Source organism: Elaeis guineensis, chromosome 12 (genome assembly GCF_000442705.2).
Source record: "Elaeis guineensis isolate ETL-2024a chromosome 12, EG11, whole genome shotgun sequence".
Taxonomy (NCBI): domain Eukaryota; kingdom Viridiplantae; phylum Streptophyta; class Magnoliopsida; order Arecales; family Arecaceae; genus Elaeis; species Elaeis guineensis.
Window position 1 is genome coordinate 14,935,435 of NC_026004.2, and position 71,864 is coordinate 15,007,298.

Consider the following 71,864-nt stretch of genomic DNA (forward strand, 5'->3'; position numbering starts at 1 on the left):
GGCAGAACTGAAAGCCTTGAATGCATGGATTGAATGCTCAAAAAATTTAATGGAATACCTCTGTGTTTGCCTCTGTTGTAAAAATTTTTGTAAAATCTACCACGATCCCTTTGTTGGTACGACAAACTGCAACTAGCTAAGGACCCAATGTGTTGTAGGACTCCATCTAATCTCCAAACAGCTCGCCCATAATAAGTTGTTTAGTTATTCATATCTTCCTGTAAGATGTCTCATACTATCATATATCAAATACATAAATCTGATAGGTTGATATAGATATGGATATCTCTGTCCTAACTGATCTTCTAATGATATCTGCAATCATGCATATATCAAGCTGTGAATGATCTTACATCACATTTGTATTCAAACATGTGTGTGGCCCTTTATATATCGTAATCTCCCATTACTGTATTTTGGTCCGAAAGAATGTACGGAGATGCCAACTGCAAGTATCAGACTGTTTACATGTGACGCTTCATTTAACTCTATCTAACTTGATGACTTTGAAAGGATGATGGGTGTGAATGACATACTGTTTCACGGTGCATTGGATCTGTTCTTTCGATCTAAATATCATTCTTTTTCTTAACTCTTCATTTCTACCAAAAAATGAATGTTATGGCAATGCTTCATAGGATGCAGCCTCATCATCATCGGATGTATCAACTGGCCCAAATTCAGGAACAAGAGGCACCTCATGTGGTGGGATATCCTTTTTTGCACTGAACTCCCTACTATCACTGCCATCAGACTCCGCATCATCATCCTTATCTTCGCCATCAGTAGGATTAAGATCATAACTAACAGTGGCTTCATTTTTGAATAAAATTGTATCGGTCGTTGTGATACCCAATCCTCCAATCTGGGCATGGCATGCATGTAGTTGATTAAGTGATACAGAGTCGTTAGCTTCATTCTTCACATACTCCATGGTAGCTACCACATAACTAGAATCGGCCTTCGTATCATCAAATACGGCATTACTTTACTGTTGATATATAGCCTCTTCGCCAACCATGCACTGATGACTATCAGTTATGGATATAGCTGGTCTATCAATCGTACATATAGGGGTGCCTCATACTTATACCTAGTTTTATCGATCATTGGAGATGCATTAAGTAGAGATCCCTCCATGCCTGATTGTGCAAGTGGAGCATATACAGACTGAGACATACTTACATGCTGTTCATCACTACCTGAAATTTCTACCGCTGCTGGCTCGATAAAAATTTCAACTGTCAGAAACATCCCTTGTGATGGGATGCCCAAGATGGTATACATTGTCTGATCATCTTAAATAGGTACAGTCAAATATTGTCCTATCATATGAATTGAAAATCTATACATTAAGAAAACTCTACATTGATTGGAATCTCATCTAGTGATAGCATAGCAGACGTGCAAAAGTTCTTGATATATTGCATTATAGTCTATCATGGCCATTCGGATCTTTCTACCATCATAATATGCACCGTTAGCATCATGACTGATCCTTTCATTCCAATAGAAGATAACAATGATAAGTCTTAGATTTATTTTTCAAAAATTATTGTGAAAACTAACTGTATAAATATACAAATTGTAAGGCCCATTTTTAAAAATGAATCTCTAAGTTTGAAATGCATCTGCCATGCATTTCAAACTTAAGGCCCTAAGTTTGATAGGTAGATCTTCAGCAATGAAGGGATCCAACCCATCTTACTATAAGGAAGGTCCTAAGATTGAAATGCAGATAGTGGATCCAACCCAAAAACTATAGAGCAAGTCCTAATACTAAGCTTTCAAAACCTCAAAAAACTACACCAAGTGGAACCTCATAAACCCCTCCAATCTCCCTCAAGTGCTCTCTTTCCACACATATCTACCATAAAAAGAAGAAATAGCAAGAATAGCAAGCAAAAAAAAAATAAAATAAATGCCTTACCTCCTAATACTCCACTGTAGATGATCAGAGATGGAGAGCGGACTGTCCGCACGCATGAGAGGGAAAGGGAGAGGGGGAGAGATAGAGAGAGGTTGCCCGCACGCACGATAAGGAGAGGGGGGAGAGAGAGAGAAGGAGAGGAAGAATTGTTGCTCAACCGCACGCACGAGAGGGAAAGGGAAAGCTGACCTGCTCAACCTCACATGCAAGAGAGAGAGAGGGAGAGGTAGAGAGGGAGAGGGAGAGCCGGTCGTCTGTGAGGGACGCATGAAAGGGAGAGGGATGCACGAGACAGAGAGGGAGACGAGCGTGCATGAGAGGGAGAGGGAGAGGGAGAGAGGTCTCGGGTTTTGGGGGGTTTGAACTCTGAGGAAATCACCTTATGATTGGGCGACTGCGAACAGGAGGAAAAATGAGAGAGAGATCTCATGTAGGGGGGTCTCAGATTTTGAAATATTTATGATTCTAATGAAATCGCCCTATGATAGGGCAACTCATATAGTCGCCCTATGGTAGGGCGACTTATAGAGTCGTCTTATGATCGGACGATCCATAGAGTCATCTTAACATAAGGTGACTTTGTTGTCCAGCGTATCCACCCAATCTGACGTTGGATGTGCTGAGTCAGCACAGAAAGTCATCTTATATATGATAGGATGACTTTTCTTGGGGCAGTACTTTTGTAAATACTTTGAAAACAGCATTATTTTGATAAAATATTTTAAAAATAATATTATTTAAGAAAAATATTTAAAAAAAAGATATGGTCTTATATCTATTAAGGATATAATAGATATAAGACCAAACATACCTATTAAGGATATAATAGATATAATAGGATATCTATTAAGGATATGCTCAACCAAACATAAGTTACTCTGTAATAAGTTATTTTTTCATGATCAACCAAAAACATACCAAAATTTTATTATCAGAAAATAACTTCCTAGAAAGTTGCTTCCTGGGAAGTTACTTTCTGAAAAGAAATTTTTTTTCCGTGAATCAAACAAGTCCAAGAGCACATATTTCAGACGTGAGTTTTGATAGAGTAAATTAATCCGATAGCTGGTATGGCATTTGATCGAGCACGAGATAGAAGGGTAACCAATATTGGTTCATGGCAGGTTGGGGAGGATCAGTACGGGCTACAGGCAGAATAAAAGCCAGGGTTTGGACATGGTGGATAGGGCATTGGATTTGTTTTGGGGGATATGAATCAAATATCAATATATTTATATTTATATTTATATTTATATTTATGTTGATTGATAAATATGAATATGGATATAAATATTAATTAAATATAAAAAATTATATTCATATTTATTTTAAATGAATATGGACATAAATCAAATATTAAAAATATAGATATAAATATGAATATAAATCGAATAATTAAATTTTATGACCATAAAATCTAAGAGATTACTAAGTGGATATTAAATAAAATTAATAGCATGTTAATATGATTATATTTTTTTCTTAAAATATCTTATATGATATATAAAATTAAATAAGATTACAAATAGAATCAGACATTTAGATAACGATTGGATAGTTATCTATCCAGATCCATATCTATGTTTCTTTTGACATGTATAAATATGAATATGGATTTTAGTAGGATGTATAATTTTCTATCTATATTTGGATAGATTTGAATATGAAAATAAATTTGAATTAATATCATCTTATCTACTTCCACCTCTAAAATCCCAACATTTTTTTTGGTAAACTCAAATTCATACATTTTACAAAACCCCAACAGCAAGGAACAACATCAGAATTTTGGCAATTGGGTAGATTGGCTGTCTTTGACGAATGTAGTGCTCAAACCATCATATTGTAACAAATTCAATTCAACTATGATAACATTACTTGATGGTGCTGAAAGTGATTAATGTACTCAACTTTCTTAATTTATCTGAGCTTTTAATCTATTTACTTGATTTAATCCATTATAGATTATAAGCTATCTATTTAGAGTTTGTTTGGATGAATAGACCCAAAATTCCATAAGAATCATAAGTTTGGATCTTTACAACCACCTAAATACAACTGGATTAGGCATGTCTTTATAAATACCTAAAAAACCATTATGGTGGACCAATCCGAATCCTAGCAAGAAAAAATTATCTTTGGGACTGAAATGATTTTCTGGATATGCATAGAGACATATTGGGATAGGCCTCATTTAGATGATTGTAATGGTCTGAACCTATAGTTTCTACAGGATTTTAGGTCCAATCATCCAAATAGACTCCTAAAATTTAGATAAATGGGTTGAAAATCCCATTGAATTGATGGATTAGGCTAATAAACTTTATTTCAGAGGATCACTTTTCTACGAGAGTTGGGCCAGCCCACTTCATAATTAATCCTAAAGAGTTATAGATATAGGCCAAACCCGATCCAGAAGTCTATTATTTAATTGATTTTATTTATTTAATATATAAATTTAATAAAATTTTTAATATATTTATTAAAATAATTTTTATTAAAATAATTAAATTTAAATTTAAATTTAAATTTTTAATTTAAAATAATTTATATTTAAATAAATAAATTTTTTATTTATTTATATTTGATCTGAACCAACCCAACCTAACGATCTAACCCGGTAGCCAACCGAGTGCAGAGTGAGAAAACCGAAAAGACCTCTACGGCGACCACCAAACCAGACCAAAAGCAGCATCGCAGCAGGGAACCACAAGATCAGTTACAACGGCATCCGCTTTCATAGTCCTAAGCACCAAACACCGTGGTCGCCGCCCCACCCACGCCGCTTTCTGCTGGCCCCACTACAAAAAAAAAACCGGAAAAAATGTACGGCCACGCTTCCGCGTCGTTCCGGACCGCTCCCTAAACCGTCGCCACCTCTTCTCCCGGCGCAAACGCGGGCGCCGACCGAGTCAAAGTTCATTACCAACGAAAATTTCGGCTCGCAACGCTGGTACCGGACTCCATCTTTTAAACTTTTCATTCGCTGAGGACCCCGTCTATCCAATTATCCTACGCCACATAGGATGATACAACGTTGGAACGTTGGTTGGGACTCATAGAATCATCGTGACCGCACTCACACCCGAGTCACGTACGGATGTCATTAGCGTAAGGACCAAAACAGCAAATAGCATATGTAACAAATTGTTTACTCATACGTAACCTCATATCGTTGGTCCCACTTAATTAAATGGACTCTGATTCGAAAAAGTTCAAGTTCGCTGTTGTATAAGAAGTAGCTGATACAGGTTGAGAAGCGACGTCACGTCGTGTAGGCAGCCATTTTCGTAAATATCTTATGAGCGGAGGGCTTTTTTGGGTACTAACGGCCAAACTAAGAACAATCAAGGGTTCTAATTGTGTCTTTCGCACAAAAGAACGATCGATCTTTTATCGCAACTTCAACCGTTGGATCGCGCTTTTGAGACCTTGCAACGTTTCCTGATCTGTGCCGCGGATGAAGGAAGAGGTCCATCGTGCTTTGAGGTTTGTAGAAACCGCGATCCAACGGTTGAGGTAGCGAAAGAAGATCAATCATTTTTTCGCACGAAAGATACGACCGAGTCCGATCAGGCACGGAGAAAGGAAGCCGTCCCGCCTTTCGAAAGAAACGCTCTTTTCTGTTTCGCGCCAGACATCAGAACGCGAGCATACCGTCCTTCTTCTTCGATCGAGATCTCTAAAACCCTACAATTTCTCTTCCGCGGGCTACAATTATATTTTCCAATCTCGAGATAACTAGAGATCCGGGGCACGGCGAGCCCCAGAACGATCTCGCCGGAGCTCCACACTCTTTTTCTCCAATGCCGGCGAAATCTGCACTCTAGAATCCCTCGATAGCTTCTCTTTCTTCTTCGCCTCCCAAGTGTCCTTTTTTTTTTTTTTACCTGTTTTCCAATCGATTCTGGCGTTCGGGGAGAGCTCTCTGTCCGGTAAGATTTTGGTCGGTCGGGAGGGATTCTAGGCGACCCAGGCGCTCTGGAATTTCTTTTCTCTGAAGATTACAGTTAATGTGGTAAGGATTTGTTGGTTTCATTGCGGTTGGCTTCGAGGCATCTCCAGCTCCACGAATGGGGGCGTCGAAGTGCACCGGCTGGCTGATCGTGCTCGTGGCCGTGGCTCTCGTGGTCACCGCGGCGGTGGTCGCCATTACGAAGAAGACCCAGCACCCCGAGGCGCTTCCCGTTCCCGGGCCGCCGGGGGCCATCAATCAGAAATATGCCGAAGCTCTCTCCGTAGCTCTGCAGTTCTTTCAAGTACAAAAATGTACCTTTCTTTCCGTCTCTGATCCTCTATATCAATTCTAAAATTTAATTCAAAATATCTTGTTTAATTCATTTGATGTGTTTTCTAAGCTGCGCCAGTGATTTCCGCTGGAAAAACTCTTTTTTTTTTTTTTTTTGCCCGTAGATTAAGGAATTGCTTTGGTGTTTGTGATTGTCTGCAGCGGGTAAGTTGGTTAACAACAAGATTCCTTGGAGAGGGGATTCAGGTTTAGATGATGGGAAAGAAGAGAAGGTGGACCTGTCAAAAGGGATGTATGATGCTGGCGATCATATGAAGTTCGGCTTCCCAATGGCTTTTACGGCGACGGTGTTGTCATGGTCGATTCTTGAGTATGGAGATCAAATGAAAGCAGCGAAGCAGTTGGATCCGGCTCTAGATGCTCTGAAGTGGATCACGGATTATTTGATAAATGCCCATCCTTCTGATGGTGTGCTTTATGTTCAGGTAAACTCGAATCTAAGTTCCCTGGCATATGCTGATTCATTGATGTTTGAGCTATAAATCTATATGGAACCACTGTTCTCATGCCGAAGGAAACCTAAAGTAGAAGCGTTATTATCTCTCAGTATATATTAGTTTGAACCCTGCCCTTCTTTAAGCTATATCTGTTATGGTTGAGTTTCAAGAGATGTTTTTGTTTAATAAACTTTTATGCCCACTGACCACATAGTGATACTTTAGCTCTAAGCAGGTAGGAAAGGACAATTCATATACTTTGTGCTACATTGATGGACTCTGTTATTCAGTTTGATAGTCGATCAGGGTTATATAGGTTGCTTGAGCACTTGTTCTAGTTATTTTGGGCTTTGTTCGAGATTGCTGTCGGCAGTAAAATTTTTGGAGTTTTTGAAAGTAGAACTTCTAAGAAGTAGAACGTTAGAAAGTAGAGTTTTTACAAAAAGCTATTTGTTGTTTGGTAACTACATTTATAAAGTGTTTTGAGATATTAACATACGTTTGGTAATTGAAATAAAAAAAATATTTTTGTTATGATAAAATGATAATAAAAAATATTACATAGTATTGTATAATGAAAAATAATATAATATAATATAATATATTACTATATATTTAAATAATATTATATAATATAATATTATTATCATATCATAATATTATTATAATTATAAATAATTTATAATGTAATATAATAATAGATTATTATAATATAATTATATTATATTATTATTAAAATATTATTATATTATATTATATTATTATGGTATAATAATATTATAATAGATTATATTATATGTCTATAACATAAATATTATTATATTTTTAAAATATTATTTTATTTTTAAAATATTATTTTATTATATAATATTATTATAACACAATATAATATAATAATATAATATATACTGTAATATAATATTGTTATAATTATGTTGTAATATAATGTAATATAATTATAATGGATTATAATCTAATCTAATAATAAATTATAATATAACAGATTATACTATATTATTATAATGTAATAATATTATATTATTAATAAATATTGTTATATCAAATTATATTTTAATACTATAATAATATTACAATACATTATGTTATATATTTATAATATATCATAATATTTATTTATTATTATATTATTTTATATTTATAGTATAATAATATAATATGATATAATAAGATATAATTATAAGATTTATTGATGGATATTTCAGTCATTGAAAAAAATTTATATAAATCAAAACAGCTTTTCAGCATTAGCCAGAAAGTATTTTTGGGGAAAGCTTCAAAATACAATTTTTTTCAAGTAGATTTTTTCAGTTTTCTAACAAAATCAAAATAGCTTTCCGATTTTTTACCAAACATCACTGTTCTGAAGGTCAGAAAGTACTTTTTGGCACTTAAAAAACTTAACCAAACAAGATCTTAGAATATCCTAGTAAATTTTATATTTTATTTTGTACATAGCCCAAAACTCGATGATACTTTGATCTTTCTTCCCCAAGACTACATAGATCAATTATGATTTGACTGTAATTAGACATGTCTTAAACTTTCAGCATTTCTTATAGTGCATAAATGGAGAACCAATAGAATTAGCCATATAACTAGGAATTTCCTTCTTAGTGACATCCTGACAAAGTTAGTCTTATAAAACCTTTTCTGTTAATGAAAATTTTAAACTCCCGCATTTTGTCTTATTGTTTTTCATATAATTACTGGAAAAGGGCTCTCAAAGTGCTCCTAAATTTTGTCACTCTTTCCTAGTAAAAAGTTTTTGGTAGCCTCTTTTTGTCTCTTGCATGTAATATTTATTAAGAAGCCATCTGAAACAAGTTATTCTTTTTGGTAGGTGGGTGATCCTGATTTAGATCACAAATGTTGGGACAGGCCCGAAGAAATGACCAAGAAAAGGCCTGTCACACAAATTAACAAAAAAACTCCAGGAACAGAGGTGGCTGCTGAGACAGCTGCTGCTATGGCTGCAGCTTCCATTGTGTTCAAAACCATCAATACCACCTATTCAGATTCGCTTCTTCAGCATGCCCAGCAGCTATTTACTTTTGCTGATACCTATAGAGGTTCTTACAGTGTCAGCATTCCCCATGTCCAGAAATTCTACAACTCTACAGGTTATCTGGATGAACTCTTGTGGGCAGCTAGTTGGCTTTATCATGCCACAGGAGATCAGATATACCTCAGTTATGTTACTGTTGAAAATGGAAATGCTTTTGCCAACTGGGGAAGACCAACATGGTTCAGCTGGGATGACAAACGTGCTGGAACACAGGTAAATATGTCTGTCGCCTCAAAGCACAGGGCCTGCCACAATACTTTCATATCTTTATGTAATTATGCAAAATTCATTAGCTTGTCCTCTCAGCTTTTTCCTTTTGTTGTGTCCATATTGGAGGGTTTAGATCTTCTTTGCAATGCTCATTACAGATGCAATTCATCTAATTATCTTTTTTTTTTTTTGAAAAAAAAATGGACAATGACACATCATTTTGTAGTTCTTGAATATGTTAGCTTCTAAACTCATATAGCATACTGGTGCAGCTTATGGAAATCTTGAAGACCATATGATTCTGATTTGATTGTTTATGTTCCATGAGTGGTTCATCCATGAAGATTTAACAATTCTGATATTTTCTAAATTTAATAGCACTCCTTATGCAGGTTCTGTTGTCTAGAGTACATTTTTTTGGCTCAAAAGATTCCTCAAATGCGGAGCAGAAGGGTCTCCAGATGTACAGGAAAACAGCTGAAGTTGTCATGTGTGGCCTTCTACCAGAGTCCCCTACAGCCACTAAAAGTAGAACAGATGGTATGTTTGAAGACTTCATTTTTGATGTAATTTCATGGACTAACATGGTCATTTATGTCATATCTGGTTTTTATCTTCTCTATGGAACTATTTTATATCAGCACATTGTACTTCGCTATCCTTATATTGACACCCTATTGGATCCAAGCCTGCTAAGATAATTTATATAGAGCTGAACTTTGTTACAATAACACACTACAGCTGTAAGATCCAAATATTTCATACAATTTTTTCTAACGGTTTGCTTTTTTTTTTTGTATTTCTAGGCATTTTCTCCCTAAATCCAGAAATTTGTATCAATTGAACTCTAAGCAAAAAAAATTCCTATTTTCTAAATCATCATATAGCTTTATTGTTTGAAATTGATGTTTTTAACATTGTTGTCTGAAACTTTTGTGCTATTCCATTTGCAACGCCAAATATATGTGCAATTCCTTTTTGCCCTTGCAACTTTGCAAGTGGAACAGTATGTCTTATCCATGTCTGTCGGGTAACTGTCATCATTTGAACAATATTTAGAGTACAAATAAGCCAACTGTCGTGTTTTATCCATTTGATGGCTCCAATCATTTGATGGGGCTTAACGTTTAACCTCTCTCTCTCTCTCTCTCTCTCTCTCTCTCTCTCTCTCTCTCTCATACATATATTCTTTATTGAACTATTTTTGTTCCCTGATGCATGATACCCTCTTCCGGGGCGCACCGCCAGAATAATTTCTAAAGTTTGTCTAGAAATCCATGTTTTTTCTCCATTTAACGTCTTGGATCATGTTCTACGGTTATATGCAGTAAAATCTTTACCAGTGAATCATGTAATTGAAAAGCAAACAGTGCAGTTTCTCCCGTAACGTATTTTTGCATCAGATGGTCTTGGATCATGTATCATACATCGTAAATAGAACACTAAAAACATCCATTTTGATGTCAGCAAGCACATGTGCTCACGTTTTGTTGATTTCTTTTGAATTTCAAAACTTCCACGTGCTCTCCGTGTGCGTGCGCCGTTTGGCCATTCCACGAGAGGAACGCGCACGATAATATTCCGTGTGGCCGTTTTGCGGTCATTTTGCGGACTCTCCAAATACGGGCGGCAGTTCCGCATGTCTATAAAAAGCACCTTCTATTTCTCAGTTTCAAGAACGAAAAAATACTGAGAGTCTTCTTATCTTTTTATCTTCAAAATTTTTTCCCATCTTAAAATTTTCTCTCTTCGTGTTCTTTTTCCTTCTCTCTCTTCGTATTTTTTTTTTCATTCACTCTATTGATTGGGCTGAAGATGAAGTTGATTGGCGTTCGTTCGAGATCGTACCACTGACAAACGTTGGAGTGCTTGACTTCCGGATTGTACCTTGGAGGAGGGTGTGCGGCTCAGATCTTCGCACGAGAAGGGGTCGAAATCTCCTTTAGGACAGTGGTTTATCCGCCTCCCTGGCTAAGTTCTATTTATTTATTTATTTATTTTCATCACATCATATTCAATCATATCATGCACATCACAGAAAAAAAAAAGTTTTCATTATATATATATATTGGTTGGTATCTAAATTATAAGTTTAAGTTTTTTTTTGTGAATCTATTTCACCATTTTTTTTCTTAAGCTTACTGTTCAATATATTTTTTTTAAAATATTATTTCATATATTTTTCAATAACAGTCTAAAGGAGATTTCGAAAAAGTATTTTTGTAGTGCATGTATATTTAATATAATTATTTGTATATATTTAGGACTTATATAGTACATACATATTTAATATAATTATTTGTACTTATGTTTCTTGCATATTTATATATTATTTTTAATTAACTAGTATTATTTTTTTATAGTTTTGTATTGTACAAATTAATTAAAGATCCTTCAAAATTTGTATTGCTGCATACTCAATCTTAATAGAACTTATTAAGTCCACTAGTTAAAAAGAAAGAAAGAAAAAAAAAAGGCTAACTAATAAATTTTCTTTAAATGCCAGTTTTTCTCTCTGAACTTTACTTGGACCAAATGGCTACTCTTAGAGATGAAACATTTAGTCTTAAACCCGACAAGTTTGATGGAACCAACTTTAAGAGGTGGCAAAGCCAAATGAAATTTTGGCTAATCACTTTGGAGCTCTGATCGATTATTGACCAATCCTCTGCTTCCTCTATTTCAACCTCTCCTGCTACCCCTGAAGAAGACTATCTTTGTATGGGTAGAATTCTAAGTGCCCTTAATGATTCACTCTATGATGTTTATTTATCTGCAAAGAGTGCAAAAAAATTATGGGATAATCTAGAGTCTGAATATGGCCTGGATGATGCTAGTGTTGAGCATTTCAACATCGCATCATTTCTTAGATATGGGATGGTAGATGATAAATCTATAAATGATCAACTCCATCAATTTCTAGAATATCTTAGGAAGCTTCAAACCAATGGTACCTCTTTTTCTGAAGAATTTAAGATCTCGAGCCTTCGATAAATTGCCTCCCTCTTGAGATGACTTTACTAAAAGTCAGCTCCATAAGCAAGGAGAACTAACCCTAACTCAACTTCTCAATTCAATTAGGATAGAAGACCAACATAAGTCTAAAACCCAGCAAACTAGAGTCTCAGATGCTCAAGCTAACCTGACCCTTACCAAATCCAAATCAAAACCTAATTTCAACCAAATCAACAATACCAGATAAACCATCCTAACCGATCCTACTCAAATAAGTTCAAGCCTAAGGGAAAAAATTTCAAGGCCAATAACACTAAATCCAACAAACCTGCCCAAGGTCCAACTAATAAGTTCTGCTTTGTATGCGAAAGGACTAATCATCTGGCAAGAGACTGTTATCACCGGAAGAAGGAGCCCTTTCGTAAATCTTTTGGTTCCTCGAGATCTCAAGCTCATGTAGTTGAAGGTCTAGAAGACACCACCTTTAGGTTAGTAAGCTTTAACCCTGAAATTAATTTTACTTCCTCTAACCTTGATTGGTGGTTGGATTCAAGAGCTAATGTTCATATTTGTTTTGACCGCTCCTGGTTCACTACCATTCAGGACTCAAGCAGAGGAGGTGTAATCTTTGAAAATAATACAGCCGTCAGGATCAAAGGACGAGGATGAATTAATTTGAAGATGACTTCTGAAAAAATTCTTACCCTGACGGATGTATTGTATATTCCAGACTTTAGGAAGAACTTGGTCAGTGGGTCTCAGCTGGTCCAGAAAGGATATAAAATTATTCTTGATTGTAATAAAATTGTGATAACTAAGAATAATACCTTCATAGGAAGATGATATGTAAGTGAAAGCTTATTCAAATTAAATGTAATAAATTATTTTGTTAATAAAGCTGAGAATCAAGTTTATTTTGTGAATAAATCTAATCAAAATCTGTGTCATGATAGATTAGGTCATATACACTTAAGAAAAATCAAACATATGATGGATTTAAAGCTAATTTCCAAATCAATCTTAGATACATCTAAGTGTGAAATATGTGCTGAATCTAAACAACCAAGAAAACTATTCAAATCAGTTGAAAGAAATTCTTTAATCTTGGAATTGATACATAGTGATGTATGTGACTCTTCCAAAATTACAATCCGTGGTGGCAATAGGTATATAGTAACATTTATAGATGATTTTTCGAGATATTGCTATTGTTACCTAATTAAATCTATGGATGAAACTTTTAATAAATTCAAAATTTATAAAAGTGAAATAGAAAATCAACAAGAAAAAAAATTAAGATTCTTAGGACTGATAGAGGAGGAGAGTATACTTCAAATGACTTTTTCTTGTTCTGTCAAGAACATGGAATAATTTATGAAGTAACTGCTCTTTACTCTCCACAGTCTAATGGTATGGCTCAACGTAAAAATCATACCCTCTTGAATATGGTGAACGCTATGTTGATTAGCTCAGGTTTATCTGAGAACTTGTGGGGGGAAGCTCTTCTGTCTTCTTGCTTCATCCTAAATAGAATCCCTATTAAAGATAGTGGTAAGACCCCTTATGAATTTTGGAAAGGTAGAGCTCCTAACTTAAATTTTCTTAAAGTGTGAGGGTGTCTAGCTAAAGTGAATATTCCTGAACCCAAAAAGAGAAAGCTAGGATCTAAAACTGTAGATGCTGTCTTTATTGGCTATGCCCAAAATAGTAATGCCTATAGGTTCTTAGTGATTAAATCAGATATTAGTGATATAAGTTATAATTCAATCTTAGAAGTTAGAAATGCTTCTTTCTTTGAAGACATATTTCTTTTTAAGACTAAAATTTCTAGATCCCTAGAATATGAACCATTTTCTTCTAGATTTATGGAACTAGAACTTGAAGCTGAAATCGAATTAAGAAAAAGTAAAAGGATCAGAATTGAAAAGAATTTTGAAGAATAATTCTTTACATATCTTGTAGAGGATGATCTTTGCACGTATGATGAAGCTATGTCATCATCAGATTCATCATACTGGAAGGAAGTTATAAATAGTGAAATTCAATCAATCCTAAAGAATAAAACTTAGATTTTATCAGATTTATCTCCTGAAAATAAAGTAATAGAAATTAAATAGATTTTCAAAAAAAAATTAAGACCAGATGGAACAGTAGAAAGATATAAAGCTAGGTTAGTAGCTAAAGGATACAGCCAAAAGAAAGACTTAGATTATTTTGATATCTATGCGCTTGTAGCTAGGATAACCACCTTAAGAACTTTGGTAGCATTAGCATCAATTCATAAATTAATGATTCATCAAATGGATGTAAAAACTGTATTTTTCAATAGAGAATTAGAAGAAGAAATCTATATAAACCAAACTCAAGATTTTGTAGTCAAAGGACAAGAATATAAGGTATGTAAATTAATTAAATCACTTTATGGATTAAAACAAGCTCCTAGATAATGGCATATTAAATTTGATGAAATTATCCTAGGTAATAACTTTAGGATTAACGAACATGATAAATATGTGTATTATAAAAGAAATAACTCAGATTTTATCATTTTATGCCTGTATGTAGATGATATTTTATTATTTAGAACATCATTAAAAATAATACAAGAAACTAAAGATTATTTATCAAATAATTTTGATATGAAAGACTTAGGAGAAGCTGATATAATTTTAGGAATGAAACTTAAAAGAATAAATAACGAAATAGCTATAAACCTAACATATTCAATAGGAAAAATGCTTAAAAAGTTTGAATATTTTGATCTAAATTCTGTCTCTACCCCATATGATCATAGTTATTATTTAACTAAGAATTTAGGAGAATCTGTAAGACAATTAGAGTATTCCCAGAAGATAGGGTTACTGTTATATATAGCAAATAGAATCCGTCCTGATATAGCTTATGCAGTAGGCAGGCTAAGTCGGTATACTAGCAATCCTAGTGAAGAACATTGGAAAGCCTTAGAAAGAGTCTTTAGATATCTGAAGGAAACTCTAAATTACTCTCTCTTGTTCTTCGGTTATCCAGAAGTACTAGAAGGATATAGTGATGCAAACTGGGTGATAGATAATTTAGATGTTAAGTCCACCACAGATTATCTTTTCATGTTTGGAGGAGGTGCAGTATCTTGAGATTCATGTAAACAAACAATAATAACAAGAAGCATATTAGAATCTGAATTAACTGCTCATGACATCACTTACACTGAAGCACAGTGGCTAAAAGATTTAATTAATGATATTGAAATTCTTCCATTCAAAATATCTGTAGTACCAATAAATTGTGATTGTAGAGCTCTAATAGATCTGTTAAATCAGCAAACATCAAATAAAAAGATGAACAATCATATTCTAATCAGATACAAAACTGTGAGAAATAAAATGAAAGATATGATATCACTTCAATTTATAAGATCAAAAAATAATCTATCTGATCTTTTAACCAAAGGTCTTTCAAAGACTTTGGTATTTGAGATATCGAGGGGGATGGGGCTTAAGCCCGTATATTAGTCATTAGAGTAGACCCCTACCTTTGTGATTAGAGATTCCAGGGTCAAGGTTCAAAGGGAAACAGCCTCTGAGGTGACATCTGGGAGCACCATTTTTTTTTTTTTTGGAGTCTGTCTCCAACCCATCCCTATGGTGTAGTGCTTATATGTAACGGTTAGGCTGAGCATAGCTCTCAATAGATCCAAGACTGAAAGTTCAGTAAGGTATGATTCCGTTACACGTACCCTTGAAGGATCTACCTTAGTAAGAGTAGTCGTGAGGCCGCGACTATGGGATTAGGGCGAATCTCTAGTAACTCTCATGAAAATCAAGGCAAGCGCATGGCCGAAATAACGTTATCTCGTATTTGATGAGTTCGCCTTCATACTATGTGTATTTTATACTAAATACAAGTTTAAACCTAGAAGGTACTTGTACTAAGCACAATAAAAACCCAATAAATTTTTAATATTTACTGAATTTAAATATTTTGTCAGTTTTGAAACTTGTGGGGGATTGTTGATTTTTTTTGAATTTCAAAACTTCAACGTGCTCTTCGTGTGTGCGCGCCGTTTGGCCGTTCCGTGAGAGGAACGCACATGATAACATTCCATGCGGCCGTTTCGCAAACTCTCCACGCGCTGACGGCAGTTTCGCGTGCCGTTCTCGCACATGGAGCTTCCGCAATCATTTGCGCCTATAAAAGGTGCCCCCATTTTCTCAATTTTAAGAACGAAAAAAATATCGAGAGTCTTCTTATCTTCTTGTCTTGCGAAATTTTCTCCCATCTTAAAATTCTCTCTCTTCGTGCTCTCTTTCCTTCTCTCTCTTTATGTTTTTTTTTTTTATTCACTCTATTGATTGGGCTGAAGACGAAATTGATTGGCGTTCGTTTGAGATCGTGTCACCGACGGATGTTGGAGTGCTTGGCTTTCGGGTTGTATCTTAGAGGAGGGTGTGCGGCTTAGATCTTCGCATGAGAAGGGGCTGAAATCTCTTTTAGGGCGGTAGTTTATCCGCCTCTCGAGCTAGGTTTTATTTATTTATTTATTTTTATCACATCATATTCAATTATATCACACACATCATAGAAAGGGAAAATATTTCATTATATATGTATATATATATATATATTTTTTGGTTGGTATCTAAATTATAAATTTTTATTTTTTTTTTGTGTATCTATTTCATCATTTTTTTTCTTAAGCTTATTGTACAATACAATTTTTTTTAAAATATTATTTTATATATTTTTCAATAACATGTTTTTCTTTTGGGTAAACGTTTGGATAATCTGAACCTGGAAAACCATGCTCGTGGTGATATGTTATTTGACATTCATTCTAAAGAAAGCCTTGTTCTTTGTCAAGGCAAGTGATTTTCAACTCCTGTCAAGGTCTTTCCCTTTTGATTGGACTAGAGTCTCCAATATAAACCTGAATAGAATATCGATCATCACCAAAAAAGGGTCCACTAAATATCTCAATCTGTTTGTCGCCTTGTCCTTGAGTAAAAGAGTTTGAAGAATACTCGTGTCATACCCAAAGCTCTTAAAATAATCATGATAAATTCTTCTTCTTCAGTTAAGCATTGGTAAAGACCTGTTCTGTTCAGTTTTTCCCATTCATGGGATATCCGGTATTTCTAGGATATTCTGAGTTAATTATAATGAATCATTGATGTGTCTGTGCTACTTATTTATTTATATTACTACATTATTTGCATTACATTAATTTCTTATGATTACAGATGGATTGGTATGGATAGACCAGTGGAACTCTCTTCAGCATCCTGTTGCTGCATCATTCCTTGCTGTAGTTTATAGTGATTACATGCTGACCTCCAGGACCGCAGAAGTGCAATGCAACGGGGAGAGCTTTACACCCATGGATCTCCGCAAATTTGCCATATCCCAGGTGATTTTCCCTTGCAGCTTTGATTTTCATAGAGCTAGCAATAGGATTCTTGCTGATTCTTATCAGCAACTCTGGAAGTCTTCTCTCACCCTATGATATAGTCTTTGAGAAAAACCTCAGAGGTGGTATGATTAAGACTCACATCCAAACCTGCTATGTATTGGTTATATCTATAGCACTATAAACTCCCAAGTCCCAAGGCCTCTGTGGTATCAAAGCAAGTCTAATTTTCTTTGACACCATTAGCTTTTGCTGTCAGGCTGATTATGTATTGGGCGATAACCCGATGGAGATGAGCTACCTTGTGGGATATGGGAGTAGCTATCCCCAACAGGTGCACCACAGGGGAGCATCAATTCCGGCGAATGCCAACAGTGGCTGCAAGGGCTGGCAGTGGCTTTCATCACCTGATCCTAATCCAAATGTTGCCACTGGAGCACTTGTTGGTGGACCGTTTAAGAACGACTCCTATATCGACCTCCGAAATAATTCCATGCAGGCTGAGCCTACCACCTACAGCAGTGCTTCTTTGGTGGCCTTGTTATCTGGCCTGGTTACTACCTCATCCGTTGCTCAATCGTTCACCTGATACATTATCCTTCTCGAACATCTTCCTCCCTCTGCAATATATGTGCAATCCTATATATTATGATGTCATTTAGTGAAATGTATCGTTGCTGCAGCTACAATGTACATGGTGAGCATCCTCAAGAAGTTGGTTTGGTTGTAAAATTCTACTGCATCCATGGATCAGGGTAGCAGCTGCAGAAGCAATATTAGGTGTACATGTATCAAGATAAAAGATTATCATGAATATTATTTATGCCTTTGTCCTGGAAACATCCAAAGTAGTATGAACCTTTAAGCTGGCTATCTTTTGGTTGGAGTGCAAGCATGCGTTCAACCTGTGGTATGATTCACTGAGCCAGGTGAATAGCCAAACTGTAGATGGTATATGAAAGCATTGAACAGACTTTTTGGTGTATCTTGACTGGTTACAGCTGGTGAAATTCTTATTCTCTTTATCAAGGACAGTGCGTATTGTGATATAGGGATGGTCCAACTCTTATTGACAAGGTGTTTATTACCAGGTTCTTCATCATGTATCCACATCTTTTCATGTGAAGTCTTGGTAGGGGAGCAGATCCTCTGTGGTATTTGAAAAGTACCTCAAGATACCGTCCATGATTGGGTGTCGTCCATCTCCCTGCATGCTCATGTGAGCTCACGTGCGTGCAGTAGAATACTAAAAAAAAAGAAGAGTTTATGTAAACTCTAAGGATATTTGAGTAGTTTGGATAGAGCGCACGTAGCCATCTATTTTATGAAAGACAGCATCCAACCATGTATAGCATCCTACCATGCATAGCATCCTGCGATATTTTTTGGATACTACAGAGAATTCTGTTCCTCTTGGTAGATATGCCTCTCTCTCTCTCTCTCTCTCTTACACACACACACACAATAAATGATAGGTAATTGGGTTCACTAAGGCTCTCTTGTTTCTATCTACTTTCAATAGCAGTGCAACTTACACATTCTATAAATTTTTCAATATATTCTAATATGTTGATGTTCTTTTCATGCATTTGGAATTTTCTTCTAATAATTTTAGCATTGAGAAACTTTTCTAGATCCAAGTATTAACTTAATTACGATCCCTTCTCCGAGTTTCCTCCAGGAGATGGAAAGCAAGTCATTATTCTTGCCTTTATAACCGTGATCAACAAAAGGAAGCTTGGTGGCTGTGATGGTATACGATGCTCCATCTATTTTACTCTCCAAGCAAAGCACTCTTTAAAGCAAAGCATGGAACTGAGGGAAAAAGAAAAACAAACAAACAAACATGACTACATTTGAACTCACCCAATCATTATGTCCACCCAAACAAAGGTGCATCCAGGGTAAGGAGGCAAACAGTATCCAAAGATCTCTCAAACAGGACAGTCTCGTAACCATTTCAATTTAAAAAAAAAAAATATATATCCTAATCCTCTTAAAACCTAATCCCTGCTATTCTCTACTATTTAATTTTTATTTTAATTTTGATTTCAGTCGTGAATCAATTATGATGGAGGATATAATTATTTTGATTTTTATTTTAATTCATCCTGATTTTGTTTTTGATTTTGATTCTGCACTTTGTCGGGACATGGTACCAGAGACCGGTCCAAACTCCTGATGGTAGGTGGTGGCTCTGTTCCTGGTTCTGTTCCACCATTTAACCCACAAACAACACATGGGTTCTGACTTTAATAAAGAGTGGTCCTTTCTCTTCTCACGTCCTATAACCATATCCTTTGTAGGATTGATGATTGATGACATTACAGAAGGAAACCATCGTCTTGTGGTGCAAAGGATGCATGGACGGAGCCGTGGAAGAGCAAGTCTGTTAAACGTAATCATGTGGGCCCACGGGTTTATCAAATGGAGAGTACCTGATCTAATCTCGGAGACTCCCAACCGTCCCTTGACTTGCTATGTCATCATACCTTCCCCTCCATGCATGCACGTGTGCCGTGCCAAAGGTCGACAGACGTCCGTCCGATCGATATACCCGAAGGTGGGTACGCACGCCACCTGTTCCACGTGGGATGATCGTGGAATCTAGAATACGAATTAACCGGAGTTCGATTTTGGAATGGATACCTTCCGAATCCGGTAGGGACGAGAGAGAAAGAGAGAATTCAAAACAAAGGGGAGGGTTTTGGGCGGCGTGCGCTCCTCGTCTTCGCTTCGTCTGGAGGCTCTCGACTCTCGCTGCGGTCCTCCGTTTCGGACGGTTGCGGCGGTTCGAGGCTCCTCGCCAACCGACTTCGACCTCCCTCCCTCTCTCTCTCTCTCTATATATATATATATAACTCATTGTACTCCGTTCTGTTATCGCGGGGGTCATATTTTTTTTTTTCTCTTTCTCTCTCCTCGCACGCTTGCTCGTCGCGGGAGTCTCTCTTATCATCAGTGAGAGGTGAGAGAAATATCGCCGATATTCTCTCCATTTCTCTGTTCTTTTGGGTCTTTGATGAATGCTTTTCTTTGTTCTGTTTTGTTTCAATATTTCTCTCGGTTTCTCTATTTTTTCCGTCTTTTGATGAATGCGTTTATGATCGAATTGGTTTCGGATTCTTTATTCTGCTTTGTTTCTTGATTCACCTGGTTTTTCATATCTTTTTGATTTTTTTTTTGTTTGTTTTCTTGATGAATACTGGTAAGTTTTTTTTTTTTCCCGTGAATATTTCTTTTTTCTCCTTCCCCCTTGAACAAGTTGTTTTTTTTTTTTTTTGTTTCCTGCCCGCTATTTCTTTTTCCATGTTCCCGTAATTTCGCGTGGGAGGATTCTGCGATGATTTCATCCCCTCAAGTTGTTTGGCCTTTGATTTTATTATATATGATATGCCCTAAATTTTCGATGTTCTTGGCCCTTTGTTGTCGACTGGTACTAAAAAATGTGCTTAGGTTCTTGATTCATATGTCGTAGATCCTGCATTATTTGGCTTTGCTGATATTATAAACGATTTAAGAGGCATTTATTAGTAATTTGATTTAAACTTCTCTTTGTTCGATCATCTCAGTGATAAAGAGAGCTCCTGCGGTTTTTGATTTTTAGTGCCAAGATGATAGGGCCATTTCTCACCAGAGCTTCTATGTAAGACATCTTTCCGATTCCTACCTGAATTATCTTGAAAAATAGGTCTTATGCTATCTGCAGTTGTAAGCACATTATGAAACATCAAAAAAAAAGTGAATGCTAAATTCAATCTTGGTGCATTTGTATTGACAGATTGATCCTTGGCTATGCCTATCCGGCATATGAATGCTATAAAACTGTGGAATTGAGTGAGCCGGCGATCGAGCAGCTGCGATTTTGGTGTCAGTACTGGTGCGTTACTCTGCTTGTTTATTGTAATTGAAGATTGGATGCAATGTTCGTGGCTACAAGAAGATAGTTTATTTTGATTTCTTGTAGGATTTTAGTTGCTGTACTGACAATCTTGGAGAGGGTTGGAGATACTTTCATTTCATGGTAAACAGGATTTTTTTTATTCATGAAGAAAATTTCGTAACATGAATTTATTTTATCTGCATGTGATTGTATGCTGGATTCCCTGTTTTCTTGATTTTAATGTGCACCTTATCTTGCTGCTGTGTAGGTTGCCAATGTACAGTGAAGCAAAGTTGGCATTCTTTGTGTACCTCTGGTATTCTAAAACAAGGGTATGACATTGCATCTATTGGATTTCATTGGTCAATATTCTTTCTCCCATATATTTTCTGATGATTTTGAGTTTTTACAGGGCACGACATATGTCTATGAGACATACTTTCGGCCATTTATTGGGAAGCATGAGACCGAGATCGATCGTAATTTGCTTGAGCTGAGAGCAAAGGTTGCTGACTTTATGATGCTTTATTGGCAAAAGGCTTGGAGCTATGGTCAGACAAGGTTGTTTGAAATTTTGCAATATGTTGCCTCACAATCACAGGCACGAAGAACTCAACCTGTTCAGGTAGCCGCTGACAAGGAGGAATAGGTCATCAATTTCGTTATCATTTATGTACATGCCACCAGTTTTATCCCAAACCTCTCATGTATGACCATGATCATTCTTGATAGCTTGTGTAGTGAATAGCAACCTTGTGCCACATGCCAAACAACTCTCCTTGCTTTGTGGTTCCCATTTAGACAACTATACGGAACTGCCAAACAACTCCCCTTGCTTTGTGGTCTCCATTTAGACAATACAGAACCATAGGAAGCTGGTGGGTTATGTTATACATATCCTGTGTACATGCTATTCGCCTACATCTGTGTGTCTTGCAAGTTGCAACATGTCTTAGAGCATAAATGTAGAAAAGAGACGGCAAATAAAAAAAAATGACTATTGATTTTGCTTATGATTTTTTAATATATAAAAGTTGTACGAACAAATAGCTAAATTTTGTGGCACACAAGAAAAGCTACTGCTGATTGTGAATGTTATGCAATATGGAGAGACGATTAAAATTATCGGTGGATGTGAATTCTATGCAAAAGTGCGAGATCATTAAATTTATCATTGAATGTGAATGTTATGCAATACAAAGAGATGATTAAGTCAAGGTTTTAACTCTTGGTGGGATGGGGGGCTATCTTGGGTGTACCATCCGTTCTTGTGCGAATATGGGATCTTGGATAGGAGCAGGACTCCAAATCTATCCATGCGGAAAAATAAAAAAAAAGTAAAAAGGAAGGAAAGAAGAAAAAGAAAAAATAAAAGAAGAAAAGAAGAAGAAGGAAAAAGAAAGAAAGAAAGGAACGAAGGAAAGGAGGATTTGAGATCGATGAATTTATTATATCTGAGATACTATTATTTGATTTTGAGCATTAGTATGTGTTAGGATTTGACGCCTCGAGATTCAGCCCACATTGAGCCCACAGCGAGGTTCGCGGCGAAAAACGGAGTCCAACGAGATCAAGATCACCTGAAACGGAGCTCGGATGGAGGAGATACGAGCTTTCGAAGATGGCACGAAAATCGAGGCGACGGAGGACCGCCGGCGACCGGCGGCGGACGGCAGCGGCGCGGCCGCAGGCGGCGGCGCGCGGGACGCGCGACCCAGGCCCGCGCGCGGCCCAAGCGCGCACAGGACCGCGCGCAGGCGCGGCCCAGGCCCGCGCGCGCGGGCCGGCCCAGGCCAGTGGGCCTGCTGGCCCCTTGCCCCGGTCCACCGTGGACCGGGTGGTCCACAGCGCGGTCTGTGGACCGCATGGGCGTTTCCCACGCGTTTCTCGCGGTCCACGGCCCTATTCCGTGGATCGGAGCGCGATCGGATGGCCCAGAGAGATCCCGGTCTTGATCCGACGGTCCAGGAGATTTTTGGCTTTGTTTAGGATTCCTAATCCCTCTTTAATCAAGGATTAAACCTAGTTTAAGCCTTTAAAAAGGCCTGAGACAAACAGAGGGTTGAGGTTTTGTGTTTCTCGTCGTACGGAGGCCGTACGGCCCCGAGAAGAAAGAGAGAAACGGACGTGCTGTGAGAGAAGGAGCAGGAGGCTCCTGGACAGCGGTCGCCAGACTCTTCAGGGGTTCAGGGGGGTCTCCAAGAGAGAGAGAGCTTTTGTGAGGGGAACTTCATGTGAGAGAGAATTGGGTGTACAAGGGTTGAGGGTGAGGTCTCTTCTTGTAAAATTTTCTTTTCATAGTGAAGTTTGCATGCCCCGTGGAGGCGAGCCCTTTTGTGGCTGATCCATGTATTTTGATTGTTTTTCCTTTTGTTTTGTTTCTTCTTTCTTCCTGCTGCATCGCGTGGTACTGAAAGGATCTTGGGAGGTGGTATCCTAGCCAGACATCCACCCAACAAGTGGTATCAGAGCAAGGCGGTACAAGGACGCTGATTGCAGTGGTGGTGAGCAAGACTGAAGATGGAGAAAACAGGAACAATCAAGATGGAGATCAACCAGTTTGACGGTAAGAGCAATTTCTCCTTGTGGCAGGCAAGGGTGAAGGACGTACTCATCCAACAGGGGTTGATCGAAGCTCTCTTGTGCGATGAGAAGCCGACTACCATGGAGGTGCGGGATTGGAAACGGCTACAGATGCAGGCGGTGAGTACCATCCGCATGTATCTGGTGGATGAGGTGGTGATCCATGTGCTGAGCGAGACTTCCCCGACGGTGCTGTGGTCGAAGCTCGAAGAGTTGTACATGACGAAGTCTCTCACCAACACTCTTTTCCTCTGGAGGCAGTTTTACCAACTGCGGATGACTGAGGGACAGAGCGTGCAGGAGCATCTGAGCCACTTCCAGAAGATCCTCACCGACCTTCTCAGCGTTGGCGAGAACGTTGAGGAGAAGACCAGAGCGCTGGTTTTGCTGGCGTCGCTTCCTTCTTCATATGAGTCCTTGGTGACTGCTCTTCTAGTGGGGAAGAGCACTATCAAGATGGACGAGGTCACCGCGGCGATACTTCAGAACGAGGTTCTCAGGAGGGAGAATCCAGCTTCGAGCTCAGGTGGCGGTAGCTCAGCTTTGGTGGCTTCTGGAGGAGCAGGAGGCGGTAGACGGAGCGACAGGAGATCGCATCGAGGGCGGTCTAAGTCCAGGAGGGACTTGAGCAAAACCAGATGTTACCGGTGTGAAGAGTTGGGGCATCTAGCCAGAGATTGCCCTCAACTTAAAAATCGGACGGTGGCTGCTGTAGCGACGGCCGACAGTGATTTAGATGGAGATGTCCTGAAGATATCTGACGAGGTATCTACTTCTTCCCAGCAGTGGATATTAGATTCTGCATGCCCCTATCATGTGTGTTGCAGAGAGGAGCAGTTTGACTCCCTGGAGAACAGTGAGGGCACTGTATATCTGTCGGATGGATCGAGCTGTGCGATCAGAGGCATTGGGACGGTCAGCTGGAGGACACATGACGGTGCAGTGAGGAAATTGGGGGAGGTCCGATACATACCCGATTTCAGGCGGAATCTTATCTCACTTAGCAGACTGGATTCGAGAGGCTACAGGATGGTAGCTGGTGGAGGAATCCTGAGGGTGCTACGCAGCGATAGGATTGTGCTGGAGGGGAAGAAGGGGAGCAGAGGACATTATTACCTGGCAGGGAGCCCAGTGCGAGGTGGAGCATCGGGAGCCAGGTGGAGCCCAGAGCGAGGTGGAGCTCCAGGAGGTGGATCGGGCACGAGACAGGAGACTCGGGAGGACGAGAGGCGACGTCGCAAGGTAAGATTCCTATTGCCGCAGGATGATGCCCCGAGCAGGTCTCAGGTCAGGAGGAGCACAGCATACGACGGAGATGGGATCGAGCAGCCTGGCTCGACTCCCATGTTTGCCCATCCATGATCAGCAGACGATTGCCCCAGGGCATGGGGGCGAGGAGATCCAGAAGCTCTCGGAGTTTGGAGGAGGCCGAATATCGAGTCGAGGTGGAGATTGTTAGGATTTGATGCCTCGAGATTCAGCCCACATTGAGCCCACAGCGAGGTTCGCGGCGAAAAACGGAGTCCAACGAGACCAAGATCACCTGAAACGGAGCTCGGATGGAGGAGATACGAGCTTTCGAAGATGGCACGAAAACTGAGGCGACGGAGGACCGCCGGCGACCGGCGGCGGACGGCAGCGGCGCGGCCGCAGGCGGCGGCGCGCGGGACGCGCGACCCAGGCCCGCCCGGGGGGGCCTGCGGCCCAGGCGGGCGCGCGGCCCAGGCGGGCGCGCGGCCCAGGCGCGCACAGGCCCGCGCGCGCGGGCCGGCCCAGGCCAGTGGGCCTGCTGGCCCCTTGCCCCGGTCCACCGTGGACCGGGTGGTCCACGATGCGGTCTGTGGACCGCGTGGGCGTTTCCCACGCGTTTCTCGCGGTCCACGGCCCTATTCCGTGGACCGGAGCGCGATCGGATGGCCCAGAGAGATCCCGGTCTTGATCCGACGGTCCAGGAGATTTTTGGCTTTGTTTAGGATTCCTAATCCCTCTCTAATCAAGGATTAAACCTAGTTTAAGCCTTTAAAAAGGCCTGAGACAAACAGAGGGTTGAGGTTTTGTGTTTCTCGCCGTACGAAGGCCGTACGGCCCCGAGAAGAAAGAGAGAAGCGGACGTGCTGTGAGAGAAGGAGCAGGAGGCTCCTGGACAGCGGTCGCCAGGCTCTTCAGGGGTTCAGGGGGGTCTCCAAGAGAGAGAGAGCTTTTGTGAGGGGAACTTCATGTGAGAGAGAATTGGGTGTACAAGGGTTGAGGGTGAGGTCTCTTCTTGTAAAATTTTCTTTTCATAGTGAAGTTTGCATGCCCCGTGGAGGCGAGCCCTTTTGTGGCTGATCCACGTATTTTGATTGTTTTTCCTTTTGTTTTGTTTTTCTTTCTTCCTGCTGCATCGCGTGGTACTGAAAGGATCTTGGGAGGTGGTGTCCTGGCCAGACATCCACCCAACAGTATGTTATGTCAATATATATGTATCAGAGATTGATGGCATGATTATATGGATATGATATATTTGAATTGATCATAATGCCAGTCGGAATTGATTTGATGAAATCAATACAAAATGATTAAATGAAAAGAAAGAGATATATGGTATGGACTAGCCTTGTCATATGGAACAGCCCGCCAGGAGCTTATGCCTGGGACAACCCGCCAGGAGTTTATGCCTGGGACAGCCCCCACTGGCTTACAGGTGGATCAGCCGGCCAGGAGCTCATGCCTGGGACAGTCTGCCAGGAGCTTATGCCTGGGACAGCCTCTCACGGGCTTTGGTACGTGGGACAGCCGGCCAGGAGCTCATCTTAGGACAGTCTTGAAAGACTTTTTAAAGTGGATTCGATTCGGATGATGATTGAGGTATAGACTTGGATAGTCCAGAGCCGGAAAGAAAATGTTAAAAATCATGTGATTATGAAAGGAGAAATGAAAGATAAGCCATGAAATAATTGTTGAACAAAAGTGTTTTACCTGTTAACATATGATGATGCATCTATTTCAACAAGACAGAAAATTTATGAATGTTTGCATTATTCTGGACATTGAACATGAGATTTTATATTTTATTGCTTATCCTTATTTTCAGACTTTATTACTATATCAGTGTGATATGGGAATTCTTACTAGGCTGTAAAGCTCACACCCCTTCATCTTTTTTTTTCTTCTCAGAGTTACAAGATGCTTATGATTAGCTATGGCCTGAATTTACGGGTGAGCAGAAGGATAAATAGAGTGTCATAGTATCTGATCAGAGAATTGAAGAAATTTAAATTGTAATTATGCAAGGTTTTATGAATTATATTTGAAATTAATTGTTATGGATGTTAAGATTGTAATGATTTATTTTGGCCTTGCATATTCTTTAGGGCTTGCTCTAAGGAGTGTGCGGCCATCACGTATCCGATCCGGATGTTGGGTTCGGGGCGTGACAAACATATCAAACTATTTTCACATGCATTTGTGCATTGAGCCAACAGCCTACCTCTTCTATCCTACATTGAATATTAATGCATCCAGAAGTTGTGGACTATTCAATGCCATGTTTCCACTGTGTGCTAATCTCTGTTCTCATTTGCATGTAATGACCTTCAATTAAAAGACCAAGTAACTGTTAGAATATTGGATAGGGTTGCATGCATAGATTTCAAAAATTTTTAAAGTAACAGAAGAAACGATCTAGGTTAAATCTTTTAATCCAACATGCAATAGATCTAATCATATATCTATCCGAGTTCTGGATTAAAGATATACATATAATCTGAAATTAAAATAAAAATTGAGATCGGATCTCAATATCTTGTATGGGTTGAAATACACCACAACCGATGATCCTAGATCTGAAGATTCTTGAGCCGCACACATTCCGACCTTTACAGATATCCTCCGAAATCAATCTTGAACCTTTTTTCTCGTTATAGATCCGTCTTCTCCAAGATGAATATCAGCTTTTTGGATCTTTGATCAACTCTTGATCTTTGATCGCGATCTCAACGCTTGAATTGTAACCTTTCTCCTTATTCCATGCTATAGAACAAATCATCCTTAACTCAGGCGTGTGGGAAGATGAGATACCCAACCCTTGGGCGTTGGAAAGAGAGGAGGAAGAGGAGATGGCATGGAGATGGAGAGAGGGTGGTGATCCGAATTCTCAATTCAATTAATTTTAAAATCCTAGGAGACCATCTCTTATATAGACTTTTTCTTGATTCCAAATCAATCTCCAATCAATCTAAAAAGGCTAGTCCTTATCTTATAAGGATTTTTATCTTTTAATATAATTTTTTTTCAAAAAAATTAGATCTAATTGGAAAGATCCTCACCTCTTTAGGTAAGTAGATGGGGCGCCCCACATCAAAATAGGCAAGTTGAGTGGGCGCCCTCATCAAAACTTGGCAAGTAGTTGGGGCGCCAACTCTTGACGCCCCTTTAAGGTTTTTGCATACAAGAGAGAGGGCGTAGCCCCGCGAGTTGGCACCCCTCTAGGGTTTTTGCACACAAGAAAGGGGGCGTAGCTCCGCTCTCTCTAGGGTTGTTGCACACAAGAGAGGGGGCGTAGCCCCTCTCTCTCCTTTTACGCCAAGGCAAAAGAGGGAGCGGACCCCTCTCTCTTTCTCACACCCACTCCAAGGGGTTTGTGCTTGCACCTCTTCTTTTCTTTCTACTTATTCCACACCACAGAAGAAAATAACAAAGGAGAAAATGAGGAGATTAGTTTGCTAACTCATTGACTTGATCCAATCTTTTTGAGCCCTCAAATAGATGTCTTACTAAATCCATATCAAAATGGATCTAGTTAAGGTTTAAGACTATAGACTTGATTTAATTTTTATCTAATAAGGAATTCAAGTACAAAGAAAAATTTGAATTTAACCATGTATTAGCATAGTTCTCTTAAATCCAATAGAATTTTACTAAATCCTAATCCAATTGGAACTTCATAAGTTCAATTGGTTAATTCAAGATTAAATCCCTTAATATGTGACCCCATAGGTTCTATTTTATCTGGTAGTGAGATATATTGTGATCTCCATCACAATATCATCGAAACTCTATTCGATGGATTGGAAGAATTCCAACTCTGCCTTTCGAGGATCATCGATCATCAAGACGATACTCGATAAGTCCCATAATCCACCAGTGACATCTAATAGTATGTAGTGGCAACCCAGTAGAATGAAAGTTTAAACCCTTAGGTACAGTTATCGTGTGATTCAGACCTTCTATCATTACTCTTGACTTGACGGAGGTCATGGAGAATTCGTCAGACCCCATCATCAGTCATATGCTAGATAGGCTCAACTCGAGTTTATTTGTGAATCCCGTAGAAATTTTTTTTCAATATTCATACTTATTTTGGTCAAAGACTTTCTGAACTCAGTCTCGCAAATCGTATAAGACTTCTCTTTTTCTACCAAGATCGATAGATTTCATCAAGATGCATCACACTCCTAACAACAAACTTAAACTTACTGTAGCCAACAAACACAGTAAGATCCCAAATGACTAGGGATCAAGAAAATGTGCAGTCAAATTCAGTAGCCTCGCTGCGAATAGTCAATGATACCGTAGGTCAAAGGACCACTTATACTACTGCAACATCGAGATAATCACCGCCGAGTGAGTAGACATTCAGTGGTTTCTCTATTGGTCACGCTCAGTGCAAGTTCTCTAACAACCACCTGCACTCTCACTCCAGTATCCCTACACTGCATATCCGAGACTCATTTGCCCAGAAGGGAGGTGATCCGTAAATCGATCTTTAAATGGATTGATTACTTTCTTTCGTGATAATCTTTTGATCGGGAGCATTTAGAAACTAATTACTAATTAATGTATGTTTCAAATTCTCAACACCTTGAGAATATATAAAAATCATCTTTGTTAATTTTTAAGACAAATCATGGACACATAAACATGATTGAAAATAAAAATATTCTTTATTAATAATAAAAATATTATAAGTACACAATTAAACTTAAGAATTATAAAATATTTCAGTCAATAATTGACTTCTAAGGTACTTATCTAACAGTAACTTGATAGCTTAATGTAACATATGCTATATCTAGACTGGTTCTGCTCAAGGACTTCTTCATTTTGTTTGGGGGGAGGGGGCGCGGTCATGGCTTATTTTGACCATCTAATTGGTCAACATTTATTATTTTAACTATGAGTGGTTTCCAATTGTCTCACAAATGCCTCATCAGCTCATCCACCATTCTTATTATAGAATCACATAGCACTCATGCCATTATGCGTTTCAGACCTGAATTTTAATGCCTACTTACATTTATCATGTTGTCACTGTTGATACGAAGAACGCATTTTGTTTCCCTTAATCAACTGTATGCTTATCATACAAAGTGTCCAGATACGGATGATCACCCAACTGTCATTTTACTGAAATTCCTTTTGGTATTTTAAGCATCATGTCATTTCACTGCAGTTTTTTCCGAGTATTCCCTTGTTTGATTCCATTTGATGTCACTTACATGCCATATAGCTTCTGATGCCTCTTAGCTTAAGTTGTTCTGATCATTCCAGTTGAATTTTAATTTTATCAAGTAACCTTCACCAAACTGTGTTATATTTCTGAGACTTGGATATCCTGCTTCATTGATCTTATTTTAATCGCAGAAGCAACAACAACCGCAATCACAGCAAATCTGTCAATCACCTCCAGTGGCTCCTGCTCGCCAACCAGCAGCCTCTCAGGAACCTCAACAGCCAGAACAAGCACCTCGCGGCCCCAGTAAGACCCAGCTGCAAGAACAACCCACAAAGGCTGGTGGCCTTTCCCTGGCTGCCTCTCTAGCCAGGCAGCCGCAAGCATCATCAGCTCCCAGCCCAGCTGCTTCCGGGACTGCCAACCATACAGCTCCAAGTGAAGAACCAATGTTGGTCGATGCAGCCACGTCTACATCAAAGGAAGTCTTGAATCCACCAGCACAGGAGACTGCCATGGAGGAGGCAATTCGCATGACCCGTAATAGATTGAAAAGACGAGCTGCCATTGGTCGTTAGGGCGTGATTGCTTTTGTTTCTAGCATAGTTAGGTGTTTTCTTGGCGGCGGAGGGCAAACAGACTGATTGTTAGAAATCCGTTTGGCTTGAGTGGTAGCATTACCAGTTTCACCCACTGTAAATAATTGACCTTGTAATAGGCGCAGATATATGCATTATGGATAGAAATATCGTTGAGTAGCTGGTTCTTATTAAGATAACACTGGTACAGAACATGGTAGAAACAAGCTAGCTTGATGGTTTATGATGAGCTGTTGAACATGGTTTATAGAAATAATGGAGGTGACTCATGCTCATAGATGCGGAGGGAGGGCCCACAAAGCTGAAGAGGATCCAGCCACCAAGGATGATGCAGATGGAAGCACAGGCAAACTTATTGAGCCAGAAGAGGAGGCCTGTCTCCCCGTTGTAGAGCTTTACTGCCTTCTTGCTCGGTGTCATGGAGTTCCAATCTTAAGGTGGCGGCTGAGTGGTTGGTGGTGGTCGAGGCGGATTCTGAGACGTTGGAGACAGACAGGATTTATGAACAGGTGGCTCCAATTTGGCATTCCTCAAATTTGTTCTACTTCGGTTTTTCCCAGTTGGGGCTTTGGCCTCTGTTTCCAATTATCCTTGGACACATTTGATTGTTCTGTTACAGTTTTGCACTGAAGGCGACGTTTGACAGAGGCATTCTTTAATATCCTTTAGAATTGCAGGTGAAGGAATTAGCAAAATGTTTATAATATTTAGCATGTTATACTTTAGAATAATGGTTCTGATTTATTCAAATTTTAGTTTATTATTATTATTATTATAGTAGTATATCGACATGTCCATTACTATTTTGCTTTACGTATTGCACTTGTCTCTTTCAATTAAAGGTAGCTTTAAAAAAATATTTTGTAACTTTGGTGATAGGTGACTCTTTTAAATTGTGTTGGATTCTAACATGCATGTCACATTCTATTGGTATTATGATATCTAAGGATATCTTATGCTGGCTTGCCAACTTTGTATTCAACCACCACTAGTGATATTTACAGTTGTAAGTAATGAGACCTAACATGGCAGATGTGCAGCAGAATTTTGGGCATCAAAGGCCTTCCTTTGGCCCTATTACCTGATCTCTTTCTCCCCTTGTCTCCCTCCTTGCATCTGAGTCTTTGAGTCATCTGCACATTTGTGAATTTGATACAGAAGAGACAGACAAAGATGCCAACCTCCTAACCTATTGCTATCCCTGTCCATTTAGTTGTGTTTCCACCCAAAGCAGCTTATCCCAATTAGAATGCAAAGGGTATTGTCAGCCTGTTAAATGAAATGAAGATGAGAGAGGATGAAAGAAGCATTTAATTATTTCATATTCCTGAGCAAGCCAAGGACCTATTGTTTTAGCTTTACCTTGACATGGAAATCATGTAACGCTAGCTGGAGTTACATGCCACAAGCCTCCCTCTTTAAGCAGGCCTCGAGTCCAATTCATTTAGGCTGACACATTAAACCACATGTATGCACATCTCTACCACCAACCAAGGTATCAAAAACAGCATCATTCTGCTACAACAAATAGCCACCAGAACTAATTATCAACTACTATAATGATTATAACTACTAACATTATGTCCCCTTCTGCATGACTCAGAGTTCTTTGTATTGGAACGATGACAATTGTAGTGGCCATCAAAATGGTGCTGTAATATAAAATAATAATAAGGAACCACAGAAAAGTAACATCATTATTATCGAAATCTTATTTTCTCAACAAAAAATATATTTTTAGATGGTACAAGCTCCTTTTTTAACAAAATTTAATATAAAATTTATTTTAAAATATTTTATTTATAGAAATAGTATAAATATAAAACAATGATCATTATTTTTGTTATATAAATGATTATTATAATAACATAGTGGTCAAATAATAATTGTAATATTTGTAACATGACCGATGCCTTCTAAGACTGTTATAATACTATAATGGTTTTTGTTTTCCACCATGCCTCCTGCTTTACAAAATAAGCATGTGCGATAAACGAACTTTAGTTCAGATGGTACCTTCTTTTATCCTTCTTTTAAAAAAAAAAAAAAATTAGGGATTCAAATCTAGATGGCAACATCACCATCTCAACCTTCGATCGGTGGATCTCCGATTTCATGAGCAATGGCTTGATCTACTCGAGAACCTAGATGTTGACCAAGATAAGGTTGTTGGGATTAGTCTATTTTTTTCCTTTGATACAAATGCCACTAGCAACTGAGAGTAAAGGAAGAACAAAGAATTAAGCGGGCCTAGCATAAATACAACCAAAAGCATCGTAGATCAACATCCAAAAAAAGTCCAGATGAAGTCTGGTAGCTGGTTAGAGGTTGAAATTTATATGTCAAGTGATAAGATTTCTTCTTTCAAAATAGGTAAATTTTAAAATAATTAAAAATATCACTCAATTTGTGAATATCGTGAAGCAAAAGAATGCATCACCACTGATTTGATCTCTAATTAATCCATGAAATAGTTATTGCAGAATCTCCTTGCAAGATAATATATGGATACTTAAAAATCTCTTTTTATTTATTTATTTATTTATTTAAAAAAAAAGGGGGGGGGGGGGGGGGGGGGTGGGGTTACCACTTACCATATATAAATGGCCCTAAACAGGCCCTGGCCACGCTTACATAACATGAAACACCGCCTTCTAGAAATATTCACCAGAAACGACACATTTCGTTGCGTACGAGGGAGGTCACCATCTGGATTACGAAATTGGACCACCAAATCTAACACGATCAAATCCCACACATGATCTCGGACAGCAAACAGTACAGCCAACGGACGTCCCAGCCCTTTTCGATCGGGAAAAATTCGCTCAAAATTTGAAGAGAAATCGGACCAAAAAACCAACCGAGCTGTTCGAAAACTTCCCAAACCGTTCCTTCGTGCGCCCACGAGATCTGGAAACACCGAAGAACCCTAGCATCGATTCTCCTCCTCCCTCCTTCCCATCATCTCCTCTCGCGCGGGTCTGGATCTCGATTCGGAACCCGCATTGGGGGTTCTCGGCTCCGGTTCGACGATTCCGGGGGAGATCGGAAAGTCTTTGAAGCATCGTATTTGGATTCCTAAATAGCCGGGATCGCCATGGAGTGTTTGGGGATTGGAACGCGATGAGGAGCTCAATAGTGGATTCGGTGGATGTTAGACGTCGTTAGAGGAGTGATTTTGGATTCATATAATTTTTGATTGTTGAGGAGTTCGAGATGGATTTTTCTGAGATCAGCGAGGAGCTGGCCGAGATCGAGGGTCAGATCAACGATATCTTCCGCGCATTGTCGTAAGAATTCCGAACTCTTCACTTCTATTTCGTTTGTTAGATTATGGCAGGACTTGATTGTTAACCATCTAACCTCCTCAATACATTATTTCTAGCAAATTAAGAAAAAGTTTTTTTTTTTTTTGAAATATCTATTACGGAAGTGTGTAGAATATCTAGAAGTAGTTTCCGCAAAACTCTTTCTCCACCTCATTTCCTCGAATTCAATGAAAAATTTTTGAAGAATGCAAAATTAACCGGTGAAATATGAAGTTTTTAACATTTATTGTCTGAAATTGGTGTTATATGTAGATTTGAATGCGGTTCATGAAGGGAATAATTTGCCAATGATCATTTCTTGTATCAACTAAGGAAACTTAGTGTGAAACTAATACTAGAGATTCTTGGACAGCCCATTGTGGTGCATTGAGTAATTTGTGCTTATGGCGTTGCCAACAGAAATGGATTTCAGAAATTGGAGAAAATCAAAGACCCAAATCGACGAAGTAGGCAGTTGGAAGAACTTACTGATAAAATGCGGGAATGCAAGAGGTAAATGTTTATGAATCTCTTCTATGCGATACATAGTTGTGCAAAATTTGGAGCTTTACATAGTTATGCAAAATTTGGAGCTTTCATTGCATTTTTTTTTTTTTTGTTTCATTCCTATTCTTTTATTTAAGCAAAAAAAAAGAAGTTGCCATTACTTAAGTACTTTTTGTTTTCTTGATAATTTAGTTGCACTTTTGCTACGGATGTTAGAAACTTTCTAGTTGAATATGCAAGTCAGAACCCACAAATCACTGTCTGTATTACTGATTTGTAATGGTAAATGTGAATGTCGAGCTTCAATGGTCAGAATTTACGGTGGCAGAGTATTAAAAGGTTGTATACTTTGTAAAGCTCATCAGGGAAGCTAATTTTACTAGTGGAGTACAATAAAAAGCTTATTTTCAGAGAAATCTATTGTTGTGTATCGCCGTGCATAATTCTCAGCCATATCATTTACATGTCCTCTGTTGTGTGTATGGTAATGAATTTCTCGTTATATTGTTTTCATCATGATTTTGTCCGAAACTGATGATGGTGCATTTCAAATACTGCAGAATGCATGCAAATGATGCTAATTACCAGAAAAAGAGAGTTATGCTAAGTTATTAGTATGCAATAATTGTCTTTTGCTGATTTTTGATTGTGCACGTTGGTGTTTTTCTAGGCTTATCAAGGAATTTGAAAGAGTGATGAAGGAAGTGGAGAGCAGAAATACTCAGGATGCCAACAAAAAGCTCAATGAAAAGAAACAGTCAATGGTACTATTGGCAACTTTGGTTTAATTTGTGCCTTTTATTTTACACTTCCTTGCACATTGATCACCTAACTGTATTGAAGCATGCCTTTTTCAGATAAAAGAACTGAATTCATATGTTGCTCTCAAGAAGCAGTGAGTTTTTATCTTAGTTTCTAATTTGTTTACTTTTTTATACAGTGGAGCATCTCTTGCATTTATGCATGTATTTGTATATGAACATTCATACTTCTGTATCTGCTCTGCATTCTGTTATTGGTTCCCATGCTCTTGCTATGAATACTCTGATAATGAACTTGGAAAGACCAACTTTTGCTTTCTGTAGATAAGGAGAACTGAAACAAAGAAACATAAAGAGAACTAGGGGGGAAGTTGAACTTGGGACCTTAGATTGTGATCTGATTTTAAGGCAGAGCCTCATGTACTCAAAGTTGTACTCCACAACTGACCCCATCTTGATGGAAAAAAGGTGATGATCATGAAGATCTGCTCTCTGGAAAGATGTTCTTTAGTATCTTAGATGAGCAAAGAGTCTTAAGTTTTATTTGATGTATTGCTCTAGAATAGTGGGAAAATACTAAGACAGAAGGATATCTTCTCTGGTGATTCTGAGTTTCTTTTTCTTTTGTCCTTTTGGGACTTGCTTGTGATCCTTTGTTCATCAGTTCTTGTTTAACTGGTGGCTAGGATACTTTTTAGGCATTCTACACCATTCTTGTAAGAAGTTAATTGATACAATCTACAAGATTAATCTTTTAATTAGCATTCGAAGCCATGAGGCTGAATGTTGAAGATGATAATGTCTAGAGATGAGAACCACATAGCAATTAAATCACATTGTAGGAACTCTATATGCTGGTGTAATGTATGATAGCTAAATCTACCTTTTGACATTTGAGCATTCATTTGAAAGTATAATAATAGTTCTTAATATTTTGAGAGGTATCTAAGAATCAAAAAAAAAGAAAGAAAAAAAAGAGGGGTATTTGAAGGTTTAAAGTAACCTTGTTAGTTGCAAATCTTATGATAAGAGTGTTACGTCCTTTTGTTTCCATGATTTTATTTAATTTTTTTCAATGATGTGGACCTATTATGTGGATTGTGTGAAAAGACTTGGAGTCTAGCTGACTGTTAGACTCTGAGGCCTTTTGCACTTTTCTTCTTTGGACTTCTCTGCATTTAAATATTTTGGCCATGGATACCATATATTTGTGAACCCTATCAGCTTTTGTCTCTTTTATTGTGTAAGTCTTTCTAGCCCCAACCACTTGGCACTTCCTTTTCACCTCACTTGCAAAGCACATGCAGCACTGTTGTATTTATAGGGGAAGCAATAATACGCTTTTAGAGACCATCTATAATACGTCGACAGGGGTTTGTGCATCTGCTGTGGGTATGTTTCTAAGCATTGGATCCTTTCAGTGTTTAAGTATTTCTTATGTAGTTGTGTAAGTCTCATTACCAATAATCATTTTTAAGTACAAAGATGGGTGCAGGTACTCTAGGCTAAATTGAAGAGTATAGCTAATGTAGAAGACCATAACATCTCTTGTCACGCCTCCTCTCAGTCCAACCCAATAAAAAACATGATGGGAATGACAGGCTTGAGCAAATCCATATGATGACTGGAATCAGGACTCTCATATATGCTGCTATCACTTTTCACCTTTTGGCTAGTGTAAGCTCGAACTATGGTGTACATCATGGATAGTGATTGGCCATGGTCAAGTAGTTTCAATTTGCATGCATCTAAACGACCACCTTATGTGGTTAGCCCTATGCTGTGAGTGACATTCTCTTGAGAAACTAATGGCTGAAATAGATGGAGACAAGAGGTGTTAAGAGCGAATGGTACATGGTTTAATGTTTGTTTGTGGTGGATCTGTATGCAACAGCAAGAATGGAAAGATAATATACTGCAAATTCAAACTATGTTATACATGACAGATAGCAATTGGGTGCAAATGAATAGCTTCAGTTTGGATGCATTGAAAAAAACACCTCATGCATTGAGCTCGTTCTTATGAATGATACATTCCCTGTTGCCGATGCTGGGGAACTAATAGCCTGAATGGTTAGAATTGATGGAGTTAGGAGGATGATGTGGTTTTGTCTGCTTTATACACAACAGCAATGATGGAAAGTTAAGATATTCTGACTCTTTTAAACTTAAACTTATCACTGGGGAGATTATCTTTTCTTTCCCTCAATGGTTCCTTTCCTTCCTTGAGTGGGAAATTGGCTGGACATAGGCAAAAAGTAGTGTATAATTGTGACACTGAAGTAGGAATTTTTTTTTTTTTTTTGGTTGGGGTGGGGGACTCAACTGTTCCTCCTTGGAGAATTGGTTTATCATTTTTGTTTCCAGAAATCTCCTGTAATAAAATTCTCTTATTATAATAGTTTATACTCCTAGATAGCAAATAGGATTATCCATTCGTTAGCTTGTTTTGTTATCTTTCCAGGTATTTCTCATATATGGGATAATTAATCTTCCTAATGTATCTCTTTTTTTGACGACATATTAGGATTTTTTCTTGTTGGTGTTAATTCTGGGATGATTTAGGGACATTTAGTTACGTGAGGTTCCACTTCCTGCAATTTAAGTTTCAATAAGAAAAGCTGGAACTTAATTTGTAACTGTCTGCTTGTCTTGCTTGCATTTCTGTTGGAAAAAGCTTTTTTTTTTTTGGATGCAGGCAAGTAACAACTGCCAGTGCTTTTTTTACTTTTCACTGGTTCTTAAATGTTAGAAGTGTCATGACCCCACAGCTGACCTAATAAAGTTGCACCATTTGGAAACAGTAAATTGTTTACTTACTTTTAATACAATTGACAGAACAATATTCATATTACATTGTTACTATAATATAATCTTTTTATTCTGGTGCATCTAATATAATTATCATATGTTAAAATGTAAAATTACAATAATATTATTTATTACATTATCAGCATAACATTTAAGTTCATTATTTTGATCACTTATTATATTATTTTAAACGTACTCTACATTATACTATACATTATATACAATAGTCTAACAAATATTGGTATAATGTAATTATTTATTCTATATCAATATAATTATTGGTTCTTTTATGGCCATCCCACTCATGAGTTGAAGGCTTTCAGTTTTGGAGTTTAGTTCCTTGCATGGGATCATAGAAAATAAAATAACAATATCTTATCCTTGAAAGTAATATTTGCTGACTTCTATGGATGGTGGAAGAATATATTATAGAATGTTGTTGTTCTTGAGGTTATGGCATTAAACTACAATCGGATATCGAATTTAGTTGCATTTCCAGCAATGCTTTTGGTTTTCCACTCGATATAATTTTTTTGTCAATTTTTCTTCAAGGTCTATCCTTGCTGCCCTGATATGGGATACTAACTCTGTGCTTCAGTTGTTCCATACATCATTTTTGTTGTACACTTGGCTAACTTTTATTCCTCAAAAATGTTCTTATTCCTAAAAAAATTCAGCTAAAGATTTCCCTTTTTATTTGTAATTTATCTCTTTCTTCTCCATGAACAAGTCAATCTTATTCTGTTCTCTTTTCTTCTGGTGTTTGAAAATCTAATAGTATTTTTAATATTTCTTGTTCTATTTATGTACTGCCCAGTTAGATGATTAACTATTTGTTGCATCTGGAAATACAGTATTGGTTGAGAAGACTGTTGATACCTAATTTATGGACGAGATATGTTCTTTGCTGGTCTTTCCAGTCGTAGAGCTTTATTGAAGTGGCTAGAGTTTGAAACTTTGGCCAGTTCATCTAATCATATGGAATTCAGTTCTACGGATGCTACTAGATAGTTTTGAAGAAATTAAACAGAAGAAAGTATGGGAAATTAATGGAAATTATAGTAATAAGATGTATATTATTACTTATTTTGAGGGAGGGGGGGTGGTTTGAAGGTTGATCCTTTTCATGTTTGATTTACTCTGATAATTTGTGTGGAAATAGATGATTTTACCTCCTTGTGCTTGCCTTTTTAATTTTATTTTATGAAATATTGCTGCAAGTTTACCATCAATCAAACGTTAAGCTCTTTTCAGATGCCTAGATATATCATTTCATTTCTCATTCTTGAACATATCTGTTGTCTTGCCAAATTGCAATTTTTAGTGTCATCAGCAAATTTTGGCAGTCCACTCATACCACTATCATTTCCTATGTGTCCTAGAAAGTTGATTTTCAATTATTATTTTCGTTTCCAATCTACAAACACACCAGAAAACCTTGTCTGATTTTGTTAAATTTAATTTAGATACTCTTGTTTATGGAACCACAGGCATGCAAATAGTCTTGAAAATAAAAGAGTTGATCTATTTGATGGTCCTGGTGGTGGAGATGGGGTTGGTGATGAAAAGGTTATGTTAGCATCAAGTAAGTTCTTTTGTTATCCTGGCACATGCATTTTCAAATAGACAAATTACATTTAAGCTACTTAAAATCAAGATGAAAATAAGTTTCAGCTGGAAAGTGCGTGTGATTGTAAAACACCTATAAGATCCAGTCCAGTATCACTGAAGATTGTATTGCCTATGCTGCTAATTTCACAGCATTACTGCTCCAATAGGGTTTAAAAGAAGTTTTTTATGCTAATCAGGTGGTTATACAACATGCAATTAGAAAGTATGTCTCAAGTTATGTCTTTTGAAATCAGGTGGTTCTGAAACTCCAGTTTCTACCTTCTCCAATTATTGGAGGAAATCATCTAAATCATGATAATGACAATGAGAAACCTAGATGAATGAGATTATACAAAACCAATCTAATTAAAACTGCTCAAGAAAAAGTTGTCTTTGTTGAATTATTAGGCTCCTTGCTTTTAGGCATGCATTTCCACAAACATTGACGTCAAAGTCGACTGTCCATTTCTTAAAATTTGCCGCATTTTTCATAACTTCATTAATTTTATTTTTAATCATTTTTCTGGACACAAGAATAATTCTAATGTAAGAAGTTTAATGTGATCTATAATTTCTAATGTGACATGCTGTTTGCAGCTATGACCAATCAACAGCTAATGGACACTGGACACCAAATGATGGATGAGACAGATCAAGCAATTGAAAGGTCAAAGAAGGTTAGATTTTCCTCCAAATTTTATTATGTAACTGATCAAAAGATTGTAGTTGGCAGTCCTTTCCAGGTTTTCTTATGCTACAAGTTTTACAAATAGTATGGTGTACAGCATGCTGCCTAACTGAGTTGCCTAGGTTACTACATAATAATGCAACATCACCGGAGTTGCAGTCTCTTTCCTGTTACTCATTTTCTTATCATTTTAAAAACATGGTCTACCTTTAAGGTGATTTGGAAGGTGAATGTTAACTTTCAGTAGCTATAAATTTGGTTGAAGAAATGCTAATTGCAAGAGTTTTCATTTAATGTTCTTTTGCCTTTTTTCTGCTGCAAATGGAGAACCGGTCAACCTTATTTTAGTTGTTTGATTTTACTCTATAACCTTTGTATGCCAAAGTATCAATATTGGCATAAATTTTCCTTCACCTCCAAGACAAGTATTTATGTCTTTCCTTTTCTATTAAGTCCTTTTGACCTACCTAAATTTAATATACAATTCCGTTTACATCCTTTACATGTTACTATATTGATGTCAATGACATCTCCATCAATTCATGCAATACGGTTTAATGTGGTTTTACCTATCTCTTACATTGTCTAGTCTTACATGTCAGTGTTATTAATTTCTATGACCTCATCTTGGGAATATGAAGTTACATAAAGTGCAGATATTGGAGCATGCTATATAGCATATTTTTGTTTCATCATACCTCTTTTAGTATCATTCAGGCATGTTAGTATGCCTCTTCATTTTACTTTGAGCAACAAAGTTAAGGTGCTGTAAACTGCTAATTTATGGATACTGCTATGCTTCCTCCAATGGTCGCTAAACCAATTCTTTGTTTTAGTAGCGGAGATTGTTATATTTGATAGCTTCCTACTTTTGATATCTCTAGAAGATGTACCTTCTATATATTTCCATTATGAAAATGGTGCATGACTATTTGTCATTGAGAACCTGACAGTCCAGAATATATAATTATCCTGCTAACATTAAAAATGAAACCAAGCAGCTCTACTGAGTGTAGAACCTGTATGATACCAGTGATTCCCTTTGTTTTGGTGGACATACCTCCAATCTAAAGTTCTTTTATTTCTGGATGTAATCAGCAACTTTCTGGTTGTGGATTACAGGTTGTGGAAGACACCGTTAATGTTGGTGCAGAGACTGCAGCTGCTCTCAATGCACAGGTGTGTTATTTATCATGATTTGATAACCGTAGCTTCCCACCTCAGCCTTAAATCTAGACAATTTCTTTTTGTGAGTTCCAATTCAGCTAACAATATGATTCACATTCTTATATCTCATAAATTTTGTCAGACTGAACAAATGAATAGGATTGTTAACGAACTAGATTCAATCCATTTTTCCATCAAGAAGGCATCTCAACTGGTGAAGGAAATTGGTAGATCGGTTAGTTTCTCAAAAACTTGGACTTCTTATCTGATTTTCTAAGTCTGTAGTGTCTCTCTTCTCTCATATTAATAACCTTTTTCTTAGGTTGCTACTGACCGTTGTATAATGGCTTTGCTCTTCCTTATAGTGATTGGAGTGATAGCGATCATTATTGTAAAGGTGAACATATCATTTGCTTGTTAAATTTTGAAGCTTCTCTTGCCGACTTTCCTTTTCTCTTTTGTTAAGATTTTACTGTTGAACCTGTTGATACATAATTTTGCTAAGACATTTGGATCCACGTAACAGTAAACCAGTTAAGATTTACATAATCTTTTTGTTAAGATTGGAACTCATATGCAGGCTGTTCTCACAGCCCAAACCCATACCTTTCTGATACAAGGCATTGTCCTTGCCTAACCAGACTTCATATTCTGGACTATCTGTTACAGATTTAGGCATGCTGTTATGCTTTTGTGTCTCAACTCAGCCCATCTTGATCCCGTGGATCTGTGGAGCTGATCTAGTCTTTCTATTTTCATGCGAAACTTGTATCACCAAAACAACCTTAGTATGATGCTGTTCTACTACCTGATTTCTTTATAATGAGATGATGCTGTAACTAATGAGTCATATGAAAGAATTGAAATTTAGACAAAAAATGATTGATATTTAATTTTATGCACTGGTAATTTTTATCTTTGCTTTAAATAGTTCATAGAATGAATGCTTATCTTGAAATCATAGTATATGCTGGCTTCTGCTATTCCTGTTGTTTTGCAAGCTTAGTCGCTGTGAATATGGTGCCATCACTTATGGAAGAAAATGGAACTAAATTTTGTATTTGGCAAGTACTGTGTTCCGACATATCAATTCACTTTGGTTCATTCCAAGTTCTTATATTGAATGATTTTCTGATTTTCTTCATATTGTTAGAGCTGGAAGTGGGCCCAGACTTGTCTGAGGCCTGTCAGGCTACGCCGACTTTGGGGCTAGCTATGGGCTAGGCTCAAATCAATTTGGATAGGGTTTGTGCTTAAAATTTAGAGCCTGTTGACATTTTGGACTGGGTGCTTGAGTAGATATTTGGCATGGCTTGAGCCTGAGCCCGAACTAGGCCTGAAACCAAGCCCGAACCATATCTGAAATCTATTACAATGGTTTTCTTTCCATATCCTCGGGAATCATTAAATGTATTGAAACTCATATGTATGTCCGTATGCGTTTACAGAACATAGCCAATTTCTTAGTTTGATGGATTTAGAGAGATTTGAGGATGCTTATGGTTAAAATGCAATTTTAACAAACTTTGCCCAAGTCACTAGCATATAATCTCAATCGGGCCAAATTGGGTCAGCCCAATTTTTGGTCCACATAGGCTGATTTAAGTCAGCTGGCTTGAGTTCAAGTTGGGCCTGAGGCCTGGGCTCAAGTCGAACTCAGGCCTGGATTTTCTAAAATTTTCAGGCCTAAGCCTGGGCTGAAGCCTGAGGAAAAATTACAGTCCAGTCTCATTTATGGGTGTAGCATGGCTTGGCCTGGCCTGTTTTCATCCCTGCATATCATGGAAACAATTAACTCCTATTAGCGTCATGGCATGTTTCTTTTAAATGCTAAAAAGGCACATGGAATTCCAGAACTATATTTATAGTGGAAAATATCAAAGACTAGACTAATTTCATCATAAAAATTATGATGGGTTTTGGATCTGCCTCATTGGGGGTACAAAGTTTCTTTTGGAATCATATTCATCAATTGCTAAATCCTCGTTTTTCAAATGTCCAGATTGTGAACCCACATAATAAGGATATTCGTGATATTCCTGGATTTGCACCACCAGTTAGTCGGAAACTCCTTTGGGATCCAAATGGTGGATGAAGTTCTGAATCTTTCAGCTGTCCAATTACTCCAGATGGCACTTTACCTCCCAAGAAGGCATTTCTGCATGGCAATTCTCGCTGAATATGATACCTCCTTGTAATTCATTGCTTATTGTTGGTATTATTGTAAACCATTTTCTTTTTTTTTTTTTTTTATAATTTACCTTCTTATTACTATGTGACAAAATGATAGTCTGGAACAACAAATATTTGTTTATATATATATATATATATAAAGAGAGAATATTATCCTGTTAATTTTTCTTCCAAATGTCCTATTTACCTTGTCAATTTTTGACTGACAGCGTTTCATTATTAGGCCTAGTGTTTCTGCTTACGTAGGCCATTCTTTTGTAACATTGGAATATTGATGTCCTACCATTATTTTTGTACGGAACTCTCTTTCCATTTTGATGGCAGTCATTTTCTGATTTTGTGACCAGCCGCTGGCAATGCATATGATACAGTTCATTGATCATTCATTTTGGTGCAATCGAAGTGTTGGCAATCAGCTGACCTGATTATTTGATTGTTTCGGTTTGGTATGGATTTCATGGCGTGGATGTCTTAACATTCCATTATTGCTGTTGTCTTTTAACATTTTGCTTAATTTGATATGATTGAATCAGACAGATGCATTAGATTTGGTTGAAATACTTGCACTCCATATCGATTCCATATGACTATTAATTATAAGAATATAACATCACTTGTTAGCACGAAGGTGCTTCTTTGAATTTTGCTACTCTGCATTGTTATTTGGCGATAACTTTCTTTGCTTCTGTATGCCTTTGCATTAATTTCGGTAGAGGTGTAAGTTTAAGAATGGCCCCTCTGAAAAGTATAAATATTGTAATGATATACATATTTTATTAAACTTATTATTAATATTCTTGATTGATGGGATCATGATCACCTAATGGATGCTCCTTTTTAAAAAAAAAAACAAAAAGATCATATCTGATGAGAGAGAGACAGAGAGCCTTTTCTATTGCCACAAATGTCTCTTTTAGCAGCAAAGTACTCATGAGGTTGTCAAACTCCAAAACCATGTGCCAGGAAAGTGTCATACCAGCAATTAGCAAAGTATTGGCAAAATCTCTAGGTCATCCAAGCAGGCAAGCTGATAACCATTTTCCCATGGAAGTAGACTGGACTACATCTATGTTATGACCAAATTAAATTTCTGGTCTGAGGAGCTGGGTCTACAGGCTTAATTGCATTCTGCTGACTTTTATATGAATTCCAGGGACCCTCCATGTAAGCTGGTCAGGTAGGTATCCATCCATTCCTCATGCTAAGCCTCCCTTACATCTTATTTATTGATTGATTTATTTTTGATGATTAGTTGAGGTGGATGCAGAGCCTTGCCTGCTAATACACGAGCCCAGCGACTTTGCTGATTCTGTCATTAGCATCTCCAAAACCACCTTGCTGCTCCGAATTAGAATAGCAACCAGTCTATGTTCTCTCGTGAGGTAGTGCAGATGTTGGTTAAATTACTGCTACAAGAAATGATGTGCTGAGATTTAGTCTAGATTTTGATCTCCTTCAGCTTGGCTTTCTCTCCCCTTTTTCTACTTTATTTTGTCCCCCTTTGATCTTGTCTACTTAATCCCATGACATCGTTTGGTGGGCTTTGCCATCCCTTTTCTCCAGAAATGCTTTGTCCACCGCCTTCGGTGGAGAAAAATTAAGATGGAGCGCACCATTTCACCAGATTGAGCCGCATAGTGCAATTAGTAACGGAGCTGCATCGGATTCCAACATTGCACAGATTTAGTGCAGTTCAGCTTTTTTTTTTTTTTTTTTTTTAATTCTTTATAATGAAATGTCTTTTTCCTCTAAAATGCCGTCTTTTACTCTATTTTGCTCATTCTTGGTCAGGATGTTATATATAATAATAGGACATCATAATAACTAACAAAATGTCATAGAAAATAGCAGAACATCATAAGAACGATATGACATTCATTTGTATTTTATGAATAATTATCGAAAAATAATATTACCGATATAGGATATCAAATCAAGCATATGACATCCTATTATTTTTTATAACATCCTATTGGTTATTGCTTTTCATGACATCCTATTGATTATTTTCACCTCCTGTTATTCTCTACGATATGTTGTTGGTTCTCATGATGTCTCATTATTTTCTATGATATCCTGTTAATTATCGTGATGTTCTATTATTATTTATGAATAATTACTAAAAAGTAATATTACTGACACAAGATATCATATCAAGTATATGACATCCAATTACTTTTTATAATTTTTTATTGATTATTGCTTTTTATAACATCCTATTGGTTATTATCACTTATTATTATTCTCTATGATATTTTGTTGGTTCTCATTATGCTCTATCATTTTTTATGACATCTTATTAATTGTTATAACGTCTTGTTATTATTTATAACATCTTGATCAAGTATGAGTAAAATAGAGTAAAAGATGACGTTTTCGAAGACAAGAATATTTTTGTTAGATTTTTAAAAAAAAAAATTAAATTACATTAAATTTCTATGATATTGAAAATCGGTGTAGTCTTCATTATTAATTATGTTATATGATCTAATCCAGTGAAACAGTGTGCTCCATCTCAGTTTTTCTCCGTCGGAAGCGGTGGACAAAGAATTTTCCGCCTCTTCTCACGAAGAGAGAGAGGTTGTCTTTCTCACTAAACTGTTTTGTGGGCCCAAATGCCACATTGACCTCTTTCTCACTAAACTGTTTTGTGGGCCCAAATGCCACATTGGGACGGGGAACCACAACTTTTTAAAAGCAAACAATGAGAACATGAATTATCCGATAGCAATGAGATCAAAATGAAGCTGGTTTGGTTCAGTTCGGTAACTTCGGTTCTTGATTGACCCAACATCATCGATAGCTCCTCTGGTCACCCATGCATTCATTGGTCGGTCTGTCTCCGAACTCCATGAACCAAGATCACAGCCGCCAGGTTTCCCAGGGATTTCGCAATCATATAACAATCTGAAGCAGAATTGCAGTTTGAAACTTTATATGGTTCCACAATTTGAACCATCCCTCCAATGGGAAAAATTCAAGTCAGTGCCCATGTCAAGGATCTGGAGGAATCTGGTAGAGATTCATGGACTGTTGAATAATATTTGTCATATGTATCGAAATCTCTTTTTATTTTTTCTAAAAAGAAAAATAAGCAAATGCTATTTTTCCACAAAGAATCTAATACAACTCTAGCCCGAACTAAGAGTCTGCAGGACTCTCATAGAGGTTTCTTGACCGTTTAATGGTTTTTATCATATGTACTGGAATCTATAATCTTTATTATTTTCTTTAAGTTTTATTTAGATTATGAAATACAATGAAGGCATTATCGGTGGAGTTTTTCTTAACAAAAAAAATATGCTAGATTGCTCTTTTTTATTATTATTAACTATATCTACTGTAATTATTGTGGAAGGTAGACTCTGTTGTTATCTGATAGATCTAGTGAAATATTTCCTTGTGCATTTTCGCTTATGTCACTAGAATAATGAGATTTCCACACATGAAAGAGTATTGCTTTTCATATTTAAATATCATTAAGTTTAGTGCAGTTCTTACATACCAGAGCACAAAACTAAACAAATACTAAAATTCTCACTTTCTGCTACCACAACAGACAAGCTTGATGTGCATGTTTTGTCGCATAAATGCGACAAATCAAACATGTCCAAAAGCATGTGTTGTTTTAGTGATCTTGAACAGTAAAATGGATCAAACCATGCATAAATCTAACCACAACAAGTGCATGGCAGATATTGGATGAGAAATATCTGGGCTATGTTTTACCGGAAGTAAAACAGCAATTAGCTACAGCACTGTCCAAAAAAAAAAAAAGTGAAACTTGAGCACTGCTCAAGTGACAATTATTGGGTGGATGTCTGGCCAGGACACCACCTCCCAAGATCCTTTCAGTACCACGCGATGCAGCAGGAAGAAAGAAGAAACAAAACAAAAGGAAAAACAATCAAAATACGTGGATCAGCCACAAAAGGGCTCGCCTCCACGGGGCATGCAAACTTTACTATGAAAAGAAAATTTTACAAGAGGAGACCTCACCCTCAACCCTTGTACACCCAATTCTCTCTCACATAAAGTTTCCCTCACAAAAGCTCTCTCTCTCTTGGAGACCCCCTGAACCCCTGAAGAGCCTGGCGACCGCTGTCCAGGAGCCTCCTGCTCCTTCTCTCACAGCGCCCTCGCCTCTCTCTCTCTCTCTCCACGGTTCGTACGGCCTTCGGCGAGAAAACAACCACCCATCCCTCTGTTACGTCTCAGGGCCTTTTTAAAGGCTTAATCATAGGTTAAAGCATGATTAGAAAGGGATTAGGACTCCTTAACAAAGCCAAGAAACCCTCCTGACCGTCGGATCAAGACCGGGAGCTCTCTGGGCCATCCGATCGCGCTCCGGTCCACGGAATAGTGCCGTGGACCGCGAGAATCGCGTGGGCGTTCCCACGCGGTCCGCAGACCGCGCCGTGGACCACCCGGTCCACGGTGGACAGGGGATGGGCCAGCAGGCCGCTGGGTCGCGCGTCCCGCGCGGGCCTGGGCCTGGGTCCCGCATCCCACGCGGGCCTGGGACGCGCGTCCCGCGCGCCGCCGCCTGCAGCCGCGCCGCTGCCGCCGGTCGCCGGCGGTCCTCCGCCACCTCGGTTTTCGTGCCATCTTCGAAAGCTCGTATCTCCTCCATCCGAGCTCCGTTTCAGGTGATCTTGGTCTCGTTGGACTCCGTTTTTCGCCGCGAACCTCGCTGTGGGCTCAATGTGGGCTGAATCTCGAGGCGTCAAATCCTAACAATCTCCACCTCGACTCGATATTCGGCCTCCTCCAAACTCCGAGAGCTTCTGGATCTCCTCGCCCCCATGCCCTGGGGCAATCGCCTGCTGATCATGGATGGGCAAACATGGGAGTCAAGCCAGGCTGCTCGATCCCATCTCCGTCGTATGCTGTGCTCCTCCTGACCTGAGACCTGCTCGGGGCATCATCCTGCGGCAATAGGAATCTTACCTTGCGACGTCGCCTCTTGTCCTCCCGAGTCTCCTGTCTCGTGCCCGATCCACCTCCTGGAGCTCCACCTCGCTCTGGGCTCCACCTGGCTCCCGATGCTCCACCTCGCACTGGGCTCCCTGCCAGGTAATAATGTCCTCTGCTCCCCTTCTTCCCCTCCAGCACAATCCTATCGCCGCGTAGCACCCTCAGGATTCCTCCACCAGCTACCGTCCTGTAGCCTCTCGAATCCAGTCTGCTAAGTGAGATAAGATTCCGCCTGAAATCGGGTATGTATCGGACCTCCCCCAATCTCCTCACTGCACCGTCATGTGTCCTCCAGCTGACCGTCCCAATGCCTCTGATCGCACAGCTCGATCCATTCGGCAGATATACAGTGCTCTCACTGTTCTCCAGGGAGTCAAACTGCTCCTCTCTGCAACACACATGATAGGGGCATGCAGAATCTAATATCCACTGCTGGGAAGAAGTAGATACCTCGTCAGATATCTCCAGGACATCTCCATCTGAATCACTGCCGGCCGTCGCTACAGCAGCCACCGTCCAATTTTTCAGTTGAGGGCAATCTCTGGCTAGATGCCCCAACTCCTCACACCGGTAACACTTGGTTTTGCTCAAGTCCCTCCTGGACTTAGACCGCCCTCGATGCGATCTCCTGTCGCTCCGTCTACCGCCTCCTGCACCTCCAGAAGCCACCAAAGCTGAGCTATCGCCACCTGAGCTCGAAGCTGGGTTCTCCCTCCTGAGAACCTCGTTCTGGAGTATCGCCGCGGTGACCTCATCCATCTTGATAGTGCTCTTCCCCACTAGAAGAGCAGTCACCAAGGACTCGTACGAAGAAGGAAGCGACGCCAGCAAAACCAGCGCCCTGGTCTTCTCCTCAACGTTCTCGCCAACGCTGAGAAGGTCGGTGAGGATCTTCTGGAAGTGGCTCAGATGCTCCTGCACGCTCTGTCCCTCAGTCATCCGCAGTTGGTAAAACTGCCTCCAGAGGAAAAGAGTGTTGGTGAGAGACTTCGTCATGTACAACTCCTCGAGCTTCGACCACAGCACCGTCGGGGAAGTCTCGCTCAGCACATGGATCACCACCTCATCCGCCAGGTACATGCGGATGGTACTCACCGCCTGCATCTGTAGCCGTTTCCAATCCCGCACCTCCATGGTGGTCGGTTTCTCATCGCACAAGAGAGCTTCGATCAACCCCTGTTGGATGAGCACGTCCTTCACCCTTGCCTGCCACAAGGAGAAATTGCTCTTACCATCAAACTTGTTGATCTCCATCCTGATTGTTCCTGTTTTCTCCATCTTCAGTCTTGCTCACCACCACTGCAATCTGCGTCCTTGTACCAACCTGGCTCTGATACCACTTGTTGGGTGGATGTCTGGCCAGGACACCACCTCCCAAGATCCTTTCAGTACCACGCGATGCAGCAGGAAGAAAGAAGAAACAAAACAAAAGGAAAAACAATCAAAATACGTGGATCAGCCACAAAAGGGCTCGCCTCCACGGGGCATGCAAACTTCACTATGAAAAGAAAATTTTACAAGAGGAGACCTCACCCTCAACCCTTGTACACCCAATTCTCTCTCACATAAAGTTTCCCTCACAAAAGCTCTCTCTCTCTTGGAGACCCCCTGAACCCCTGAAGAGCCTGGCGACCGCTGTCCAGGAGCCTCCTGCTCCTTCTCTCACAGCGCCCTCGCCTCTCTCTCTCTCTCTCCACGGTTCGTACGGCCTTCGGCGAGAAAACAACCACCCATCCCTCTGTTACGTCTCAGGGCCTTTTTAAAGGCTTAATCATAGGTTAAAGCATGATTAGAAAGGGATTAGGACTCCTTAACAAAGCCAAGAAACCCTCCTGACCGTCGGATCAAGACCGGGAGCTCTCTGGGCCATCCGATCGCGCTCCGGTCCACGGAATAGTGCCGTGGACCGCGAGAATCGCGTGGGAAACGCCCACGCGGTCCGCAGACCGCGCCGTGGACCACCCGGTCCACGGTGGACAGGGGATGGGCCAGCAGGCCGCTGGGTCGCGCGTCCCGCGCGGGCCTGGGCCTGGGTCGCGTGTCCCGCGCGGGCCTGGGCCCGGGACGCGCGTCCCGCGCAGGCCTGGGTCGCGCGTCCCGCGCGGGCCTGGGTCCCGCATCCCACGCGGGCCTGGGACGCGGGTCCCGCGCGTCGCCGCCTGCAGCCGCGCCGCTGCCGCCGGTCGCCGGCGGTCCTCCGCCACCTCGGTTTTCGTGCCATCTTCGAAAGCTCGTATCTCCTCCATCCGAGCTCCGTTTCAGGTGATCTTGGTCTCGTTGGACTCCGTTTTTCGCCGCGAACCTCGCTGTGGGCTCAATGTGGGCTGAATCTCGAGGCGTCAAATCCTAACAATCTCCACCTCGACTCGATATTCGGCCTCCTCCAAACTCCGAGAGCTTCTGGATCTCCTCGCCCCCATGCCCTGGGGCAATCGCCTGCTGATCATGGATGGGCAAACATGGGAGTCAAGCCAGGCTGCTCGATCCCATCTCCGTCGTATGCTGTGCTCCTCCTGACCTGAGACTTGCTCGGGGCATCATCCTGCGGCAATAGGAATCTTACCTTGCGACGTCGCCTCTCGTCCTCCCGAGTCTCCTGTCTCGTGCCCGATCCACCTCCTGGAGCTCCACCTCGCTCTGGGCTCCACCTGGCTCCCGATGCTCCACCTCGCACTGGGCTCCCTGCCAGGTAATAATGTCCTCTGCTCCCCTTCTTCCCCTCCAGCACAATCCTATCGCCGCGTAGCACCCTCAGGATTCCTCCACCAGCTACCGTCCTATAGCCTCTCGAATCCAGTCTGCTAAGTGAGATAAGATTCCGCCTGAAATCGGGTATGTATCGGACCTCCCCCAATCTCCTCACTGCACCGTCATGTGTCCTCCAGCTGACCGTCCCAATGCCTCTGATCGCACAGCTCGATCCATTCGGCAGATATACAGTGCTCTCACTGTTCTCCAGGGAGTCAAACTGCTCCTCTCTGCAACACACATGATAGGGGCATGCAGAATCTAATATCCACTGCTGGGAAGAAGTAGATACCTCGTCAGATATCTCCAGGACATCTCCATCTGAATCACTGCCGGCCGTCGCTACAGCAGCCACCGTCCGATTTTTCAGTTGAGGGCAATCTCTGGCTAGATGCCCCAACTCCTCACACCGGTAACACTTGGTTTTGCTCAAGTCCCTCCTGGACTTAGACCGCCCTCGATGCGATCTCCTGTCGCTCCGTCTACCGCCTCCTGCACCTCCAGAAGCCACCAAAGCTGAGCTATCGCCACCTGAGCTCGAAGCTGGGTTCTCCCTCCTGAGAACCTCGTTCTGGAGTATCGCCGCGGTGACCTCATCCATCTTGATAGTGCTCTTCCCCACTAGAAGAGCAGTCACCAAGGACTCGTACGAAGAAGGAAGCGACGCCAGCAAAACCAGCGCCCTGGTCTTCTCCTCAACGTTCTCGCTAACGCTGAGAAGGTCGGTGAGGATCTTCTGGAAGTGGCTCAGATGCTCCTGCACGCTCTGTCCCTCAGTCATCCGCAGTTGGTAAAACTGCCTCCAGAGGAAAAGAGTGTTGGTGAGAGACTTCGTCATGTACAACTCCTCGAGCTTCGACCACAGCACCGTCGGGGAAGTCTCGCTCAGCACATGGATCACCACCTCATCCGCCAGGTACATGCGGATGGTACTCACCGCCTGCATCTGTAGCCGTTTCCAATCCCGCACCTCCATGGTGGTCGGTTTCTCATCGCACAAGAGAGCTTCGATCAACCCCTGTTGGATGAGCACGTCCTTCACCCTTGCCTGCCACAAGGAGAAATTGCTCTTACCATCAAACTTGTTGATCTCCATCCTGATTGTTCCTGTTTTCTCCATCTTCAGTCTTGCTCACCACCACTGCAATCTGCGTCCTTGTACCAACCTGGCTCTGATACCACTTGTTGGGTGGATGTCTGGCCAGGACACCACCTCCCAAGATCCTTTCAGTACCACGCGATGCAGCAGGAAGAAAGAAGAAACAAAACAAAAGGAAAAACAATCAAAATACGTGGATCAGCCACAAAAGGGCTCGCCTCCACGGGGCATGCAAACTTCACTATGAAAAGAAAATTTTACAAGAGGAGACCTCACCCTCAACCCTTGTACACCCAATTCTCTCTCACATAAAGTTTCCCTCACAAAAGCTCTCTCTCTCTTGGAGACCCCCTGAACCCCTGAAGAGCCTGGCGACCGCTGTCCAGGAGCCTCCTGCTCCTTCTCTCACAGCGCCCTCGCCTCTCTCTCTCTCTCCACGGTTCGTACGGCCTTCGGCGAGAAAACAACCACCCATCCCTCTGTTACGTCTCAGGGCCTTTTTAAAGGCTTAATCATAGGTTAAAGCATGATTAGAAAGGGATTAGGACTCCTTAACAAAGCCAAGAAACCCTCCTGACCGTCGGATCAAGACCGGGAGCTCTCTGGGCCATCCGATCGCGCTCCGGTCCACGGAATAGTGCCGTGGACCGCGAGAATCGCGTGGGAAACGCCCACGCGGTCCGCAGACCGCGCCGTGGACCACCCGGTCCACGGTGGACAGGGGATGGGCCAGCAGGCCGCTGGGTCGCGCGTCCCGCGCGGGCCTGGGCCTGGGTCGCGTGTCCCGCGCGGGCCTGGGCCCGGGACGCGCGTCCCGCGCAGGCCTGGGTCGCGCGTCCCGCGCGGGCCTGGGTCCCGCGTCCCACGCGGGCCTGGGACGCGCGTCCCGCGCGCCGCCGCCTGCAGCCGCGCCGCTGCCGCCGGTCGCCGGCGGTCCTCCGCCACCTCGGTTTTCGTGCCATCTTCGAAAGCTCGTATCTCCTCCATCCGAGCTCCGTTTCAGGTGATCTTGGTCTCGTTGGACTCCGTTTTTCGCCGCGAACCTCGCTGTGGGCTCAATGTGGGCTGAATCTCGAGGCGTCAAATCCTAACAATAATTTTATTTTTTGGATAAACTGAGTGTTCATGCAATGTAAACATCAATACAATCCAACAATTTAGAAAACAACATCTCAAAAAAACACCAACAAAGTAGATACATCCGTCCAACTATCACCACCAGAATGGTTAGCGATATAATCGCAATCCAATCAACAACTTTGTTCGTCCCGTAGCAGAATCTACAGAAGTACACCCTGCTAACAGGCTCAAGTGACATTTTTGATGTAACATGACTGAGGACCTCTCAAGTTATTATGAATGATTAAAAAATGACAACACTCACTATTTTAACCCATGATTGGAGACCATACTGACTGACTTGTCATCTAGATTCAGCAACGCTCTTTATTTAAAATATCGGGTCATTACTACCATGATGGAGCCTGTCCTTTCAAACATCAAACCCATATAAATAGTGAGGCATGTGGTATGAACGTGTTAGAACTTAAAAAACACCCTCCTTTGTAACATAAAATGACAAGGTTTATTAGCTGGGATGCTCCATGGGGGTTCTCATTGAATTGGATCATTCCTATGTGAATCTTAGCAATCCTAATGTTAGTAACAAAGTGCCAATAATGAAGGGCCACTTGTAGGTTTTTCGATGCACAAGTCTTTCACGCGTGAATTAAAAATTATAAAGTTCCTTTCCATGACGGAAAAACTCTGGCATCATCTTGGACCATTGCAATGAAATAAGCTTGGGAAGATTTCACATTGATCACTTAGCGCGTGGTAGATCATTACTTTTTTTTTTTTTCCCCCCCAATTGGGAGAAGGAAAGAGCCGAGGCATACATAACTATAGTTTGTTTGATGGACTTGGAAGATGCTGATGGGTATTTAATTGGGTGGGTCATGCTAGGAATCGACTCATCTGGGGATGCGGTTTATATCTTGCGGGACCGCGAGATAAGCCTTGTCCCACATTTTGACCCAAGAAATTATTGTTTTCGGCAAGCAATCCTGGTTGGGTGGTCCCATGGATAGTGTGAACTTAGGACCATATGACCTCGATGGTGATTGGTGATGGCATCAGGCTACAATTGGATAGATCTCGGAACAATATTGTTGGAGGATATACCATAATATAATGCTAATCATAAGTGGTGGGTGATCGAAATGCTGGAGTTGTTTGCAAACTCGTTGAACTTAGTTGGGCAATTTACCAAAAAAAAAATTATTGGATCTTTTAGAGATGAGATTGATAAGCTGCAACAAGTTTAGGCAGGGCGGAATGCTAATAGGTCAAGTTGAATTTGGTTGGAAAATCTCTCATCTAATATGCGACCCATTTAGAATCGGGTTAAAAAGATTGAACTTATATCCCAATTTTTTTATTTTTACCCGATTTGTATCCTAATGAAGATCTCATTTATTAACTATATATTCAAAAAAAAAAAAAACTTGCTTATCTCAGAAATAGAATATGATCAATTAGATGAGATCTGAGTTGCAAATTAAAATAAGTGAGAGAGAAAGAAAATAAGGTAAATGCATTTTTTTATTTTTTTCTTTAATATATTTTATTCTTATTTTTGATTATTACCCCCATGACCTTTCTGATCAGTCGAATCAAGTATGATCAGTCTATAGCTATTTATTACAACTGCTCTAGAAGGCTAGGCTGATTTTTCCTTTTAACTGGGATCTATTTCTTAAATGAGACCAGCCAAAACATGACCTACGAGACCTAATAGCACTTGACGACAGAAATGGTGAGTCTTTGGAAATTTCCTCCATAAAAATTTTCACCTTCTTCTTTTCATATTAACAGAATGATAGATAATTCAAACATGGCATTTTAGAATCTACATTTCTAAACTTTAATCAATGGAATGCAACTTGGTAGGGTAAGTTATTAAGAATAAGATGTGAATGGCAGGATTTATGGGATATCAGCAAGTCATATTGGATTTTTTATTTTTTGTTTTCTTTTTCTTTGCTAGAAGTATTGCCTTTTTCCTAATAAAAGTATATATGACTCTACATCGACCTATGAAGGGGAAATTTTTTCTTTTTTAAAGAAAATCTCAAATCATCTCTCCATTAACTTCTTTCAACCTTATATAAAATTATGGTGTGTGGTAAAATAAAATAGAATATAAATGAGAATAATATAAAATAAAAAAATTAAAATATAAAAGAAAACATAGTAAATATAGTATTTGTTTTTCTCTTTAATATACTTTATTCTTCTTTTTGATTATTGTCCATATGACCCTTCTAATCAGTCGAACCAATATGACCGGTCTATAGCTATTCATTCAAGGGAAAAAAATAGTAAGTCTTTGAAAATTTTCTTCATAAAAATTTCCACCTTCTTCTTTTCATATTAATAGTGTTGGGGAATACCGACCGACCCCGCTCACGCCGGCTTATAATCGGGCATACCCGACCGACCGACTGTCCCGATCGACCGATCGACTGACCGTCCGACCGATCGATCGACCGACCGACTGACCGTTTGGCCGACCGATGGTGCATCGGTCGGGCAGACCCTTCCTACCCTCCCGGCCGACTGCGCCAGCCAGTCCGGTGCCCGACTCCCACGACGCACCCGACTGATCGTAGGGGAATCTGAAGCTCTTCCCGGCGCCCCTCGGCTGACCACCGACCCAGGGTCGAACGTTTTATCCGGGCGCCGTATTACCGTCAGAGTTTGTCAGTCCTGACAACGGCATGGCAGCGCGGCGTTGACCCGCCTACAGCATTGTCAACTCTAGTGATTCGACAGTCCCACGGCGGTGTGACACTTTCGCGGCGACTCTGACAGTCTACAGTGAGTTGACAATTCTTCAATTGTCCGCGCCATTAATGACGGCGCCATACCACGCTCCACTATATATATATCGGGGAAGGCAACAGTGCAGGGGGTCTGAAAAACAACAGGCTTGCTCTCTCTCTCTCTCTCTCTCTCGATTGAGCTCTCTATCTTCATTTCACTGTTGCCCAGTCACCTCTCTGACTTGATCGTCGGAGGGTCCCCGTCGGAGTCACCACCGGTCTGTGTGGACCTCCTTTTTTGCAGGCGCTCGTTCCCGGCGACCAGGCGACGAGGGGATTGGCCGCAATAGATTGGCGCACCAGGAAGGGGGGCTTACAGCAGTTCTAATGACAAAGACAAGGGCTCAGCGCTCGAGGATCACTGGGTCGGCGAGGCACTCTTCCCGTCGGGAAGAGACCTCTCCGCCACCTTTCGCGGCGGAACCCAGTTTCCCACACCCCGCGGTCACCACGGAGGCGCAGATCGCGGTGATCGTACGGCAGATGACCTTGCCGACGGACGCAGTCAAAAGCCTTCAACAACAGCCGGTTCGACTGCCACCGTCACCGACCAAACAGTCCGCGGCACGTCCGATGCCCTCCAGGAGCAGCCGCCGACGCCCGCGTCGACCTCCATCACCCTCGTAGGAGCACCTACCACGGCACTCCTACCGGGAGGAGGGGGAACGGCCGCGGCGCGACACCCATCGATCCCGACGAGACTCTCCCTCCCGGCTGGAACGGGCAAGGAAGGAGAAGCACCCGCGGACGCCGTCCGCCTCTCTCTCGGATTCTTCTGGAGACTCCACCCCTGGGGTCTCTCAGCACCGGCGGACGGACGACTACGAGCGCAGGTTCGAGGAAATCGACCGTCGGCTCGCACAGTTACAGGTGGACGGGCAGAAGTCTTCGAACGACGTTGATTTTCAAACCGCCCAACCTCTCTCCCGACTCATCCTTGACGAACCGATCCCCAGTCGGTTCAAGATGCCGCACGTGGAGCCCTACGACGGCTCCACCGATCCAATCGACCACCTGGAGAGCTACAAAGCTCTCATGATAATTCAAGGGGCAACCGATGCTCTCTTCTGCATCGGCTTCCCCGCCACACTCCGCAAAGCTGCCCGGGCCTGGTACTCCGATCTTTGATCGGGGGGCATCCATTCCTTCGGACAGCTCGAGCACTCTTTCGTGGCTCACTTCAGCACCAGCCGAAAGCCGCCGCGAATGTCGGACAGTCTTTTCTCCCTCAAACATAGAGAAAACGAGACACTCCGACACTTCGTGATGCGGTTCAACGCGGCCACGCTTGAGGTCCGAGACCTCAACGAAGACATGGCCATTTCGGCCATGAAACGTGGGTTGAGGGCGTCCCGTTTTACTTACTCCCTGGACAAGACTCTCCCCCGGACGTACGCCGAGCTGCTGGGGCGCGCATACAAGTACATGCATGTGGATGAAGGAGCTTCCGACCGATGCTTGGCCGAACCCAGAGGCCCGAGGAAGAAGCGGAGAAAGGGTCGGGAACCCGCTGCGCCCCACCGGCCCCCGACCGACAATCGGGCCTCGCCTCCACGACGGGACCAGAGGTTGCCCCGCCGACAGAGCCCGAGACCGACACGCCCCAGGTACGATTCTTACACTCCCCTCTCTGCCCCTCGTGCGCATATTTTGATGGAAATCGAAGGGGAAGAATACCTGCGACGGCCTCCGCCTCTGAAGGCAAAGGGCCTCGACCGACGGAGGTATTGTCGGTTCCACGGGGCCACGGCCATAATACCGAGCAATGCATCCAGCTTAAGGATGAGATCGAAGCCCTCATCCGCCGGGGGTATCTCGGCAAATTCCGAAGGAACCCACCGACTCAGTCGGTCGCCGACCGACGACCCCAGCCGACCGAGGAAGCGACGACTAACCAGCCGACAGCCGGGGTCATCAATATGATTTCCAAACGACTGGGCCCGGGGACGTCTGCCTGAGGGGAGTCAACGAAGAGGCCACGCCAGGATGATGTAATTGCCTTCTCGAAAGAAGATGTTCGGGGCATCCAAACCCCCCACGACGACGCTGTTGTTGTCTCGGCAATAATAGCAAACTACGATGTAAAATTTTTTTTTTGTAGATAATGGAAGTTCCGCGAACGTTTTGTTTTACTCGACTTTCTCCCGGATGCGATTATCGAACGACCGACTCAAGAGAATCCCTACACCCTTGGTAGGCTTTGCCGGGGATGTTGTCACAACAGAAGGGGAGGTCACCCTGCCCGTAACGGTCGGCACCGAACCCCGGCAAAGCACGGTCTATTTGACTTTCACGGTCGTCCAGGTACCTTCGGCCTACAACATCATACTTGGAAGGCCCGGACTAAACGCGCTCAAGGTGATTGTCTCGACCTACCACCTCTTGGTTCGATTCCCGATCAAAAATGGGGTCGGAGAGATGCGCGGAGATCAACAGCTCGTCCGATGGTGCTTCCAGATCTCCGCCCAAAGCGACGAATTGAAGGGCTCCTTGGCGATCGACAAGCTGGACCCACGGGAGGAGGGAGAATGGGGTGAACCGGCTGAGCAGCTCGTCCCCATCCCGATGGCTGGGGATCCCGACCGAAAGGTATGGGCCGGTTCTCAACTACCCGACCCAGACCGACGACGGCTGGTGGAGCTGCTGAGAGCCAATGCCGACGTATTCGCTTGGTCGGTAGCGGATATGTCGGGCATCCCCCCAGAGACAATGATGCACTGACTCAACATCGATCCGACTATGAGGCCGGTGCGACAAAAGAAAAGGTCTTTTGCCTCGGAAAGACAGAAGGCCATCGACGAAGAAGTGGATAAGCTACTCGAGGCGGGCTTTATCAGAGAAACCACCTATCCCGACTGGCTCGCGAACGTTGTTATGGTGAAGAAGACCAACGGGAAATGGAGGATTTGTATCGACTACACCGACTTAAATCGGGCCTGCCCGAAGGACAGCTTTCCACTTTCGAAGATCGACCAGTTGGTAGATGCGACGTCCGGATTTCGACTACTCAGCTTCATGGATGCCTTCGTCGGGTACAATCAGATCCGGATGGCACCCGAAGACGAGGAGCACACTGCCTTCGTGACTCCCAAGGGTCTCTACTGCTACCGAGTAATGCCCTTCGGGCTGAAAAATGCCGGCGCCACCTACCAACGACTCGTCAACAAGGTCTTCAAAGACCAGATCGGACGCAACATGGAAGTATACGTCGACGATATGCTGGTGAAGAGTGCGCAGATTCAGGATCATGTCCGGGATCTTGAAGAGGCTTTCCGCACTCTACGACGACACCGGATGAAGCTGAACCCGACCAAGTGCGCCTTCGGAGTAACTTCGGAGAAATTCTTCGGATTCCTCGTCTCGCAACGAGGAATCGAGGCCAACCCGGAGAAAATCAAGGCCATCATCGACATGCGGCACCCGGACACCAAAAAGGAAGTCCAGCAGCTGAATGGGAAGATCGTCGCCCTCAGTCGGTTCATCTCTCGGTCGGCTGAAAGATGCCTTTCGTTCTTCAAAACCTTGCGGCAAGCCAAGCAGTTCTCTTGGCCGGACGAGTACCGGCAGGCCTTCGAGGAACTGAAGAAGTACCTCACCTCCCCGCCACTCCTTGTGAGGCCGGAGGTCGGGGAGGTCCTGTACCTCTACTTGGCCACTTCCCCGGAGGCGGTTAGCTCTGTGCTCGTCCGGGAGAACGAGAACCGGGTTCATCAACCAGTGTATTATGTCAGCAAGGTGCTCCACGAAGCTAAGACCTGGTACTCAAAGGCAGAAAAGATGATTTTCGTCCTAGTCATTTCGGCACAGCGACTCCGTCCGTACTTCCAAGCACATGCCATTGTGATCCTCACCGACCAGCCCCTGAGGGCTATCTTACACCGACCTGACACGTCGGGACGGCTGGCGAAATAGGCTGTGAGACTGGGCGAATTCGACATCCAGTACCGATCGAGACCTGTCTTAAAGGCCCAGGTTCTTGCCGACTTTATCGCGGAATGCCCGAAGACCGACATACAATCGGGGGAGGGCGACCCGGTGAAGGTCGGGGCCTCCGACTGTTGCCCCGACCCGGCCTGGGTACTACACATCGATGGGGCTTCCAACGCTCAGGGGAGCGGGGCCGGTTTCCTGCTCATCGGCTCGGAAGGAATGGTCACCGAACACGCCCTCCGATTCGACTTCAAGGCCTCCAACAATCAGGCCGAGTACGAGGCGCTCGTTGCGGGGTTGAAATTAGCACTAGAACTCGGGATAGACCGTCTCCAAGTCTTCTCCGACTCCCAACTGATCGTCGGACAGACCAAGGGCGAGTTCGAAACACGGGATCCGACCATGGCCAAATATCACCAAAAGGTGAAAGATCTCGTGACGCCCTTCAAACACTTCGAGATCTCCCACATCCCCAGGGCGGAAAATGCTCGGGCCGATGCGCTATCCCGGCTCGCGACGTCCGACTACGACGCCCTGGGCCGGACTTTCGTGGAGAATCTCGGGCGATCTAGTATCGACAAGGTCGATGAGGTGCTGCAACTGACGGCCGAACCAAGCTGGATGGACCCGATCGTTCGGTACTTGACCGACGGGATTAGCCCCGAGGATCCCACGGGGCCAGGCGGCTTCGATGGTCGGCCTCTCAATATGTGATCATGGATGGCCGACTCTACAAAAGGTCGTTCTCCCTTCTCTTGCTTAGGTGCTTGGGACCGACCGACGCAGACTATGCTCTCCGAGAAGTGCATGAAGGGATCTGCGGGAATCACTTGGGGGGCAAGTCTCTAGCCTACAAAGTCCTGCGACAGGGTTATTATTGGTCCACCATGAGGAAGGACGCGGCTGAGTTGGTCCGGAGGTGCGAACCTTGTCAGAAGTACGCTAACGTGCAACACCGATCGACCAGCCAAATCGCTCCTATTGTCGCTCCATGGCCTTTCGCTCAGTAGGGGGTCGACATTCTCGATCCTTTTCCTCCAGCATCGGGTCAAAGAAAGTTCATAGTTATCGCCATCGACTACTTCACCAAATGGGTAGAGGCCGAACCCTTGGCGCAGATTACCGAACGAAAGATGGAGGACTTTGTCCAAAAATCCATCATCTTGAGGTTCGGGTTGCCGCATACCATTATCACCGACAATGGGCGGCAATTCGACAACCAAGACTTCAGGAATTTCTGTGCAAGATTTCACATCACGCACCGACTGACTTCGGTCGGGCACCCACAGTCCAATGGCGAAGTCGAGGTGACCAACCGGACCATACTGCACGGGCTCAAAATCCGATTAAATGAAGCCAAAGGCCTCTGGGTCGACGAGCTGGGCTCCGTTCTGTGGGCTTACCGAACGACCCCCCGCGTACCGACAAGGGAGTCGCCTTTCGGTTTGGCCTACGGGACGGAGGCGATGATCCCACTCGAGATTGGGCTACCGTCTACGAGGGTCGAGCAGTATCAAGAGCCGGACAACTCTGACTGTCGGAGGGCCGATCTAGACCTCCTCCCCGAACTGCAAAACGAGGCTCAACTTCGCATGGCTTCTTACCGACAGAGGGTAGCCCGGTACTACAACGCCAAGGTCAGACCGAAGCTTTTCAGGCCTGGTGACTTAGTCCTGAGAAAGGCAGAGGTCTCGAAGCCCCTGGATCAAGGGAAGCTGGCTCCGAACTGGGAAGGGCCCTACACGGTGACAGACACCTATGGTCCGAGGGCCTACCGACTGGAGACTTTGGAAGGAAAACCCATTCCCCGAGCATGAAACGCCGACAACCTGAAGTTGTATCACTAATAAACTTTGTACTTATTCATTGGGAATGCGAATCCAGTTTGAAATATCAGAGTTTTAATTCTTCGACTGACGATCGGCGCTCACCAGGGTCGAGCCCCGACGCGCCGACTCGGACTCGGTGTCCGCCCGAGACCGACGGCACCATCGTCGATGATACATCGGACTCTCACAAAGATCGATATACCTACATGGACGGGAGTCACACTCCTTCGACGGTCGACGAAACATCGGACCCTTACGAGGACCGATATATTTATATTGACGGGAGTTGACACTCCTTCTACGATCGTACTTTCGAGCCAGACAATCGGCTAACCTGTCGACTGAGCCCCGACCAGAGAAAGGCGGAATGCCTATGCGACCGCCGTTGCAACTTGCCGACCGAGCTACGGCCGGTCGAAGGATATTCGGCTTACCACCGTCTATCGCACGATGCGACCTCAGTCGCATCCACAACTCACCGATCGGGCTACGGTCGGTCGAGAGATATTCGGTTTACCACCGTATATCACGAGGCGCAGTGCAGATACCCGACACGAGGGTATCGGGATCCGACTTGTCGGTGTTCCCCTGATTAAATACGCCGGAAGGCATTCGACTGAATGCGTCGGAAGAGACCCGACTACCGCACCTTTATCCTGCGGTCGGTCGGCCTCCGACTCAACGAACGCACCCGACTCATGGCCGGAGGAAGGACGCCCGACTTACGACCTCGACCATCAAAGGCCGGTCCAAAGTCGGGACATGTCCTACCTTCGTGGCAACGCAAGTTGCCGAACGTCCTAACCGACCTATTTGAGTTGGCAACCTATGAGTTTGGACGCATTCTACAACACATGAAAGAAAGAAAAACAGGCAGGGAAAAAAAAAGTTTAAGACTGATTTCATTCAAGATCAAAAGAAGATTATAAAGTCAGGTCGAAGCCCGGTTACAAGTATTCTAAGAGAAAAACAAAGAAGGATAATACGGTGAGGCCGCGGTCACCCTTCCGAGTCGATCTCCTCGACCGACGGAGGCTCGGAGATTACCGGTGTGTCCACCTGGATCGGCGTTGGGACGTTTGCCGAAACAGGATCGTCGGCCGGCAATGGACTGGCGGTCGGTGCTGGATCACGGGTCGCGACCGTCTCTCCTTCGGCAGTATGATCCTGGACGGTCTCTCCCGCCTCTGCGACACCTCCCGACGGCTGGTCGGCCATCTCTTCCGTGGCTTGATCATCGGCCCCCGGCGGGATGATGCTGCTGAGATCTAGCTCTGGGTACAGGGCTTGGACCGTGTCTCGACCATCCTCGTACCCCACCCGGTATGACACGAAGCCGGACTCAAGTAGCTCCTCCTGGTACTGGTCGGAGCCACGAAAGTCGTCCACCGCCCGACTCGCCGACTCCTTCGCCGACCTAGCTTCGTCTTCCGCTCGGCCGAGCGACTCCTTCGCCGACTCTGCTTCTGCCTTCGCTATGTCAGCGTCGGCCTGGGCGATCGACAGGTCCTCCTCGGCCTTAGCGAGCTTCTCCAGGCTAACCCGGAGCTGCTCGCGTTCGCCCTCGAGTTCGGCGCCGACGCCGTCTCGCTCGCGCCGCAGGCGATGTACGGTCCGACCCTTGTGCTTGGCTTCTTTTCGGGCCGACTTTAGCTCAGACCCGAGACGAGAGATCTCGTCCACCAGCTTCGCCTCCCGATCGGTCGACTGCTTCAGGTGCTCGACCAGCATCGCCCTGTCGGCTTCGGCGGCCGCCGCCCTGTCCTTCCAGGCCGCCCAGACGTTCCCGAACCTCCGGTATTCAGCCTCAAGTTCGGACATGGTATAGATCAGCTGCCGATGTGAGCGTCACGTCAGGAAAGCAAAACAATAAAAATTCCAAGGAAAGAAGAGGCGAAGTAGAACTTACCCCAACCATGGTCGGGTAGAACAAGGATAGCATCTCGGTCACTTGCCGAGACTTCAGCACCTCCACGTCGGCCGGAAGGAGAATCCCCTGGCACAGCCTCCTGGCCAGGTTGTGGTCGGCCAGCGCCGACGCACCTTCGGGGAACTGAAAGCTGGGCGGTACGGTACGACTCCCCGACCTTGTGTCGTCGGCGGGGTCCATCGGGGCTTTCCCCCGGTCGGCCACCCCGGCCAACAGATCCGGCAAGGAGGGGATGCTCGAGTTTGACGCGGCACCCCCCGTTGCAGCCGCAGAAGCCGCCAGATGTTGCTCGGGTTCCTGAACATCATCCGGCGCCACACCTGCCGGCGAAACCGCCGATGTCCCTTCCGTCGCTTCCTCCGCCGGCCTCTCCTCCGATTGAGCTGCCGGAGCCGCGAGTGCTTTCACCGGCTCCGACTGGTCGGTCACCGACGCCTCGACGGTCGGCGCCACTGTGGAAGGCCTCTTCGGTGGACGCGAAGGTCCTGCCCCCGATGCCGGCCTCTTCCTCGCCGCGTACTGCCGGATCTCGACGTCGGTCGGTCGCATCCTCGGAGGTGTCCCTGCGATACCAACAGAAATATTAACCTAAGAACCAGAATAAAGGCCGAATGAAAAGAGAACCGAGGGATCGGGCGATACCTAGTCGGGGGACCAAGCTCAGGCCAGCATCATAGAGAGCTTGTTCGGTAACAAGCTCCCTCTGCTTCGGGACCGATATGTCCTTGAGTCGGTGGAAGTCCTCCCGGTCGTCCGCCTCCACCCGACTGTTCTCGTTTGCTTCGATTCGGGGCACGCCCCAGCGAGAAGGGAAGCCCCAGGGAGAAGAAGATGAGACGAAGAAGAACTGGTTCTTCCACCCGTGGATGGACGATGGAAGACCAGTGATGAAGGAAAGATCCTTCCGGGGGTTGAAGAGCCACCACCCTCGGGCCTTAGGGTGGGGTCGGAGCACAAAAAATGCCCGGAAGAGCGAGATGCGAGGGTTGGTCGGCAGAAGCTGACACAACAAAACGAAGCTGATTATTAGTCGGACGGAGTTCGGCGCCAGTTGCGCCGGACAGAGTCCGTAATAATCCAGCAAATTTCGGACGAACTTCAAAATCGGAAGTCGAAGACCCGCACGGAAATCTTCGACGTACAGCGCCAGTTGGCCCGGCGGAGGGTTGTTAACCCGACCGCCGACCCCTGGGGCGGAAAGTTGAAACTGCTCCGGGATGCAATACTAATCCCGAAGCTGATCAACGTTCGGCCCCAAAAGCGAGGAAACCTCAACTTCCGGAGTCGACCGAGGGTCATCGGTCGGATTTCCCGACCGAGCCCCCCGAGATGGAGTTCCGACCATCGCACCAGAATTGAGGGAAAGGCGAGGCCGAAGAAGAAGAAGAAGAGGAAGAAGAAGAAGAGACCAAAGAAGGAAAAGAAGGGAAGGATCACGAACCCCAGGAGATTGGAGGGGGAGGCAATTGCCGGCGACGACGGAGGAACCACTCGGACAGAGTCTCTGCAGCAAATTGTTCAGGGTGGGGCCTCGAGCGCAGGTGGCCCTATATATATAGGGCCGATCAATGGCCAAGATGACCCCGCACCGACCGAGGTCCCCCGGATGGGCGACACGTGGCGGCATCTGGGCCCTCCCTTCGGCCCGGTGGATCGGCGTGCCCATCCCGGGAAGGCCGCACCGCCTTCATTTAATACGAAAGGCGCCGGCCCAACCACCTCCGACACGTGACGAAAGGGCCGTGGTTTCGAATTAAATCGCCCGCAGTGATTCGCGTTCCCGATGGGACGCCTGACAGCACCCCGCGTTCCCAGAATCGGTGCTGGGCGGCGGTTTGCGTTCCCCAGAAGGTGCCGGACATCCGATCGTCTGACACCGAATCGTCCGGCACCCGATCGCCTGACACCGACGTGACACCTGACACCGACAGGACGGGACGTCTGACACCGACGTGACACCTGACGCCGACAGGATGAGACGTCTGACACCGACTGGACGCCTGACGCCAGCGGATCGCATGGCATCTATGAGACGCCTGACATCGCATCAATCCGCGGTACGGTCGGAATTAGGCACACGGTGATTCCACTCCTTTTCGCCCGGCGTCGCTGCCCGAGCGATGACATCGGCCAGTTCACCGTCCGACTCAGGAGTGGAGGGGGGCAACTATTGGAGAATACCGACCGACCCCGCTCACGCCGGCTTATAATCGGGCATACCCGACCGACCGACTGTCCCGATCGACCGACCGACTGACCGTCCGGCCGACCGATCGACCGACCGACTGACTGTTTGGCCGACCGATGGTGCGTCGGTCGGGCAAACCCTTCCTACCCTCCCGACCGACTGCGCCAGCCAGTCCGGTGCCCGACTCCCGCGACGCACCCTACTGATCGTAGGGGAATCTGAAGCTCTTCCCGGCGCCCCTCGGCTGACCACCGACCCAGGGTCGGACGTTTTATCCGGGCGCCGTACTACCGCCAGAGTTTGTCAGTCCTGAAAATGGCATGGCAGCGCGGCGTTGACCCGCCTATAGCATTGTCAACCCTAGTGATTCGACAGTCCCACGACGGTGTGACACTTTCGCGGTGACTCTGACAGTTTACAGTGAGTTGACAATTCTTCAATTGTCCGCGCCATTAATGACGGCGTCATACCACGCTCCACTATATATATATCGGGGAAGGCAACAGTGCGGGGGGTCTGAAAAACAACAGGCTTGCTCTCTCTCTCTCTCTCTCTCTCTCGATTGAGCTCTCTGTCTTCATTTCACTGTTGCCCAGTCACCTCTCTGACTTGATCGTCGGAGGGTCTCCGTCGGAGTCACCACCGGTCTGTGTGGACCTCCTTTTTTGCAGGCGCTCGTTCTCGGCGACCAGGCGACGAGGGGATTGGCCGCAACAAATAGAATGTTAGGTGATTTGAACATGGCATTTTATTAGATTCTATAGTTCTAAAGTTTAATCAATTGAATATGGGATAAACAAAACAGAACCAGCATCATGGTTTAATGGGGTAAGTGAGTAAAAATAAGATGTAAATGATAGGGTTTATTAGATATCAGTGATCCGAATTCAATTTTTTCTTTTTTATTTTCTTTTTTTTTTTACTTGAAGTTTTGCTTTCACCCTAATAAAAGTGTATATGACTCTCCATCGACAGGTAAAGGGGAAAAATTTTTTTATAAGAAAATCTCAAAATTATCTTCCTGTTAACTTCAATATAAAATAGAATATAATCGAGGATGTTGCTTAAATTTTGGACAAATTCACTCAATCCCACACCTACTGGATCTTTATTAAGGAAGAAATGCACCATCGCATATAATGTAGACATCAGAAGACTATTGATTATAGTCTTTAGGAAGCTACCATGGTCAACCTTGTCCACATTCAAAATACTTCTTCACCCAATTAGGTGGACAAACTCATTCAGCTTAGTTGGACAATTTATGAAAGACAAAATTATTGGATGTTTTAGAGATAAGATTGATAAGTTGCAACAAGTTTAGGTAGTGTAAGATGCTAATAGGTTAAGTTGAATTAGGTTGGAAAATCTCTCATCTAATATATATATGTATAATCTGACCCATTCAAAGTCGGGGGTAGACACATCAAACTTTTATATATCCAGTTTATTTATTTTGCACTTGACCTCTATCTTAGTGAAGATCTCATTCATTAACTATATATTCAAAATAGAATAAACTTGCTTATTGCAGAATTAGAACATGTCAATGAGGTGAGAAAGATGAAAAAAAATGAAATATAAAAGAAAACATTATAAATACACTATTTATTTTTCTCTTTAATATGCTTTATTCTTCTTTTTGATTGTTACCTACATGACCTCTCTAATCAGTTGAATAAGATATAACTAGTCTACAGCTATACTGTTACAACTACTCTAGGAGACTAGGCTAATTTTTCCTTTTAATCAAGGATCTATTTGTTTGCGAATTTCCTCCTTTTCATAGTAATACAATGACAAATGATTCAGACATCGCAATTGAGAATCTACATTTTTAAACTTTAATCAATTCAATCTGGGTTAAACAAAGTAGAAACAATATCATGATGGTGGAATAAGTGAGTAAGAATAAGACATGAATCACAGGATTTATTAGATACCAACGATATGGATTCAATTTTTTCTTTTTTTCTTTATTAAAAGTTTTGGTTTCATCCCAACAGAAGTATATACGACTCTACCAACCAAAGAAAGAAAAAAAAAAAAGATGAAAAAAAAAAATTTGCTTTCATCTTCCCCTTAACCTATTTCAATCTCAGATAAAATTATTGCATGTGGCAGAATAAATCAGAATATAACTGAAGATAATACTTAAATTCCAAACAAATCCATTTTATCCCACACCAACTGAATTTTTTTTTTTTTCTTTTTTTTTGAGAAATGCACCTTCCCTCACATAAAGTAGCCATCAGGAGACTTCCGGTCTTCAGTCTTTGAGAAGCTGCCACGGTCAACCTTGTCTGCATTCAAAACTCCCCCTTTAGCCAATTACCCCACCGCAAAGGCGTCGATGTGGAGGAAAACACCACTAGTTTCTCACGCCCCGCTCCTTCCTATTTTCCTCCCCCATCCCATCCCATCCCATCCCATCCCTCACCATTTGCCGAGGCAAGTTGAGACCAACAACAGATAACGGCAACCAGTCAGAAAATTCCAGCCTTTCCTCGCCGAAGTCTTCTAAGACTCGCCCAAACCAACTTTTGAGTCAGAGGAAGCCATCTTACAGCTGTTATCTATCCGCGTTCTGGAGACACCAGGGAAAAATAGCAAAATAGGCCGAGCTCCAGACCAAATCCAAGCGAAGCCACTGTTATAACCTCCCACTTCAACTTTTCTACTCTCTCCGCTTCCTTCTTTATTTCTCCACCCGATTTTCTTTCTTGCTTCCTTCCTCCGCCTTCCCTCTCTCGCTCTCTCTCTCTCTTCTCACCTTCTTCCCCTGTTCTTGATCCAAACTTCCTTCAAAACCCCCGCCGCAACTTTCTCCCATTTTTTCAAGAATTCCTTCAGATTTTCTTGCCTGAAACCTTATCTTGTCTCGTAATTCCCCATCTCTTGAGCTTCTTCCTCTCTCGCCTCAATTTCTTGGATCGTTTCTCCCCTTTTAGTCTCTTTTTTCTTCTCAAACTGGAATACGGAAGCAATTGGAAGTTTCTTCTTTGAAGTGATCTATACCTCGAGATGGCTTGCTTTGGCTTGTTTAAGAACATGAAGAAGACCAAGAACAGGTCGGGGACGAACCCGGCGACCGCGTCGGTGCCTCCGTCGAATGTGAGTACCAGTAGGTCGGATGATTCGGCCGCCGGGAAGCATCCGAGCAAGTCGTCGGCGTCGACATCGTCGCCGCGCAGCATACCGGCCATGTATGAAGAGAGGGCCCATTATTTGCGTGTTTTCGAGCTAGATGAGCTGAGGAGTGCCACCAATGATTTCAATAGGATGCTTAAGTTGGGAGAAGGTGGGTTCGGGAGTGTCTACAAGGGTTTTATCAAGCCGTTGGATGGGAAGGGGGATCGGATTGCGGTGGCGGTCAAGAAGCTCAACCAGCATGGCTTGCAGGTATACCTTTCTCTTGATTTATTCTATTCTTTGCATCCGTTGTGGAGAATGTCCGATGGAATTGTTTTTACTTTGGATTCTGCGATCGAATTCTTGGTAGCATGGTTGGAGACCTCTCTCGGATTATTTTGAATGTATTGGGATTAATATACTCCTCTTTGTTCCATCTATTACATCCATTTGTTAGATGCGAAAGATTTGGGATATTCATTGTAGTGTGGAACTAAAGAATAAGAAATGAGTTTTAAGATTCTATTTGATTTTTCTCCACCATTTATGAAGGATCTTGATCAAGATATAGCTTTTCGAAACGAAATTGCAGCATAAAGTTCATGAGGGATGTCATAAATAAGATTCTATATTCTGGTTTCCTACATGCAAGATGGAACCCAAGGCAAATATATAAATAGCCAGCACATCTTATTTATCTTTTAGATATGCTTTTCTTTTAATGAATCGATAATGCTCTTGCGGGGTCCAGTCTTTCCATCTATACTTTGCTGACCAGTGAAGTCTTGAAATAAATTGGGTGGGCTAACCTTTTTTTTTTAAAAAAAAAAAAAAATCAAATGAATGCAGTTTGAGATAGATAGATTGTAGAATTGACTACCCCACCTATGAAAAAAGAAGATGCTTATCACAATATCTTGATGGAACAAAAAGAAGTTGAATCTTGGGTGGCATCAAAAGCTCTCTGTTAGCATATGTGGGACAAAATTTTATCAAATCTTTTATCCTTGAACTTAAGCTGTGGACTCGATGAAAGCACCTGACTTAATGTGAAACACCTTAAGTGAATTCATTCTGCATTGGCTATGTCATTATGTTCTAATAAAGGGGGAAACAATGACATGAAGGATAAATAGAAGAGCTAAGTGACCAACAATTTGGCATGGCAACTAAAAAAAGTAAAAACAGGAGTCATTGTATCATGCAGACTGGTCTTGCTCTCTGGGTGGATATCTTGTTGCAATGTGGCAATCCTTTTGTTCTCCACAGGCAGGGCATTAGCCCTTTTATGTGTATGTGATGCACAAGTATACTTGAGAGCAAGGGGCTTCTTGGGATAAATGAAGGCCTTGCATATTCTTAGTTTGTAATTTGGCTTAAGTATACCCAACAGTGACTCAAGTCAATAGAGAAGTCTGCTGTGGGTCCTAAGAACTTTGTTATCCACAAAAATGTTTGAGTTATCCCTAAGCATATAAATTGTTTTCGAGCCAGAGTAAATTTTTTGGAGATATAAAGCAAGAGGGTTGTTCTACCTCCTAGGAAAAGAGTGAAGGATAAGAAAAAAAAAAAAAGATGGAAGAAACATCAATCTCTAAAATGATAGATGGGAACATCACATCTTCTAATTTGTCTGGATGGATCAGTTTTTCAAGTATCAAGTAAGTGAAGCTTGCACAATTTTTTTTTTCCTTTAATATAATACAGACGTCCATTCATGCATGCATACATATCTTTCCTTTGCTGAGTCTGCATTCTTCTTGTTGGGAACGTTGAGTGAATACTGCAATCTTTTGGCTCAAAAATTACCATGTTGTGTAGAACTGTTAGACATGGAGCTAATTGTTTATAATCAAATGTATCAATGAGAGGAGATATTTCCTGATGCCTTTGGAAATGTCAGTTGTGTTGAGCTGATTGTCTTAGGCATGAACTAGCATAATTAGGCTTACATGAGGTTTCTGTTATTTTTTACCACAGCTCAGTATATAATGTTATATGATAAAATTTTCTTTGATCTTCACAAAAAACATCTTTATATTTTCATAGCAGTTTCAATGTTTCCTGGTATGTCTATGTTGCTTATATCTTCTCTTTCTTATTTAGGGGCATAAGCAATGGTTGGCGGAAGTTCAGTTTCTTGGAGTTGTTGAGCACCCAAATCTTGTAAAACTTATTGGATATTGTGCCGTAGATGGTGAAAGAGGGATCCAAAGATTGTTGGTCTATGAATTCATGCCTAATAAGAGTTTAGAAGATCATTTGTTCA

General features: G+C 42.3%; 4 protein-coding genes across 6 annotated transcripts in view; all 4 read left to right on the forward strand.

Annotated features, from left to right (window-relative positions):
- Positions 1–5,523: 5,523 nt before the first annotated feature.
- On the forward strand, positions 5,524–18,171 carry LOC105055041 (endoglucanase 24). Its single transcript, XM_010936737.4, has 6 exons — positions 5,524–6,199; positions 6,381–6,664; positions 8,538–8,975; positions 9,365–9,512; positions 17,165–17,331; positions 17,591–18,171. Exons 1-6 carry the CDS (start codon positions 6,004–6,006, stop codon positions 17,918–17,920), a joined length of 1,563 nt encoding a protein of 520 aa, XP_010935039.1. The 5' UTR covers positions 5,524–6,003; the 3' UTR covers positions 17,921–18,171.
- Positions 18,172–20,002: 1,831 nt separating this feature from the next.
- Positions 20,003–31,498, forward strand: LOC105055040 (putative HVA22-like protein g). Of its 2 annotated transcripts, XM_010936736.4 has the most exons (7): positions 20,003–20,299; positions 20,904–20,977; positions 21,113–21,211; positions 21,299–21,355; positions 21,483–21,546; positions 21,627–21,839; positions 30,422–31,497. In XM_010936736.4, the coding sequence occupies exons 2-7, from the start codon at positions 20,946–20,948 to the stop codon at positions 30,806–30,808; spliced, it is 852 nt and encodes a 283-aa protein (XP_010935038.1). In that variant the 5' UTR covers positions 20,003–20,299; positions 20,904–20,945; the 3' UTR covers positions 30,809–31,497. The 2 variants fall into 2 exon arrangements, with proteins under 2 accessions (XP_010935038.1, XP_029123425.1); XM_029267592.2 differs by lacking the exon at positions 21,299–21,355 and having other exon boundaries at positions 30,422–31,498.
- Positions 31,499–33,535: 2,037 nt separating this feature from the next.
- On the forward strand, positions 33,536–43,999 carry LOC105055038 (novel plant SNARE 11). 2 transcript variants are annotated; one of them, XM_019853976.3, is made up of 10 exons: positions 33,536–34,119; positions 34,511–34,650; positions 35,315–35,408; positions 35,502–35,539; positions 39,707–39,801; positions 40,425–40,504; positions 41,638–41,694; positions 41,825–41,917; positions 42,005–42,079; positions 43,685–43,999. In XM_019853976.3, exons 2-10 carry the CDS (start codon positions 34,634–34,636, stop codon positions 43,775–43,777), a joined length of 642 nt encoding a protein of 213 aa, XP_019709535.1. In that variant the 5' UTR covers positions 33,536–34,119; positions 34,511–34,633; the 3' UTR covers positions 43,778–43,999. The 2 variants fall into 2 exon arrangements, with proteins under 2 accessions (XP_019709535.1, XP_010935035.1); XM_010936733.4 differs by having other exon boundaries at positions 33,541–34,119; positions 34,558–34,650.
- A 25,011-nt stretch (positions 44,000–69,010) lies between these two features.
- Positions 69,011–71,864, forward strand: part of LOC105055037 (probable serine/threonine-protein kinase PBL19) — an 8,398-nt gene continuing 5,544 nt past the window's right edge. Inside the window, exons 1-2 of the mRNA XM_019854184.3 lie at positions 69,011–69,865; positions 71,702–71,864. The exon at positions 71,702–71,864 is cut by the window's right edge and continues 98 nt beyond it. Of these exons, the coding sequence (XP_019709743.2) occupies positions 69,488–69,865; positions 71,702–71,864 (541 nt within the window). The 5' untranslated portion in view covers positions 69,011–69,487. The remainder of the gene's footprint in view (positions 69,866–71,701) is intronic.

Bases quoted from the DNA above. Each gene is read 5' to 3' on its own strand.
- LOC105055041 (XM_010936737.4), top strand. From the start codon at position 6,004: ATGGGGGCGTCGAAGTGCACCGGCTGGCTGATCGTGCTCGTGGCCGTG. The intron at 9,513-17,164 runs GTATGTTTGAAG...TTATGATTACAG, and splicing joins CACTAAAAGTAGAACAGATG to ATGGATTGGTATGGATAGAC. The intron at 17,332-17,590 runs GTGATTTTCCCT...TTTTGCTGTCAG, and splicing joins GCAAATTTGCCATATCCCAG to GCTGATTATGTATTGGGCGA.
- LOC105055040 (XM_010936736.4), top strand. From the start codon at position 20,946: ATGATAGGGCCATTTCTCACCAGAGCTTCTAT. The intron at 20,978-21,112 runs GTAAGACATCTT...TTGTATTGACAG, and splicing joins TTTCTCACCAGAGCTTCTAT to ATTGATCCTTGGCTATGCCT. The intron at 21,356-21,482 runs GTAAACAGGATT...GCTGCTGTGTAG, and splicing joins GGAGATACTTTCATTTCATG to GTTGCCAATGTACAGTGAAG.
- LOC105055038 (XM_010936733.4), top strand. From the start codon at position 34,046: ATGGATTTTTCTGAGATCAGCGAGGAGCTGGCCGAGATCGAGGGTCAG. The intron at 35,409-35,501 runs GTACTATTGGCA...TGCCTTTTTCAG, and splicing joins ATGAAAAGAAACAGTCAATG to ATAAAAGAACTGAATTCATA. The intron at 41,918-42,004 runs GTTAGTTTCTCA...CCTTTTTCTTAG, and splicing joins TGAAGGAAATTGGTAGATCG to GTTGCTACTGACCGTTGTAT.